At 34.6% G+C, this 52,237-nt stretch overlaps 5 protein-coding genes across 17 annotated transcripts in view; 4 read left to right on the top strand and 1 right to left on the bottom strand.

The window, feature by feature from the left end:
* Positions 1 to 10,383: 10,383 nt before the first annotated feature.
* LOC147408753 (ferredoxin--NADP reductase, leaf isozyme, chloroplastic-like) lies at positions 10,384 to 13,782 on the top strand. The gene is made up of 9 exons (XM_086421537.1): positions 10,384 to 10,688; positions 10,784 to 11,018; positions 11,400 to 11,533; positions 11,749 to 11,827; positions 11,986 to 12,077; positions 12,185 to 12,262; positions 12,914 to 12,976; positions 13,117 to 13,351; positions 13,430 to 13,782. Exons 1-9 carry the CDS (start codon positions 10,584 to 10,586, stop codon positions 13,495 to 13,497), a joined length of 1,089 nt encoding a protein of 362 aa, XP_086277663.1. The 5' UTR covers positions 10,384 to 10,583; the 3' UTR covers positions 13,498 to 13,782.
* A 1,809-nt stretch (positions 13,783 to 15,591) lies between these two features.
* Positions 15,592 to 16,768, top strand: LOC147408752 (cold shock protein 2-like). Its single transcript, XM_086421545.1, has one exon. The coding sequence runs from the start codon at positions 15,731 to 15,733 to the stop codon at positions 16,397 to 16,399; it is 669 nt and encodes a 222-aa protein (XP_086277671.1). The 5' UTR covers positions 15,592 to 15,730; the 3' UTR covers positions 16,400 to 16,768.
* A 7,607-nt stretch (positions 16,769 to 24,375) lies between these two features.
* LOC147408751 (auxin transporter-like protein 5) lies at positions 24,376 to 28,094 on the bottom strand. The gene is made up of 8 exons (XM_086421528.1): positions 27,862 to 28,094; positions 27,571 to 27,756; positions 27,351 to 27,463; positions 27,053 to 27,236; positions 26,472 to 26,569; positions 25,941 to 26,148; positions 25,319 to 25,576; positions 24,376 to 24,906 (listed from the first exon to the last, which is right to left on the bottom strand). Exons 1-8 carry the CDS (start codon positions 28,015 to 28,017, stop codon positions 24,649 to 24,651), a joined length of 1,461 nt encoding a protein of 486 aa, XP_086277654.1. The 5' UTR covers positions 28,018 to 28,094; the 3' UTR covers positions 24,376 to 24,648.
* Positions 28,095 to 34,080: 5,986 nt separating this feature from the next.
* Positions 34,081 to 42,391, top strand: LOC147408750 (kinesin-like protein). 12 transcript variants are annotated; one of them, XR_015171453.1, is made up of 7 exons: positions 34,081 to 34,545; positions 34,646 to 34,746; positions 37,563 to 37,726; positions 38,032 to 38,145; positions 40,531 to 40,733; positions 41,310 to 41,361; positions 42,203 to 42,391. XR_015171453.1 is itself a non-coding variant. In XM_086421488.1 (5 exons), the coding sequence occupies exons 1-5, from the start codon at positions 34,199 to 34,201 to the stop codon at positions 40,678 to 40,680; spliced, it is 876 nt and encodes a 291-aa protein (XP_086277614.1). In that variant the 5' UTR covers positions 34,081 to 34,198; the 3' UTR covers positions 40,681 to 41,911. The 12 variants fall into 12 exon arrangements, 1 of the variants encoding a protein (XP_086277614.1); XR_015171448.1 differs by lacking the exon at positions 42,203 to 42,391 and adding an exon at positions 41,504 to 41,911; XR_015171449.1 differs by lacking the exon at positions 42,203 to 42,391 and adding an exon at positions 41,478 to 41,911.
* A 9,335-nt stretch (positions 42,392 to 51,726) lies between these two features.
* Positions 51,727 to 52,237, top strand: part of LOC147408749 (thaumatin-like protein 1) — a 2,895-nt gene continuing 2,384 nt past the window's right edge. Inside the window, exons 1-2 of one of the 2 annotated variants that reach the window (XM_086421482.1) lie at positions 51,727 to 51,925; positions 52,027 to 52,237. The exon at positions 52,027 to 52,237 is cut by the window's right edge and continues 484 nt beyond it. In XM_086421482.1, the coding sequence (XP_086277608.1) occupies positions 51,865 to 51,925; positions 52,027 to 52,237 (272 nt within the window). In that variant the 5' untranslated portion in view covers positions 51,727 to 51,864. The remainder of the gene's footprint in view (positions 51,926 to 52,026) is intronic. The other variant, XM_086421477.1, reaches the window with a different exon arrangement.

The following is a 52,237-nucleotide window of genomic DNA, read 5'->3' as shown; positions in this document are numbered from 1 at the left end:
TGGTTAGTATTTAATGCCTACACAATTCACCAATCAGACTGAATTTGGTTGTTTGGATCTAACATGGGGTGGGGGCAGGGGGGAAGGGGGCGCCACATGGCATGCAAGAGGTGGGGATACTGGTGGCTACTTGACTCATGAGAATGCTGGATCTAGATTCTTTGATATGTGGAAGTGTGTAACTCTACAACTGTCATCCCAAAAATGCACATTGAAAAAGTCTCAAACACTAAATACTTCAATCACAAGAACTGTGGGATGCACTATTGAACTTAAAACTCAACTTCACCACCCCATGACCCAAACCTTTCAGTGTTGTTTGGCTGCTTGGTTAATTCTATTCCACTAGACCAGAATCTGTACAGAAGATACACTGATCCACTGAAAAAAAACACGAACACAGCTTTTTAAGGAGATTGGCAGTTAAAGAAGTGATGTACTGTGGGTGAGGTCACTCTCGATCCTACTTGAACATTGGACAAAATTGTACCATGGAATCTGGGAAAGTTTTGCACAGATGGATGTATCTGATACAGCTTTTTTTTTTCCCTCTTAAGAGATAATGGTTGAGCACATCATCCACAAAGAGGCAGACTTGGGTCCTCATTCTCACGTTGATAATGCTTCTAAAATGTCCATTCTATTTTTCTATCTTTCATGAATTTTTGAGCAAAACTTATAAGGAAAATACCCCAATGCTGTTCAATTCAAAGTCTGAATAATTCATGATTTTTTAAAATCTCGTGGAATAAATCACTTATTTTTTACAAAGTATTCTCTCCTAAAATTTTCTCAAAATACAAAAGAATGATGATGAATGCACACAGTCTTGGTATGCAGCTGACGTGGCAAGGGCAAATAACCGCACATTTTTTTCCTGTGTATCCCGATGAAAACAATCTATGGTTCTGTGTCTTTACTACGTCAGCCGCGTGCATTCATCATGACTCAACACAAAATAGTGTAGGGAAGAAATAAATTGATGAGTCAGATATTCAGGATTGTACGATTTCAAGTCAAAAGGGGTTCTGAAAGTGATGAGACCCCATTCCAAGCCCCTCGGAGGATGTCAGCCACGCAGATAGAACAGGGATTTCTCTTCCTGAGATAGCCTCATGCAAGGTATTCTTATTAACAATCAAAAACAGAAATTTGATTGTTTTATAATAATCTTATGAGAACCACTACTTTTATATCAAAACTTTTATGAGAATTTCAATTGCTACACCCTTTTCTTATGACATCCCAATAAATAAAATTAAATGAATTTAAAGAAGTGGGAATTTTTTTTTTTTATTATTATTTATTTCATCATGAAAATGACAGTGTATTTGAATGGTCTCTTGCTTTCAACCTCTTTTTCTTGGTAGATGATCTGGTCTCGTACTTGATATTTCTCTATGTTTCCCTCTCTACTTACTCTCTGTCCTAAGATGCCCAAAACCCCAAACTCCAAATCAGACCACAATGACCACCTCCCGAACCCTAGAAACTTAACTGAAGAATATAAGACCAAAAACCTTGTCCTCCTTAAGAAAGAAGTCAGCCCTCGTCTCTTATCCCTCAAACCACCTATCACTCTCTTTGGCAAAGACGATGAGGCTCGCCTCGACCACCTCAAGCTCACTGTCAAAGTCGTAAATTTTGAGGTCAATAACTATAGGATTGAGGGGTAGACAAATATCTTTTGCAACACATTTTGGAGTTAGAAGCAGTAGAAAAGCAGGATTTTGTGACCGTTAATTTTCTTTTTTCTAAGGCCACTTTTATTTCCAAAAAAGAACTAGTGCTATCAAATTCTGATTAAAGAGTTATTTAGGATAGTTCAACCATCATATACACGATAAAGATGCTCATTAATAGAAGGCAGTAACATATCTTCAGTAGGTCTATTGAACTTCATGCAGCATCAGATGAACATATGGAGAGAATGACAATGATTTACCATCCACGCTTTGTAACTTTTTTTCCAACATTCGAGAAGATTGTAGTAGTTGGGAACATGGTTACAGATATTTCACTGGGTTGATTTCTAGCAAATCTCCTCGGCAGGACCCATCAACCCTCACTACATAATCTTCTTGCTATATGTACAACTTTATAGATCATGAATGGCCATATTATGGTCTAAAAGACTAATATTGAAAAAAACTGATTTGGTTAATCAATGAGTTGGCTTTTCATGAGAGAAGAGCTTGGTAGCACTTTCTTACCAATTAGAGGGGAAAAAATATTTCATTATGGGGGTAATGCATTATTTGCCAAAAGTATAATACAAGTAGTAATACCATGTATAAGAATGCTCTCTGAGAACCATCGACTCGGGCTAGTGCTAAAGACAACTTCCACAAGAGAGCAGAAATTGTGCTCATAGTAACCCTAATGGGATGTCCTGTGTCTGCACCAACCAAATTGAAAAGGGTGAAAGATTCTAAGGATATCAAAGTCAAATCTAGGAGTGACATGAAAGAAAGCAAATGGGAATCACTTAGACTTAAAGAATTATGAAAGCTTAACAGTAAGGTCGTAATGCTAATAATTTTGAGCATAGTGACAAGTTCCTCTGATATTTCGAAGAAAAAAAAGTCACACTAATTCATGGTTCTTTCAATCGGCAATTTAATTCCAACTTATTCACAAATTTTTGAAGAAAAAAAACTTATAGTATAAATTTTGTTAATATTATGTTTAACATATGAACTACACATTTACATATTATCCACAAGTACTAATATATATTTTTAATTTTCCCAACTATGCAGACTTTTGCCCCTTTTTTTCTGAATTTTTCCCTCACTGAATTGCTCCCAAACTCCAATTCTGTTACTATGATTGTAAGAACAAATGGTTTGGATTTGAAGATAAGCTCGATCCGAACAACTGGAAATGAGCTACTCTAGTTTGGAAGAAGACAAGAAAAAGTGTGGACAGGTTGCTTAAAATTACTGCTACATTAAAACCTAGTAAAACTTGAAGAACATAAATTGAGGAGACCAGAATCCAAAGAAAATTCTACTTGAAAAAATTATATAAAAAAAGGAATCGTTTTCTCTATTTCCAGGCTTATTTGGTTACTAATTATCCAAACCTCAAAATCATCAATAACTCAAACTTATTAGATTTACTTGACCAAGTAGCATTTTCAGATTAATTTACATACTACCTCACAAAGGCGTGTCTTAGTTACCTATTTAATTTATTTAGCTTCTCTTTGATTTGAGCAAGTTGAGGAGGATTGTCTGGTAGTTTAAAATTTGCCTCACATTGCAGTTCACAGCAATTTGTGTTCTTAAAATCAACCTCTATGGTCAGATATCATCAAATCCTCAGTGACCTAAAACCTACCCTCATATTTGGTGGCTTGGAAATAGTACAAACCATCATAAAAAAGACCCAACCTTTTTAAGCAACTACGTTCAAGATTTGCTTCTTTTGTTAATGAGATGTATTCATGCAAACAGGAAACATTCCAACATGACAATCTCATCTGAAATCCATTGATGTAAACATCTGTTACACAAGTAACTACCAAAAGAAATTTTTTTATTTGAAGTGAAGATGGTGACCAAAAAGTTTTTCCTCGTAACACAACTTCCATGAGTTGCTAATATTTGTGAGGATAATCCTACATTAAATGATGCCCAAACACTTTTATCCCATATGTTGTTAGGCAAATAATCCAGGTCCATACTCAAACTTCCCTGGAATATCAAACAACCTGAGGGACTCCCCCCAGGACAACCTATAGTGTTGATGATTAGAAAGATTTAAGTTCAAAAAGTTTGGCTATTTAGTGATAGCAGTTTGAGTAAATAATGGACTACTTAAAACTTTTTTTTGTTTTTTCACAAAATAATTATAAAAGCAACATTTTTAATAAAAAACCAAGAGGGGGAGATAAATATTTGAATGATAGGATCATTACACAATATGATGTAAATTAGATATAATGTTTTTCAGACTTGAGTTACTTTTCAAAAAAAAAAAAAAAAATTACTCTAAATATTTCATAAAGATAGAAATAAAATTTTAATAATAAAAACAACTATACAGTATTAAAAAAAGAAAAAGAAAAAAAAACCCATGAAAATATGCTAGTTCACCCTTCTTTTTTGATGAGCTACTTGATTGGTGACGGTATTAAGTCAAACACCATATATATCTTGTCATCATTATCTTTTAACAGTTATAAAAGTATATGTATATCAACAAAATAAGACAATCACATAAAAGTCGTTGAACATTCACAACCTAGTGACCTATACTTCCTTTTTTACGACTCTCTCACCATTTCCTAACCACCACCAATGAAAGATAGGAAGAAGCTAAAGAAGAGAGATTTTAAACGTACTTGTTAAGAAAAGGGGGGAAAACGTACTTATCTCAAAGTTAGAGTAATAATTTGATAAGCACAATGGACGAATCTCCTAAATGGGACAACTAGGTACAGAGGGTAGGGTTCCAAAAATTCTGTCAAATAAGAAGTTAAAGATGATTACAACATATGCTTTCAGGTTATTTTTTCCATTTAAGATTATTGCCAGGTGGGCATGTAGATCTTTATTGTCTACAACCTCAAATGGAACAAAGATTTTCTGTTTAGAAATTTATGTGCTAAGCTGATGAACCAATGGCATGACGCCATGAGTGTTAAATGAGCAAGAGTGATTGTTAGTAGAGAGAAAATTACGAATCTGTTTAAGTGTTTTATTTTAGTAATTTTCAATACACATGAAGTCAAGCCATTGGTTCATTAGATTAGCACATAAATTTCGAAATAGCAAATTGTTGTTCCCTCAAATGGGCCTTGCGCCTTGCATTTAAGGCTTGTGTCTTGACTGGGTGAGATTTAAGCCTCGTATAATCCATCAATGCACTTTGAGGAGTATATTTCAAGTTAGGTGAATTTTGAAGAACATTGATCTTCTTATTGAAAGCTGCAAAAGCGTAAAAATAAAAATACAAATAATTATAAAATACAAACAAACAAACAAAAACAAAAAGTGCAAAGCAATGAAGGCCTTTTATGGATTTGATAAATATTAATGTGTTCCAACACATGAAAAAAAAAAAAAAAAACCTGTATACACCCAAAGCCCCAAATTGAAGCCAAACATCTTAATTTCCAATTGGTTGCAATCTAGTAAATATAGTTAAACAGATAGATGCTATATAAAACATTTAAATAGGTTCCATCCTACTCGGTTTTAAAGCAAAGAAAAAGGGGCTGTTAGAAGCATCGTATTCTCATTAAATTCAATTTTTTTATCGATAAAAAAATGTATGTGCTTATAACCTTGAGCATTTTACGCAATTCCCAAAAGAATTCTACACGTGCAACATGTGAAACAAAGCTCTAATAACTCAAAAGTGGGAGACTTGGAGATGCTCCCAATTGTTGATGAATTATCTAAGAAAGATTTCAGAGGACAATCTAGACGGATCAACTCATCATCTTTTGATCAATTACTCGCATTATGTATAATAATAACACTCATGCTTAGCAAAAAAAAATTGATAATAACACAACAGGGCACCGACCAAACAATGAGAATTGAACATATTCTACTTGTATTTAGTTTGGTATTTCCATATTCGGGAATTGTTATAATATGACAGAGAAATGAATTTCTAAGAACTTTATTGCCCAATTAGAAATATCATTCGATGTATAGAAGTTGCAAGAAGTTGTTCATATATCCCAAAACCCAATACACAGTAGTAGTTAAAGAACAGTGTAATAAACCATTGAAGTAATAAAATAAAGAAGTTGCTTTGGGTTTGGGAAGAAACTACAATTACACTAACACCAAACTGTATACAAAGAAACAATGAAGGTGAGAGACTGTTGGAGCATAAAAACCAGTTTGGAATCCCCAACACATGGTATAAAATCTGTGATGGAATTTCTGGTCTTTCCTACAGAACTTTTAAAGCTTTAAACACCATTAAGGATTTTGAGATTAGGGTTTAGGAGAATGCATAATTGTTTGAGAAAAATGCATGGATTATTTATTTATTTATTTATTATTTGGCATGTAAATTATTTACACTTTAGGGGATTGTGGAGGGAAAAAAAATGATGGACACCTCAAACTAACCAAGCGGGATCACAATGTTCACATATCTTTCTAACAACTAAAGAAACATTCTTCATGCTTAGTGTGGGGAAAATTCTTAAGCATAGACACATGGCTCAAGTAAAGGCCGGAATTAGTGATTTTAAGTTCGGACATCTGCAACTTTTGCTCGGTTGATTAATTTCGTCGGATGCATGGATATCTGGCTCAGAACTAAGCCACCGACTAATGAAGTAGTCTGGGCAATGACAGTGTAGGTTGGATCTGACAGATGTGCCAGTGATGGATAGCTCTAGCAACCCACATCATGTCAGATCAACTCTGATTTTTCCAGAAGTGGCAAGGCAGTTGCAACAACCCCTGCAGCTGACACGTCAGGGAGTGAGCTAACTGTCCTAGGTCACCTCAAAGGGTGGCATAGAAAACGAACAAGTTTAATGCCTATAAAAGGAAGATGACCATGGGTAAAAGAGGTTGGATTACTTCTTCTCTTTAAAACTAAATTACACTGATCAATTTGTCTAACTTGATCGTCGGAGTTGGTTGATTTGCAGGTCCGCCCGAGCTAGGAGAGAGGAAAAGTGTAGAGAAAATTCTTGCATCTACACTTAGTAAATGTTGTTTGTTTGTATATTTTTCTGTGTGTGTGTGTGCGCGCGTGAGAGAGAGAGAGAGAGAGAGCTCTCTTGGGTTTATGACAAACATACGCGGGCCGAAGAGCAGGAATTATTTGATTTTAGAAGAATCCACGGAGAAAGAGAAACTGCCTTTTACCCGCCAAAAGAGGAAGAAATTGAAATATAGCATCATAGGTATCTTGGAGGCTGGAGCTACATACCAAGAATGTTCACTGTAGCGCCAGATTATATCTATACTCGTCTTAAAGATGTCAATTGTGACGACCACACCATCCAATCAGATTTGTTGAATCCATGTCGATGGATTTTTATACTTTCTATGGTATCTAACTACAGAAAATGGATTTTAATTTCAGTGTTATATGATGGAGTGGTTACATCCATTTTCTCCTCTTTTTTTCTTTTTTTTTTTTAAGATATCAAATGCAAGTTTCTCACGTTTTTGGTAATGCCACCAAAAAACTTTACCCACTAATGTTTTGTTTGGAAAAATTATATGTAAAATTATTGATACTGAATTAAATTGTTGAAATTGAGAGAAAGTTATTGTTATTGAAGCAATTTGCTGAATTAAGTATAATATTTAGTAACATGCTCTCTAGAATTTACTGGATGAAATTAAAAATAAAATTAAAAAAAATATTATTTATCTTATATAAGTAATAATATGTTAACAAAAAATATAACAGATAGGATTTAATATTAAAAAAATAATAAAAAATAAAATTTCATTTCATATTTTCTATACTAACATACTTAATGTTTATCAAACAAACAATAAATAATTAAATAAAATTTCACATCATCATGTATATATGATATTATAAATCTACTGAATAATTTCATCTCGTACAATATTTACATCAATAATCAATTCATCATTTTATCTAAGAAAATTTGTTACTCTTTTACTATCTTACCTTATGACAACTTTTTACCATTTTTAATTATGAAAGATTCAAACAGCTTCAAAATAGCAATACAATTATATAAATAAAAATTTAAAAGATGTCTATTAAGTTGTGATATTATATATATTTTTCTCAATTTCTCACAGAGATGAAAGAGGCGGATATCCCAAATATTATGCCTTTCTATAAATACAATAATTTAATCATTATTAAAAATAAATATACACAAAATAGTTTAAAAAATATTAAAAAATTATTTTGAAAAAAAAAAATCCAAAAATTAATTTGAAAAAGAACAATAAAATAGTTTCCCAACAAACCATACAAAACAAAATGTTTCCCAAAAACAAAGATTTTGTTTTTAAAATTCCAAAATAAAGAGGCATTTCCCTATTTTTATAAAATGAAGAAGAAAAATAAACAATTCAAAATCAAAATAAAAGAGGTTTTCCCTTTTTTTTTTTTATAAATATAAAGAAGATAGAAAACAAAGAACAAAAGTATAAATTAAATGGGTGTTCCCCTGTTTTTATAAAACATATAAAAAGAAAAAGAGTGGAAGAGAGAGAGGGGAAGATTGTTAGAACCTAAGCTTTTTCTCCAATTCATGAGTTTTGCTTCTTATTTTTAAAATCACACAGTTCCAGTGTGTGTGTGAGTGAGAGAGAGAGAGTGTTGTATAGTCGAGGGATTCGTTCAACTTGTGCTGGTTGTCTGATTTGGCAAAAAATGATTGAATTTGATCGACTGCCAACTTTCAACTTGGCAAGCCAAACACGCTTGCTACGGCGGACAAATGTTTTTGGCAGTTCAACGCCTTCCCACAGCAAAAACAAATGCAATATATGTTAGTTGGCACTGCATGCCGCATGATATACTATTTAGAGTTTTAGACACCCGATTGCATCAAAGATTGTTAGATGAATGTTGTGCTAACCAATGACGGTACCTATCCAATTAAATATATGAGTCATGCTGGAGTGACATTAAAATTTTATATTGTTTCACATATTACTAACTTGGAGGTGTTCACATAACCATAGATGCTTTTCACTCATATCTCGATGAAAAACATCTATGATTCCATACACACATTCACATCAACAATGAGTGAAATTATGTGAATTTTAATGCCACTAATGATAAATTGACACTCTTGACGTGGAAGTGTATAAAATCATAGATCTTTTTCCTTGTTGTCCTGAAGAAAAAGATCCATGCTTTTGTGCACTGCCATGTCAGGAGCACTAGTTTTGCACGTCAATCTTCGACTCTTTTCTTAAATATATCTCCCAAATGAAACTGAGTTCTATCAAATGAATGTGTGATGTGGGCATGTGCTAGTACGCATGTCCTACATAGGAAAACTATCTCGATAAGCTAACAACTCTACATTAAAGTGACATCGGCAATGTTAACAATATATCAGTACACTTGATTGGGCAAGTCAAACCATTAATGTTAGTGTGCATGTCTCAGTAAGTGACCAGCCCATCTCTCTTTGAGTCGACCATTCTTAAGTGGGTTCATGCGAGATGTTCTAAATGTAATATACTTGAACCTAAATCTGTTGCATCTTGGACTCATATGCGGAGCTTTTGTGCTACCTTACTTCTCATTGTTTTGAAGGAAAAAATAGTTTAGAAAATCAAGTAACTAAGTAAATAGCACAAATGGGGCATAGATCAACCGGGACCTACTCTGGTCCAGCGACATACGTTTACTGATCCCTTTTCACACCCTTTGGTGTGATTATTATTTTGTGAGATCAAACCAAAACTGCCTATGAATCAGGGGATGGGTTTTGGATACAAATGGTGATCCACTTCTAATCCAATCAAATCTTATGGGCTTTTGTTGAGAATTGAGGTGGATCGATGGCTAAATCCTCATGGATGGATCCTAACCCAATCCATTGACTGAATTAAACTCGTATGCAGTTGTGAAAATCAATGTTTTAAACATCAAACCATTGATCAAATCAAATATTTATCAATTTGGTTAAACTAATATATGTTTAATATAAAAAACTAAAAAAAATGAATATATTTTTCCTAAAATACCTTTATTTATATTGGCATAAGGATGATATTAAAAAGCGTCGTGATTTTCTGATGCCCTTTGGTTAAATCCTCATGGATCGATACTAACCCAATCCATTGACTGAATCAAACTCGTATACAGTTGTGAAAAACAATGTTTTAAAAATCAAACCATTGATCAAATCAAATATTTATCAATTTGGTCAAACTAATATATGTTTATTAAAAAAAAAAAAAAAATAAATATATTTTTCCTAAAATACCTTTATTTATATTGGCATAAGGATGATATTAAAAAGAGTCGTGATTTTCTGACTCCCCCCCCCCCTCCCCCCCTACGTCCCCTGACATGACATAGGCTACAGCCATAGATTTTTTGCATTTTGAATTTATTTTAAGCCTATACATTTCTCCTACAATTTGGAGTACGTCTTTGGAAATACTACGTGTAATCCAAAGGAGAGGGCTCCTTAAAATTTTTGAAGTAGGATACCCACTTCAAAGTTTTTTCCTTCGAACCAAGTATATAACAAAAATCCAGTACGCATGCCACATGTAATCCAATGAAGAGGGCTTCTTCAAAATTTTGAAGTGGGTACCGACTTCAACGTTTTTTCCTTCGAACCAATTATATTACAAAATTCCGGTCGAACCCGGTTCGGTAAGGTTTTTAAGACGGAGCTGAAAAACTGAAAGGTCGTAATACATAGACTTATCCAAAACACAATCTTACGAAATCTGAACTCCTCCAACAATAACGACCACTGCATCCAAATTCCAATCTCCTCCACCCAATTTATAATCCTCTCCTTTTCTACTCACATTTCTTTTCTTTAATCCTTCTTCATCAAATCTCACCTCCCCCTTACAAACTCTCACTGTAATTTACTCTCTTCTTCATCCTTCAAAGACATGTCAGCTGCACTCACTGCTGCAGTCTCTCTGCCTTCCTCCAAGTCATCCTCACTCTCCTCCAGAACCTCTATCATCTTCTCTGAAAGAACCAGCTTCAACAAGGTAGAATTTAAACAATTAAAGCTTTGAAAAAAAAAAAAAAAAGTAATCTGGGTTATTTTTTCTTGAATTTTATGATCTGGGTTTGGGTTCTGCAGAGCTATTTATACTCCAGGAATGTCTCTGTTTCTGGGAAATTGGTTTCTATTAGAGCCCAAGTCACTACAGAGGCTCCTGCAAAGGTAGAGAAAGTTTCCAAGAAGGATGAGGAAGGTGTGGTTGTCAACAAGTACAGACCCAAGGACCCTTACATTGGGAGATGTCTTCTCAACACTAAGATCACCGGTGAGGATGCACCCGGAGAAACCTGGCACATGGTCTTCAGTACAGATGGTATTTGATTTATCTTTTCTTTAGATCTCTTTTTTTAATTCTAATTATGGAGGGTTAATCATCATCAGCAGCATCAAAGCCGTATCCCAGGGATTTGGGGTCGGCTAAACGAATCTTTCTTGTTCCTCTGTTCAATTTGTCGGGAGCCATATCTTCCATTATTGAAAGTGTGTTCATATCTGCTTTCAATATCTCAATCCGTGTTCTTTTAGAACCTTAACTTTTTATATTTCTTGTAATTGGAGATGCATTAAGCCTTCGATGAACTTGCCCAAACTATCTCAATCAACTTTAACTTAATTTGTCGCGAATCAATTTAACTTTAAATATAACTCTATGTAGTTTTTATTTATTGTTTGATCGTTTTAATTATTGGCTTAGGGGAGATCCCATACAGAGAAGGGCAATCGATTGGGGTTATTCCAGATGGGATAGATAAGAATGGGAAACCCCATAAACTGAGATTATACTCAATTGCCAGCAGCGCAATTGGTGATTTTGGAGACTCAAAAACTGTAAGTTGTAGCTTAGAATTATCCACATTTTTCTTGTTTATTTACGTCACCCACTCTTAGAAACTATAGAATTGTTTCTTCAGTTTTCATTTCATTCCACTAGACATGCCATCAATACTTTTTTCAGCCATCTCATTTGTGTTTTTGTCTTTGATCCCTTTAATTTTTTAACCTTTAAAATGGTTGAATTGATTTTGGTGCGTATGTTTGTACAGGTTTCTCTCTGTGTGAAGCGGCTTGTTTACACCAATGACCAAGGGGAAATAGTCAAGGGAGTCTGCTCAAATTTCCTTTGTAAGGCCCTATGAATATCTAATTTTTCCTAAATTTTTCTCAATGATGAACTGAGGGTTAGCCTCAGCAGTTGTAATGAGAGGAATGCTCCCAACTGGTTGTGGTTTGGAACGCGTTTGTTATGTGCAATAAAACGTGTGTAATATTTCCTATTTCAGGTGATTTGAAGCCCGGATCGGAAGTTAAGATTACTGGACCAGTTGGGAAGGAAATGCTTATGCCCAAAGATCCTAATGCCACCATCGTAATGGTAGTGTTCCTGTTCCTAGCATATATCCATTTTTTTTACCACATTAAACATCTATGAGACAAATCTTTATCAAATACCAAACTTGTTACTGATTTTCTGTGTTGCAGCTTGGGACTGGAACCGGCATTGCTCCATTCCGCGCATTCTTGTGGAAAATGTTCTTTGAGAAGCATGAAGACTACAAGGTATCTAAGATACAGATATAAGCATTTGCCCTTGGGCCTAACGTAAACTATTAAGAAGCAAAACCTTTATTTGTTAACTTGAAGAGCAACGTTCTATAAAAATGTGATTTCAATTGTTAGATAATGGACCATGTAGATTTGTGAAACTTGAGGTCTGAGAACTACTGGGTTATACATTTATGGTCATTTATATTCAAAAGTAATTAAAATGGAGACACACATCATACATATTTTCCTGGAGACCATGTTACTGTGCACTGGCATGGCCAACAGTTGGATATGTTTGCATACTCCACGATTTACTAGAATTAATGTAAGTGGTGGGAACAATGTGTGCTTAAACTTTACAATGCACGGCATGGGAGGCATGCACAATTTCCCTTCCCTAGAGTTGGGCATTTCTTGCTCCTAGGCTTTTATCCAATAATATGTCACTGGAAATCAATCTAACAAGTGGTCTAATATTCTATTGTTCGTATACCAGCGCCACAGAAGTAATTTTATTCCACCTAAGCCCTATAATATAAATTTCAGTTCTAAGGAAGCTTTTTAAAGCTTTTGATATATCGTCTTGGTTGATTACTTCACATTTCTTTTCACTTAAAAAATGTGTTTCATTAGGTAACTTACTTAAGGTTTTGATGTGTGTAGTTCAATGGGCTGGCGTGGCTCTTCTTGGGTGTTCCGACAAGTAGTTCCTTGCTTTACAAGGAGGTGAGCAGTGAGTTCGATCGGGTTCATAATTTCCTTTATCTTTGAGATTTTTCTTCTAGACTTCCATTTGGACCATTTTTCTTTATCTTTGAGATTCTTCTTCTAAACTTCCATTGAGGTTCTTGTCTATTGTGTGATAGGAATTTGAGAAGATGAAGGAGAAGGCACCCGATAATTTCAGGCTTGACTTTGCAGTGAGCAGAGAACAAACGAATGAGAAGGGGGAGAAAATGTATATCCAAACCCGAATGGCTCAGTATGCAGAGGAGTTATGGGAGTTACTTAAGAAGGACAACACCTATGTCTACATGTGTGGGCTGAAGGGAATGGAGAAAGGAATTGATGATATAATGGGTTCTTTAGCAGAAAAAGATGGTAAGAGATAGATTGAAAATTAAATTGCATTGATGAAGTATGAGATTAATCCTTGTCTTGTTGGTCACTGTTTTACAGGAATGAATTGGCTTGAGTACAAAAGAACATTGAAGAAGGCAGAGCAATGGAACGTTGAAGTCTACTGATCTTTCCATTATTTTGTGTGTTATATAGATAGGTAACTTGTTCTGTTTATAACTTGTATCAAACTTTTTTCGTAAGGAAGCTGTGTATTATTATGGCCACCTAAAAAAGCTTCATCAGAGAGGGATCATGGATCATATGTAGTGCGAACCAACATCAAGCTCTCGTAAGCATTCTCAACTTCATTTGTTGATATTAATCCCATTTTCCCCAGTAGAGTTTGTATGTAACTCTTTGTGGTTTATACGTATAGAGTTCCGAAGAAGCATAATGCTCTTGTTCATTAATGATTGTGGAAGTATCCCTTTTGTGAGTAATGATAACTGCTTTAATTTATCACCAACAAATAAAGAACTGGTTGCACATAAAGCTAAAGGAAATCATAAGTTGGCATCATGTAAACCTTCTTCCAAAGTTTCCTTAACAGAATTCATTATTATTGATCTCCACTTTCTCAAGAGAGCTAATTTCACAACTCTCTTTACCACATATTAACATGTTCGAGAACAAGAGAAAGACGGAAAAATGACATGGATTGAGATAGTGAACATGGTTATAAACAATATTAAACTAGCAAATGACACAACTTTTGGTAGAATTGATACGTGGAACAATGTTAGTTCAGCCAATCCCCAATTTTTGGATTAGATTTTGATGATGTGTAATCTCCTTGATTTCAAGTATGACATTTAGAATTGTGCCGAGAATTGTTTCATAAATTTTTGCAAAAGAAACTCTGATCTGAATTTATTCCTAGAAATGAACATTTAATAGTAACAATAGGAAGTCAGTGAGGATTATCAATTTTGGTGAAAAGTCCCTCAGTCGGTAAATAAAATAGTAGCTATTAGTATATCAAACGCTTCATATATATTTTCAGGTAAATAAAATGGAATATAATAAACGATGTTTGTTGAGTAACAACATGTTTCATACCTCAAACAATGCAAAACATCCCATGCTTTCAAGTGTGAAAATACTTTAATGTTGTGCATTAACCCAATGAACCGAAATGTTGCTCGTGCAACACAGTCAAACCGGCCCAGCCTTGAGCCTCCTTTCATGATCAACAACATGGCTTTGGTCTCATTCTCAACAGTGATAATGAGAATTTAAATACCACATTCAAAAATTTGTGCACAGAGAAATGGGTTGGCTTTGATAGATGCAAATTCATTATTTTACCCTCTAAATTCCTTGTGATATATAATTTTTATATATTTACAACTCAAATATTATTTTCTCATAAAAGTCTATCTCACATTATTATGATGATCATTAAAAAAAAAAAAAAAATTGTTCAATTCTCACATTATGGGAGAATTTCTGTGGCAATGAAAGTGGATTTTAACCTTCAATAAATTAAAATAAGTTTAAAAAAGACAACCAACTCCTGTCCTTTAGAAGAGAAGAGGTAGAACCTTTTGGGTTAAGGAACCATAAATATATTATTTTAATTACTTTTGTAAGAGCTTTTTGGGGTTTCTTTATTTCTTTAGAAGAAGAAAAGACACTTTGACATGTCCAATCTCTTGTTAGCTTTGACTGTTATTGACTCTTTGACCATTCTATTGAAGTTTGAATAATACTGTAGCGACCTCATATCGCACTTCATGACGTGAAAATGGCTGGGAATCGTAGATGCTCTTCATCGAGATAAGATTTCAAAAGCATCGATGATTCCTATTCACTTTCAAGTCAATAGATACTTTTCACTCGTTTCTCGATGAAAAGCATTTAGTGTTATATATGCACCACTACATCAGAACGTACAATTTTAATGTTACTTCAGCATTATCCTTTAATAAAAATCTTCAAACTGAATTAATTATTTTTTTTAAAATAAAAATAAAAAATTACTAAAATAAAGCACTCTTTTCAACACAATTAATTCAGTAGCTGTTGCAGTGAGTATAGAAGTAGAAGCAGAAGGGGCTCCTACGACTTTTCCCAATTTTCGGGCCCACCTACTTGGACCCTGACCAATCGATCGGTGTTCATTTCTTCAATCGCGAATCGCCAGCCGTTAGATTCTCTCCAAGGAAGTCCTAAACGACGTGGCGATTGATGCGATTCGAAAGCTCATATTATAAATATTCTCTCGATATTAAAGAGGAGGAAAGAAGAAAGGTGTATTAGTAAATTAGGGTTCTTCTTTTAGGGTTAGGGTTTCGTCCCTGATCTGGTTTTTTTTTTTTCTATCGTGGATCGAAAGGTACATCTGAAGATCGATCCATGGCTGAAGGAAGTAGATCGACCGGAATTGTGAAGTGGTTCAACGGCCAGAAAGGGTTTGGTTTCATAACGCCGGACGATGGAAGCGAAGATCTGTTCGTTCATCAGTCCTCGATCAAATCTGATGGTTACCGAAGCCTTGCTGAAGGAGAAGCTGTGGAGTTTCTGGTCGAGCATAGTGATGATGGGCGGACAAAAGCCGTCGATGTGACCGGACCGGACGGTTCAAACGTTCAGGGAAGCAGACGAGACAGCTATGGGGGTGGCGGTGGTGGGAGAGGTGACCGTGGTGGTGGAGGATACGGCTTTGGAGGAGATGGTGGTTACAGTGGTGGTGGTGGTGGGTACGGTTTCAATGGTGGTGGTAGAGGTGGTGGTAGGGGTGGTGGTAGAGGTGGTGGTGGAGGGAGAAACGGTGGTGGTGGAGGATATGGCGGCGGCGGTGGTGGTAGTTGTTATACCTGTGGAGAGGAGGGTCATTTCGCTAGGGATTGTTACCAGGGAAGCGGCGGTGGTGGCGGCAGCGGAGGCGGTGGAAGGTACAGTGGCGGAGGAGGTGGCGGTGGAAGATACAGTGGTGGCGGAGGAGGTGGTGGCGGTGGTGGAGGAGGCTGTTACAACTGTGGTGGACAAGGACACTTCGCCAGAGAGTGCCCTAACATGAATTAAAAAGAGAAGACAAAATGGTAAAAAAAAACATGTTTATCTACATGTTTTCTCTCTTTTTATTTCTTTTCTGGTTCTAGTTTTTTTTTTTTTGAGCGACCCAAATCGATATTTCAGATAATGTTTTGTTCTTGGAGTCGTTTAGTTTAGGTGGGTTTTGATATTTTGTTTATCGGAATGCTGCTTTTATTTTTTGGGGTTTTTTTTTTTTTTTTTTTGTGGGTTTTTATGTTATTGGGTACTTTACTTTTTGAGGGGAGAGTAAAGAAAAAAAAGGTGGGGTGATATGTTTAGATTTTAATTGATGCTCTCTCTGTTAATATACACATATGGTTTGGTTAATGAATTATGGTTGTGTCCTTTATATTTTCATTATTGGTGAATCTGGATTTTATTAATTGATTTTGGGTTCTTTGTTCTTGAAATAGAGAAAAAAATTATAGAACATTGGGTGCTTGTTGCATATATTCCTTTGGCATTGTTTTATTCAATGTGTTATTATTCCTCTTTTATTTTGATTGTTAATGTTAATTTTTTATGGGGCTTCAAGAAGAAGCTCTTTCTTTTTCCAGTTTGACATAACTCATAATCATGGAGAACGACATTTGTAACCTCTATTTGTATCATTTTTGTTGGGTCCAATACTTGTGAAGGAAGTTTCACTGTTGTAAGGGCCTTGGTTGGTGAAAATGTATGTAGTCATCTAAGTTACTAAGATGTTTCATTAATGGTCCAAGCTTGCCCACATGGTATGGTAAGTCTATTCCTGAAACCCACACAAGCCATTTGACCTCATGAACTGTTAAAATTCTCTGGTTCTTTCTTCTATTAGTTTTGTCAAATACTTGTATTAGGGTAATATCTATATTTGGTTGGGGTGGCATTGGAATCCTTTGTTTCTATGAATTTGAAAAAGAACACTGTTTGCATTACTGTGAGTAGGGGATACAAACTTCAAATTTGTGGGAGAAGAATACATATTATTCCAGTCCTTATTGTTGACTGGGTGTTGGTTACGGTGTGAGGAATTAAATACTAGGTTCAATATGCGCAACAAGTTACCTGGTTTTTAGTTATGGTGCGCTCTCTGTGTCTTCACGTGCAGCAGGTTATATCTAGTTTAATGTACTCTCTATTTTCATTTGAGAAATGAAATATAGAGAGACTTGGTTTGAGACGCACTGGCAAAACAGTCAACTGTAATCTTTGACCCCTCTCTTGTGGATGTGAGTTTGTACGGTGTGTAACCATATTTGTCTCCTTTGTTCAGGACACTGCATCGAGTAAGGTGTCCTATGTTGGTCTTTTTATGTATATATATATAAATCTATCTGTGGTCACCTCTGTGGATTCACATCCTTCACATTTGATTAGTACTTGCTTCGCATCCTATCAGTATGACATCAGTCAAGTTCATTAAGAAATTTTGAAATACTTTTTGGAATTTTATTAATCAATAAGAAGGGTCATTGGGTTGGTTTGATAGAAGGAAATCTCAGTGACGAGGACAGGATGTGAACTGTGGACGCATCTAAGGTTGACTCCATTCCAGAGTCATCTATTGTGTGGGTTATCGTTTCTACTTCTGTGTAATGTTTTCATCAAGTTTGAAGTTTTCGTTTCTGAAAATTTTCAACTTCAATTGTGAATTGAAACATTAAAGTTTTGATATTGGTGACTAATCCCTCCTAGGGTCTCTCTCTCAATCAATCAACTATAGTACACTTGATATAATATGTATTAATTTTAAATTGTAAAAAACATTAAAAGATCTATGATATAAAAAGAAGAAATGATGAAATAAATCAGTTCTGGGCATCTGCAGGTATACATTGATTTGGTTCAATTTTTGACTGACTAATAGATTCCAATAAAAGCAGCACTGAATTGGGATGTTTCTATTTTTGGTTTCTGTCTGGTTTTGGTTAATGGATACTCATAGGATGCCCATAGGCCCGTGTCCTGGGATATGTGTCCCGAAGAGAGTTTGTATGAGCTACTACAACGCACTTTGGCCCGGGTTCTATATCTTCTTCCTTGAAAGCACTCCAATGCACTCGGACTCTGAAATATTTTGGAGAGTCAGAGACGTAAAAGAGTGAGGCTTTGTTCTCTTAAACATTTTGGAGAGTGGGAGAGGTAAAGAAGAGTGAATCTCTCTCTATATCTGTTGGTGATAAAAAATTGTAGAGAGTCAATAGGCTGAATAGGCAAAATGACTTCACACACTAAAATGCCTACTAAATAGGCCTACTTGCATTGGAGTTGGTCTAATGCATTACAAAATGGAGATCTAGATTTGGGTCTCTACCCAACTCTTTTGAGTACAGAGGTTCACACGTTAAACAATCTTTCAAGGGCTAGATCTTCAAAAAGTAAGGCTGAGATGGGGAAAAATACAGGGTTCGTAGAGAGAGAGATGTTGATTTCATAGAGATTTATTGTTTGAAGGCAACCCTAGGAACATCCTCTCAGTTCATTTCAACTGCATCAACTGTACGATTTGATGCTCCATCTCAAACTCTGTTTGATTCTTAACTCTTAATATAATTTTCCAGATCTATCATCAAACGCAAAAGTGAAAACAAATATCACTTTATGCCATTGGCATCGCATGCGCCTATAAAGGGATTTGGTCTGTTGGAAAATGTTTTGAAATTTGGATGGACTGATATCTCTGATGGATTCTCTTTTCTGCTTTGGCTGTCCTGCCTCTCTCAGTCTACGTAATATTGCTCACATTTGTGACGTCACCATCATTCTTCTTCTTTTCTTCTGATAAAGCCACCTTTTCTTTCTTTAATAATCATTGAGCTCTGGGAAAAAAGAAAAAAAAAACAGATGCTTGAAAGATACAATTTACAAATTACAACCATTGCTTGTTGGATCCATGTATGTAAGAACCCCTGTTTAGACCATAGATCGTGGCAATGGGTACACAATTGATGTACCCGAAACCAATTAGTCGGTTTTGGGTCTACCATAAAGGACCCGATCATGTTTAGGTAGCTATTTTGAGGGATGAGAATCGGGTCTCATTCACGTATTGGATGGGTACTCAACTATTAAATTTATTTTATTTATAATAAAATTAGCGATTTAATTAAGTACAAATAAAGAGATATATTGAAGTAAATGTGCTTCAATATAAATTGAAACTGAAATTAGAACCAGAATTTTATTTAGGTTTCTATTTTGGGTATATGTGGAACTAACCCATTGATGTTGTTATTGATATTGTTTTAGAAAGATTATCATGAGAATTAAAATTCTACATAGATGAACCATAAAAAAATATGATAAAATTAAGAATCATCTCTACAAAGTCTATAAATAGAGAATGACACCACAATGAATGGAGATGAAACAAGCAATATAAGACCGATCATACTCAGACTAAATTGTCCATTATAATCTTGCTCTCCTTTTCTTCTTTTCGTTACTTACATAATCTTCTTCTAGTTGAAATATTGATTCAGTATTGGATTAGATTTGGTGGGTACCCAATGATATGGGACATCAAAATTAGATCTCCATGATTCATGGTTCAATTTATGAGGCATGTGAAAACAAAAAATTTTCCCACATTGACTTTTTTTCCATAGAAGATGAGCATGCATTATTAAATGATTGAATCCAATTACTGAAAACCACATGTTTGGCTGGTAATTAGTGAGATATTTTCTTTTATTTCTTAATTGAATCACAATTCCCCAAATAATATGGTTAGGCTCCTGCCCTAACAACTGACACTTGTAGGCGTGCCACAGGAGACATCGGGGGCTATGCCGACTACTCAATTATCAGATACATATGGTCATTGGCTATAGCTAGTTCCCCTTGGTGACCTGCTCAAAAGTGTGTTAGGCTAACAGGGGTCTGATTATCCTAATTGATTTATATTTTTTTTCCTTAAAATTATGCTTGTATTGAGAGAAGAGAAATTCATTAAGAAAAATGAAGATAAACACAATTTCTCTCTACTATATTTGGATTGACAGTAGAGAACTTGAGACAGTTTTGAAATTTTAAAATATCTTAAAAGAGATCTAAGCGTAGGGTTGAAATTATAAAATATTTTTAAAAAAAATTTCTCCATTTCTCTCCTCTTCTCTCCACTTTTGAAAAGAAAAAAAAACTCATATTTTTTTCTCTCTCTTTCCTCTAATGTTTTTCTCTTCTTTTTTTTACTTAACAATCCAAACAATAGAAATGGAGAGAAACTCATTTATTTTCTCTTCTCTCCTCTTTTCTCCATTTCTCTCAATCCAAACTCAACGTAAATATTGACCAATTGGCATTGAGGTTATTCCCACCTTTATGTAAGGATATATATATATATATATATATATATATTATATATATATATATATATAGGGTAGCGTTCAAGGGCAAACTTTTTAGCAAACTTTTTGGCAAAACATTTTTCAAAACATGGGTTAGAGGTTTTGGAATGGGCTGATTTTTGGTGAGGATGATCTCTACAATGAGTAGATCATCCTCACCAAAAATCAGACCATTGCAAAACTTCTAACCCATGTTTACCAGCTGAAAAATCGTGGACCGTCCATTTTTTGTAAACTGTTTTTGATGGGGTTAGAAGTTTTGGAATGGGCTGATTTTTGGTGAGGATGATCTCTACAATGAGTAGATCATCCTCACCAAAAATCAGACCATTGCAAAACTTCTAACCCATGTTTACCAGCTGAAAAATCGTGGACCGTCCATTTTTTGTAAACTGTTTTTGATGGGGTTAGAAGTTTTGGAATGGGCTGATTTTTGGTGAGGATGATCTCCTAACCATAGAGATCATCCTCACCAAAAATCAGCCCATTCCAAAACTTCTAACCATGTAAGACAAAACACGTTTGTTAAAATGTGTGGTAAACCTTAGGGTGCTGAACGGGACCCATATATATATATATATATGGGTCCCGTTCGGCACCCTAAGTTTTACCACACACTTTTACAAACGCGTTTTGTCCTACATGGGTTAGAAGTTTCGGAATGGGTTGATTTTTGGTGAGGATGATCTCTATGATGAGGAGATCATCCTCACAAAAAATCAGCTCATTCCAAAACTTCTAACCCCATCAAAAATGATTTACAAAAAATGGATGGTCCACGATTTTTCAACTTGTAAACATGGGGCTAAACATTTCGGAATGGGCTGATTTTTGGGGAGGATGATCTTCTAATCATAGAGATCATCCTCACCAAAAATCAGCCCATTCCAAAACTTCTAACCCATGTAAGACAAAAAATGTTTGTTAAAGTGTGTGGTAAAACTTAGGGTGCTGAACATTTCCCTACATATATATATATGGGTAGCGTTCAAGGGCAAACTTTTTAGCAAACTTTTTGGCAAAACATTTTTCAAAACATGGGTTAGAGGTTTTGGAATGGGCTGATTTTTGGTGAGGATGATCTCTACGGTGAGTAGATCATCCTCACCAAAAATCAGCCCATTCCAAAACTTCTAACCTAAGTTTACCAGTTGAAAAATCGTGGACCGTCCATTTTTTGTAAACTATTTTTGATGGTGTTAGAAGTTTTGGAATGAGCTGATTTTTGGTGAGGATAATCTCCTCACCGTAGAGATCATCCTCACCAAAAATCAGCCTATTCCAAAACTTCTAACTCATGTTTTGAAAAATGTTTTGCCAAAAAGTTTGCTAAAAAGTTTGCCATTTAACGCCCCTATATATATATATATATATATAGGGAAATGTTCAGCACCCTAAGTTTTACCACACACTTTAACAAACGTTTTTTGTCTTACATGGGTTAGAAGTTTTGGAATGAGCTGATTTTTGGGGAGGATGATCTCTATGATTAGAAGATCATCCTCCCAAAAAATTAGCCCATTCCGAAATGTTTAGCCCCATGTTTACAGGTTGAAAAATCGTGGACCGTCCATTTTTTGTAAATCATTTTTGATGGGGTTAGAAGTTTTGGAATGAGCTGATTTTTGGTGAGGATGATCTCCTCACAATAGAGATCATCCTCACCAAAAATCAGCCCATTCCAAAACTTCTAACCCATGTAGGACAAAACGCGTTTGTTAAAGTGTGTGGTAAAACTTAGGGTGCCGAACGGGACCCATATATATATATATAGGGTCACGTTATTACGACCCCCTTTTGGACCCCCTTTGCGACACACCTTTTTGTCTTATATGGGCAAAAATGTTTGGAATGGGCTGATTTTTTGTGAGGATGATCTCTATGGTGAGGGGATCATCCTGGCAAAAAATCATCCCATTCCAAAACTTCTAACCCCATCAAAATTGATTTACAAAAATTGGACGGTCTATAATTTTTCAACAAAAATCGGACGGTCTAGAAGTTTTGGAATGGGATGATTTTTTGCCAGGATGATCCCTTCACCATAGAGATCATCCTCACAAAAAATCAGCCCATTCCAAACATTTTTACCCATATAAGACAAAAAGGTGTGTCGTAAAGGGGGCCCAAAAGGGGGTCGTAATAACGTGACCCATATATATATATATATATATATATATGGGGGGCGTTCAAGGGCCAACTTTTTGGCAAAACATTTTTCAAAACATGAGTTAGAGGTTTTGGAATGGGCTGATTTTTGGTGAGGATGATCTTTACGGTGAGTAGATCATCCTCACCAAAAATCAGACCATTCCAAAACTTCTAACCCATGTTTACAAGCTGAAAAATTGTGGACCGTCCATTTTTTGTAAACTGCTTTTAATAGGGTTAGAAGTTTTGGAAGGAGTTGATTTTTGGTGATGATGATCTCCTCACCGTAGAGATCATCCTCACCAAAAATCAGCCCATTCCAAAACCTCTAACTCATGTTTTAAAAAATGTTTTGCCAAAAAGTTTGCCATTGATCGCTACCCTATATATATATAATATATATATATATATATATATATATATATATATATATATGGGAAATGTTCAGCACCTTAAGTTTTACCACACACTTTAACAAACGTTTTTTGTCCTACATGGGTTAGAAATTTTGGAATGAGCTGATTTTTTGTGAGGATGATCCCTATGATTAGAAGATCATCCTCCTAAAAAATCAGCCCATTCCGAAATGTTTAGCCCCATGTTTACAAATTGAAAAATCGTGAACCGTCCATTTTTTGTAAACCATTTTTGATGGGGTTAGAAATTTTGGAATGAGCTGATTTTTGGTGAGGATGATCTCCTCACCATAGAGATTATCCTCACCAAAAATCAACCCATTCCAAAACTTCTAACCCATGTAGGACAAAACATGTTTGTTAAAGTGTGTGGTAAAGCTTAGGGTGCTGAACGGGACCCTATATATATATATGGGAAATGTTCAGCACCCTAAGTTTTACCACACACTTTAACAAACGTTTTTTGTCCTACATGGGTTAGAAGTTTTGGAATGAGCTGATTTTTGGTGAGGATGATCTCTATGATTAGAAGATCATCCTCCCCAAAAATCAGCCCATTCCGAATGTTTAGCCCCATGTTTACACGTTGAAAAATCGTGGACCGTCCATTTTTTGTAAATCAATTTTGATGGGGTTAGAAGTTTTGGAATGAGCTGATTTTTGGTGAGGATGATCTCCTCACCATAGAGATCATCCTCACCGTAGAAATCATCCTCTTAACCCATTTCTCCAGTAGCTCTCTGTAGCTCTTGGTTTACAGTCCTTAGAACACCACATTCAAGGAAAATAACCACACAGCCCTCTTGGATTCATGGATTAGATCATATTTGAAAAAATAATTATAATTTTCTTTTTTTTTTTTGGCCTTAATTATGTGTTTGAAAATGGACTGTCACTGTACTCCCATGATCAAACGATTGGATGCAATTATCTTGATGACGTGTCACACCCTCAAACGTTGATATGGTCCACAAGAGATTTGCGCTACAGAGGATCTGCCCCTTTATGTAAGGATCACTCTGAGAGAGAGAGAGCGAGAGAGAGAGAGAGAGATGACAATACCTCATTTAGGAATAAAGAAGCATTCGAATAAAGTTTAACATTCAACGTCCAAATTTTCAAAAAGGGAAAAAAAAAATTAATTGACCTTACAAAGAGTAACAAGAGAGAAAATTTGAGGGAGAGGTGGTTGTTTTGGTATAAACCAAATCTTTTTGTTGGTGTAGCATTGATTGTAGGGCCTCTTTTCTTTAATTACCTTCGGTTTCCAGAATCAAGACTCATGTGTCTTTGAGCAGTACTCATGATGAACAGTCAAGAGATGATGATGATGATGAGTTCAAGGACTGTGGAGATGGTGATGAATAGAGGGAGAAGGAGCTGTGGAATTGAAGAATTGAGTTGGTGGTAGAGGTGGAGGACATTGATAGCACTTGGTGAAGAGTCCAAATGTATCAATCTGGCGTATGAAGTTGGTCATACTTGCCCACCCACCAAATCCAAATCCAACCACAAACACCCACACCACTATAAACACGTTTATTGTATACATTCCCGCCCACCTCCCCACAAATTTCGGTGGTCTCTCCACTGCGTTCTGCAACAACAACATATATTGTTAACCAACCAATTATTCTGAAAGACCGATCTATTATAGAGGGGTAGAACTATGAATATAAAAGCGTCACGGGGCTTAACTCGGGTATGGCACACCCTAGAGTGGAGGAAAATACACACTCAACGCTCCCTCTCCCTCTCACCCATAAGGATGGAAAAAATTTTGAACCCATGACCTATACAAACCTAACGCTCTGATACCATGTTAGCCAACCTATTACTCCAAAAGACTGATCTATTGGAGAGAGGGAGAACTATGACTATACGAGGGTCACCGGACTAAATTAGAGTATGACACACTCAACAATAGAGGAAAATATACAATACATATCACATGACACTAGCTTCCTAGATAGATAGATAGATAGATACACACACGCACACGCACGCACCTCTCGAGCTGTGGCTGAGCCAAAAGTGAACATGTGAGCAAGAGCAGGGATGATATAGACAGTGAAGCTGACAAGCAGAGATCCAACTGTGGAATTGATAGGACCAAAGAAAGGGAAGATGATGGCTAGAAACCAAATGGGGACCACCACTGGTAGCCTTGCTGCTGCTCGCTTGCACAAGCTCTTGCATTCGTGCATCCCTATCGCCTTCTCCCACACAAAGTATAGTGGTGTGCATGCGAACCCAAATGTTATAAACTGTTCTCATACCAAATCAAAATATTTTTATTAGAAAAAATTACCTTTGTTTTATTTTTAAAAAAAATTTATTACAAAAAAGTCAATACCAGATTTCATCGAAATCCAATCGATGAATTGCATAATGCATAACATAAGTAATTTAGTAAAGAGTCAAGAAACAAAATAATATCTCATTCCTATAGTAGTAAACGGTATCTATTCGGGATCCTAATTCTTTCGTAAATTATTATTGATATTTTTAATACACATGACTTCGTGTGATTGATTGGATTCTGTTAAATTCTGGATTGACTTTCTCGAAAAGAAAAATGTTATTTAACTTAATAATAAAAATAGTTAAGTAAATTGCTACAGTGCTTGCCTGATGGATGAGCATCAATACCACTGCCATATCTCTAGAAGGTGATTTAGGGAAGAGAGCAAAGGCATTGGAGTGATCAAGAAGCAAGTCACCAAATGCCCAATAAACTGATACCGCAGATGGAATCGTCAGTGTTAGAACATACAACGTGGCAAGTAGATATATTGCCTTAAATTTCTGAGGCTTCCACATGGCGTGCATGATCTCTCTGTCCACCACAAACACACCATAAATAACAACATCACATCTAGATTCTTCTGACTATAATACCTTACTTTTCAAATTAAAAAAGCAAAAGAGAGCTGAAAAAAGACCATTTACTTTTCTTCTACGTTAAAACTTAAAAGCGAGTTAACTCATGAGTTTCCCAAGAAACCTCTGTACCAAAGCTCGTCTTTTTGGCTTTTTTTACATCCCATGCCTGACAAGGGCATTTTGGGAAAAATACGTTTCTCCATGACGTTATTTAGAATGAGGGCCACTTCTATAACTAAAGGAAACGACACGAGTGTTAAGCCGAGGTTGTCTTACACTGTAACGGCGTGCCCTCCAAATGTATAGAGAATGTTTGTTGCCCCTGTGAAGTATAAAACCAACTTGGTGGGACCTGAATGCTTGACCCCTTCCACCTACATTTAAACAAAATATATATATAATAATTTTCAACAATAACAAATCTTTTCTCCAAAGATTTAAGTTTGGCTAAACAAATCTTGTTTTATTTAGTGTGTTTATATCTACTTTCACCAACTCAGTCCAACTTCTTGTGAGGCTTCCACTTGTTTCTATGGGACCTTCAACTTTAATATTTCTTATAATTTAAACTGTAATTGGTATTTATCAAACAAGGCAAAATTAACTTCTTACTTTTACATTCTTTCAAAATGTATTTATTTCTAATTTTATATTACTTAGTCCTTAAATATATTAAATATACATCCCTTATTAATAGGGCATATTAGACACACCTCCTTGGATTAAAAAAATTGAGTTTTTTCATTTTCAGAGGAAAGTCTGATTTTTTCAGATCCAAGGAAGCATTTTTAATATATGATATATTAGGGTGGGAGGTAAGTTAAAAAAAAAAAAAAAACCATTTTCGAAGTTGTTACCTGTCCATGAAGAAGAGATGCTATGGTGAGGTACCAAGAAGTGTAAGTGGTCATGAGAAGGCCTAGAAAAGACCAGATTCTGTAGTTGTGGAAAGAAGGAATGAAGACTGTGGTGGCACAACAAGCTCCGAAGATATATGTCCAAGTTCTCTTGTCCAAATTGTCGTTTATATAATAAATGTTACTGCAATAAAGAATTAAAATAAAATATTAGTACCCTTAGTTACAGAAAATGTCAAATCTTTGATTATTTTTTCTACTAAAACTTGTTTTTAAGAAAAAGAAAAGAGCAATGTACCTAGCACAAGCAATAAGTTGAATGACAGATCCAAATAAAAGAAATGTGCAGTTGAAGGCCAGACCCACATTCCTCCAGTGTTTCCCAAGAAGCCCATCAAGAACTTCAAACCACTTTAATGGAGAGAAAGTTAACCCATGTTAAAATGGCGAGTAATAAATGAGAAACTTTGGTGTTAATTTGGAGCATTTTATCATAGAAATTAAAGATAGAAATAAACCTGGATAACATGGTTTCTGAAATCTACTTTCTCTCTTTCTTTTCTTGTTCTATATTCTACATAGAGAATGCTGATGAGGTAAGCTGTCCAACTACCCAACAAACCATAGAACAACTGGAAGAGAATGCCAGATAACATTCCAAGCTGAGAGAATGAGTATGGTAAGGTGAGAAGAACCTGAGCCACCTAGAACAAACACACAGACTTATAAGTATGATAGAAACAGAGGAATATATATCAAGTAGAGGAAAATCCATTATTGATTTGTTTGTAAAATGAAAGAAAAGAGACCTGATTGGAAGCACAGCTAAACCAAGCATCATAAGCAGAGCCCCCATCCCAGAAGAACTTAGACAGTTTGGTTTTAATGGTCTTGGGTTTCCCTTCAGTCTCCATTTCTACATAGTTTCCAACAATCACAGCCTCCACCACCTTGTCCGACGCCATTGCTGTCTCTCTCTCTTAGTTGGTAATTTCTCCTTCTTTTTAGAGTTTGAGATTCAAAATGAAGGTGAAGGGTGAAGAAGGGCTTATGTGGTATTTATATAAGACACAAGGAGTCCTCCGACAGAGGAAAAGATAGGTTTGATGATGAATATAAAGTGGTTTTGGGTCCCAATATTAATGGGTTTGACGAAAGTCAAGAAACCTCAGATTTTCTTGTCTTTATTAGTTTACACTTTACATTTCTGGATCTGGATTTGGACCACGTAGGTTTAGTTTATTAAATGAATCTTATATATTTAATAAATTAAACAAATTTCAAATCAAATTAATTACTTGCAAAGAGCTTGATTTCCTTGTCTGCATTAGGATGGAGATGTATTATTATTATTATTATTATAAAAACATTCAAAAATACAACGTGACACAGCCTTCGGGGTTCATCAATATTATGAATGTATGTTGGCCCACATCTTGAAAGATCTATTTATTTATACAAAATATCAATTTTGCTTTTAATAAATGAAGGTCTTGCTAATCAAATAGCCAGATGTGAGATGTCCTCTAAAGTGTAAAACACACCATGCACCTTCAAATTCCTTTTTCTGTCACATTTAACAAATAGATTAAATCCTAATGTCTTTTACATTTTCAGCTCTAATTCTTGTAGGGAGAGGGATAAATATATATATTCTGACTTGGATCAGAATGGTACTAAATTGGCATCGATGATCCGATAAGAAATTTAATAGATTCGGGCTTGTCTGATATAATGAACACATAAAATAAATAAAAAATTCTTATATCCAAATATAATATAAATATATATTTTCAAATATATTATTGGATCTAGTTGAACGAATCAATGATTGAATCCATATGTGAGTCCAAATCTTTCATCAGGTGTTGGAGTTATGGAATGATCAGATAGATCTCGGGTCTGATTGAATCCATTGACAGACCTATGTGTAAGTTGTCCAAAAGATTGTGAAACTTTATAAAAATTTTAGGCAAATACATTCTTGACTGTTACATTAAATGATTATTTAGTTATTATTCAGTATTATTTATTTAAGGTAGTAGTTGTGAGAAAAGTACTTTCATTCATAATATAGTAGTTATGAGAAAGGTAATTCTTTAATTAGAGTTTTCGCTCCCCCAAACTCATAATTAACATCGACTAAAATTCATATATATATATATATATACTTTCCCTTATTTAGTTATATTTTTAAGAATCACTGAAATACCATTATATCGTGTGAGGCTCAGAGCACAGTCCATGCCCATGTGTATGGATCAAATCCTATCATGATTTTAAATCTCGTTCTCGAATGAGATGACTCCTTCGAGTCATCTCGATATTGTCCATGAACGAGACAAATAAACAAGACGTCTCAAATACATGTGAAAAATCTTGCAAGACAAATGTCAGACGATATTTTCAAAATATCATCCTAGCCAAGAAAACTTATCCGAGTCAATTGTATTTTGTATATTTTAATTCAGAATATATATTTTTTTAATTTAAATATTTATTACCTATTTTATGATTAAACATCTTCAAATTGACCTTATTTTATAATAAAAAATTATGATTATTTTCATATAAATAAATAATTATAAAATGAGTTGTTAGAAGAGTAGTGTTTAAATAAAGTAAACTAAAGTCCGACAAAGAGTGGATTTGAAAGAAGTCGTATCATGCCTGGCGCAGATCTTCAAGATCAACTAAAGCGAGGTTATGAAAGAAATAGAAGATCCGGGAAAAAGAGGAAGGATTGTGATAGAAGAAAGAGATCTACAATAAACAACATCAGGAGTTAAAATGGAAGGAGAGTGATGGATTTTGTGCCGAGGCAAAATCGAACTTACGGCATCTCATCCAAGACGAGTTGACTCATTCAATACAACTCAATCTTGTCCATGAATGAGACGAGACAAGACGTCAAACCGAGTTTTGAAACCGTGGACCTTATACTTCTCAAATAGAGCTTCCAGCGTACAATTGCCAGAATCCTAACCATCAGATCAAATTCTAATCAATATGTATTAATAAGAGATACCCTACACTACAATGATCTTTGTAAAATCCTAATCATCGATCAGATCAAGTTCAAACCAGTCCGATTGATATTTTTCTGTTGTAGCTGAAATCTTGAGCAAGGGTAAGTAAGGGCAATCATGGGAAAAATAACTAAAAGAAAAAAATTAAAGAAAGGTAAGAGTGGGAGGAGAAGGAGAATTATTTAATGTGGACCGCATGATTGCATCCAAAGTAGTGTGGTCGCTTTATAAGAAGAAGAAAACAGCTTTATCACATGGGCTTGAGGATACTCGAGAATCTCACATGGACTTATGAGCCCTCTCAAGAAGAGTTGTTAGATCATGTGCCCTTGGGAAACGCCATTTCTTATTAATACATTCTTCTCTTGCTCCATGGCTCTTTCTCAATTCGAATAATTAATAATTATATGTCCTGCTCCAACCTTACATTACAAAGTACATTAAATTATTAGTTGCACACATTTTCCCTTTTTTTTTTAACTTTGTTTGCTTGGAAATTCACTTTCCCAAAAGGCCTGAGAAAATTTGAGACAGATTGTCTTACTATCAGACTATATTAGTTTGGGTGAATTACCATTTCATGAGCTGAATTTGAAGAATTTACGATTCTGATTCATTGTTCATTTTAATTACCAAAATGTGAACGGTAACGAATTCAGAGGTTTAAGTAATTAAAATGAATAGTAAATCAGAATCGTAAATTCATCAAAAGTTGATCACTTTCTCGTAAATATCCTTATTAGTTTTCTGTCAAATTTAAGATCAAATTCTAGCAAATGATTTTCTAGTGAATCCCAAGCAAATAAACCAGCCCTAATGTATTCAATGCACCTGGTTAATAATAATTATAACTATATAGAAAGAAATCCACTCTTGGGTAGTACGCAAACTTGAACAAAATTATGTTTTTATTGTGGTGCAATGTAAGTAACATATTTATGTGTGTTGGACCCCACACACCTACACCTAGTAATTCAAACTCACTGTTCCTAGTCATTCAAACTAAAGTGGGGATGCCTTTGATCCGTCTCCTTCAGTTGCAGTGGAGTACACAACCTTACACATATGTTGCCTTGTCTAGGCATCTTTACATGAAAAATGTTGACATTAGTCATCTATAATCATCCTTGGTCCAGTGTTTTGGATGGTCTTCAAGATTTGTGAAATCTGAATCTTGAGGCACCATGAGTGGTTTGGATGTAGGGATGATGAATAATAATGAAAATAATGTATGAAAATGAGAGAGTATACTAATACATTGGATGTTCCTAGTTGTCTGATCTTATGAGATGGTCAATCACAGTCCAAGAAAACTGTCCATTGGATGCTGACTTTCTGATCATCACGATTGGTTGTTTTCTATCTAAACTTTCCCCTGTATTTACAATAACAGCTGTAGCAATAATGTGAATTGGCCAAGCAATATTCTTTTGCTAGGCAAGCAAGGTGGTTAATAACCAAATACATGTTAAATAATGCAAAAAAAGAATATTAGTCATTTAAATATTTATAGTGGACATTAGTTTTATTATAGTTTTCAACTTTATGAAATGTAGTTAAACTTGCACTAGTAATAATAATAATTGTGGAGGTAATTAACCTACCTAGTAAAAACTTGTAGGGGTAAAATATCCAAAATTCAGAAAGTTCATTGAGAACTGAGTAATTTCAAGAAGTCTAAAAATTAAATTGGTCTAGATTTGATTACACAAATCTTAAAAATGTCAACTGTGAAGATTAATTGTACAATTAGCAGTAATCCTACTGACATGTACATTGAGGAGTAAGCAAAGATTGATCTCAACATTTTAAATACAAATTAAGCGCGAGGTGTGTAAAAACTAAAAATTTCTTATGATATGGCTAGAAAAGAAGATAACTACGCGTAGAATTTTCTTATTAATTACCTTTAATTGGCTAAATGGTCACAGTGTGTCTAAAGTTTTGAAGTGATTAAAAAACAAAAGTTAATTTCCTTCGATATGATTTGATAAATCTTTTTTACCAAAAATATGCCAACGAGTCGATCTCACTCGACAATGATCTTGTCTAAATTCAATCTCAATGATTGACAAATGCATTTAAGAACATGCCAAGGATTAGTTTCTTTACACGCTGTTATTACACGTTTTTAATGATTTAGTTTAGTGAAAGATTAGCAAAGAGGATCGTCATTCATCATGGCTGTATTCAAATTCGTAGACTTTCAAAATTCTACCATTTAGTGTATCCTTACCAATGATTAAAGCTTCCAACACTGTCCATCCTTTCTCGTTCCCCCACCTTTTTTTTTTTAAACCTCTGTCTTCAAGATGGATGGTTTGTGTAAATCTTCTGAGCGTGTTTTAGCACCTTTGCTTTTTGGTACACGAAAGGCATGGAAATTGGAATTGGAAAACCAACATTGACACACAGTGGAATTACTTCATTAGTCTTTTCGATTTCCATTGACACCAATTACCTCTATATATCCACACAACATAATTAAATTACAGCCATTTCCCTACAAAACAACATCATCTCTGGACACCTTTGTGGTCTCCATAATGGGGGGCCAAAGGACAACAAATTACTATCTCAAGAAAAAAAAAAATCTTTATTCAACAACTACAAGGTCCTGGCTCCAATCCCAACTTTTACCAAATAGGTGAAAAAGTATATAGTGAGACCCAAAATATGGTACAATTTTGTTGATAGTGGACCCAAATTGAGAATAGATCACGCCTGGGTAGGAGAGTTTTGACTCAAGAGTCACTATCAAGTAGGTTTCGGGCCAAAACTTACCTAAGATATGGATTCTGTTCTTTAGATTATGCGTCTGATATGTTTGACCTGTGGTTAGACGAACAACAATATACTAGGTTAAGAAATAAATATTACCGTAACAAATGATCTATCAAATTCCATATTTTGGAAAACCTTGATCCCCCCTCAAAAAAAAAAAAAAAAAAACAAAAAACAAAAAACTTTATCTTCAACACTGGGATTTGTATGATTTGATTGGTTAATCCATTCTATCTCTAATTTTTTTTATCATTTAAATCAATGAGAAAAAATTATAATTTTTTTTTATCACAAGTGATTTTGCCACGTCAATCAAGTGTTTAAGACAATGGATTTTTGATAAAAGTAAAGATTTTTTTAAGCGAGGAAAATAATAAAAATCAAAACTTATTCCAAAAGATTGAAGAGGCGGAAGATGATGAGGTTTCGAAGAAGGGAGCGGATCCTCTGTAGTGCGCTTATTTCGCCTAGTACAATGTGGTACTTTTTAGACAGTTAAGAGAGCAACATATCATCAAAATTAAGTGTAAATCTAACTTTTCAAAAATTGAAAGTTCAGTGATCATCAATTTTCAAAGCCTTTAGTCGTGTTTTTCTTTTTATGATGTATGTGTATATATAAGTCTGATGTATTATTTTGTTGAGTCGTGATAATCTGACTCCCCCCACATGGCATACCAAAATACTCTCTTAATGTGGCATGTGTTAGAACCATGGACTTTATGCCTGCACATCCCTATAAATCTATACAATTGTGTATCCCGATAAAAGAAAATATATGATTCTAACACATCCAACGTCAAGAGAGTATTTTGAGTATGCCACATGGGAGTGTCAGATTATCATTACTCTATTTTGTTTTCAAAGTGGTGATATCTTAACTGTTGAATAAGAATTATAGGGTACTACTAAAAAAGAGGATCCTCTTCCTTTCAAGAAAAATAGTCGTGATAATCTAACCCTTTTTTTTTTTTCATAGAACCATAGATCATTTGCTTCGAGATACACAAGTAAAACAAATTTATGATTATGTGAACTGCGGTCAGGGAGCATACAAAAAAGGAAAAGGGTAACAGATTGAAAACAAGGGTATTTTGGTTACTCTTTGTTGATCTATAATAGAAGACCACGGTCAAGGGATTTTTGTCAAAAAGAAGGTGTATCTCAAATATTCGTTAAAACCTAGAGGGTATATCGAAAATTACCTTAGCGCTTAGGTCGTAACCTGAACCCTGGAGAGTCGCGATCCGATTCTCCTAGTCCCAACTTCCCAAGTGTTCATCTACATATTTCCCTCCCTCACCGCCCTTTCTTAAGAAGAGAAGATAGGATTATGAGAGAGAGGATGATGGCTCATGTTGTACGGCCTTTCAGAACACAGCAACAATGCTGCACTCGCCCAACATTCCTCCATCATCTGCTCCCATCTTTACTCCTCTCCACTAAAACCACTTCTCTGCAACACCTCTCCTTCTCCACACTTCCTATCTCTGATCGTCTCATATCTTTTCGATCGAACGCATTAAGATCAATATCATCTGATCTTCAAGAAAACAGCATCGATTCCGAATCCCTAGAAAAGAAGAGCCGCAACGAGAAGAAACGAGAGGCTCGCCGAGCCGTCAAATGGGGAATGGAACTCGCAACCTTCTCAACCCCTCAAATCAAACAAATTCTCAGGTTTTCCAACTAAACCTCTCTCTTTCTCAGTTTCTCTCTCGAATTCACAAGTAATGATGTTAGAGTAGTCCTTTGTTCCTTATTACAAACTTGATTGCAGAATGGCTTCGCTGGAGCGAGAAGTTTTTGATGCTCTAATGTTAGTGAAGAGGTTGGGCCCTGATGTCCGAGAAGGAAAACGAAGACAATTCAATTACATAGGTTCGTTAATTAGTTTCGACAAATACAAGTTATTATAATTCCCTGTTAGATCATAAGAATTAAGAAGTTATATTTCTAGAAAGAAAATGGGAATATCTTTTGACATGAACAGAAATTTTGAAATTTAATGCAAGTAAATTGTGAACTTATAAATATACATTTCAGTTTATGTCTTATATCAATCAAGCGTCTTCTACTGCAATAATCATCTGTTTCAACTCAATAAGATCAATTAAGCGAGAAAAAGATATTGTATGGCGCATGTTTCTCTTTTTAACTTTATTGATGCATAAGACATGAAATTGTATGATACAAGTGTTTGTCAAAATCTGTATGTCCATCCATTCATTAATATCATCTTTTGATTGTCTTATGCTTACATTTAGTTCATAAGAAAGAGTCTCCTCATAGGATTTGGGAATATAACATGAAGAGATAAGTCAATGTAATTGTATGGGTATATAGGAAAGACCATCATTATAAACAAACATAGAAATGGATGGTATTGACGAGCACGTTTACCTTTATTGAAGGGTACACAAATATTTTTTGAAGTAGGCTCTGGAGGTGGATCTTCTGTTCAGTCGGCAGTGCTTATTTAAGCGCCTTTCTTTGAATATACACTCTTTTTATGAGTTCAATGTTTGCAATCTCAATAGGAGTAGATATGGTGTTATCACGTACTCATGCCCTGTATATTATGGTGTGTTCTTTTGGTTTTTCCATAGTGAGAAACATATCCTTTCCACAGAATGTTGAGAAAACTTTTGCAAATTTGGCACCATTGGCGAAAATGTGCATCATGTAATTTTATATTGATAATCTAAACATTATCGGAATTATTATGACACAACTCCAACCTTTGTTTTCTTTTTTCTTTTTTGATCAAAACTCCCACCTTTGTTTTCATTGTAGTGGACCTCAATATTTAATAATATGAACTAGCAAAATCAGAATGTTAAACAAAAGCAGCCACTTACACCAAACTATTGGTCCAACATCTTTTTGAGAACTTCCAACACCCTATGATATGTCCTTTCAATTTCCAGCCTATACACAATTAACTACTATTAGAAAACAGCCATTGAAGGTGCCAACTTAGCTAATTTGGGAAGGTGTGTGGAGTGTTTATCACACTATCTCCGTTCAAAACCCGTTAGAACCTATTTTCACACTAACCCCTAACCCCCTTGCTTACCGAGCGGGGAAAAAAAACTATGAGAAAATATTCTCTCAATGTGCCTTTTAACGCCCAACTCATTTACAACTGAAATACCATGAGGAAATACATACACAATCATTTTACAATGCCTTTAACATATTAAGAGTGTGTGTACTTCATTTCCAGCTGCTATATACCATTTAACTTGGATCGAAAAACATCATACCCTTTTTTTTTTCTCAGCATAAACATTTTGCTGCAGAGAACACAATATAGGGTTAAAAGCCCCATAAATCAGAAAAAGAAATGTCAAACCCTAGGTGACAGTTGAGTATTGACGTAAAATAAGAGAAATTGGATGTAAAGAAAATCTTAAAACAAATTAAATATTATAGCTTTGGTACCATATTTGATTTAGATTAGGGTTCAAAACTAGGGTTTGAATAAAGCATGAAGAAAAGAAGAAAAAGAGAGGGGAATTCTGTCTCTTTTAATTCGTCTCCATTCTCTTACTGATTTATATAAGAAAAATAGTATGATTACAATCATGCCCCTTTTAAGTGCATAAAACTTAAAAATACTAATCTAACCTTGGGAAAGTAATGCCTAAACTAATAAGAATAAGATGTAAAGCACAAAGTGCATATAACTAAAACTATGCAAAGAGCTGAATCATGGACATCCAAGAATCATGAGGGAATTTGAGGAATGAGTGGTAACACCGAGAAAGACATACTGTGGAAATGAGGGGATTAGAGGAATAGCTTGAATAGGAGATAAAATAAAGAAAAATTGTTTGACTAGTTTGGGCATGTACAAAGATGACCAATAACATTACTTGTGAGAAGGAGCACTTTGGTGCAAGTCGAAATATCCAAAAGGGCAAGAACAATAAAGAAATGAGGGCATTCGGGGAATAGCTTGAATGGTAGATGAAGTAAAGAAATTTGTTTGAGTGGCTTGGGCATGTACAATGATGACGTCACCCGTGAGAAGGAGCGTTTTGGTGCAAGTCAAGTTATCCATAGGGGCAAGATAGAAGTAGAAAATGACAAAGATGGATGTATTAAGAGAAGATATGAAAATACATTCTCTGACTGAAGTTATGACCCTAGAGGTGGAATGGTGAAATAGGATTCGTGTTGCCACCCAACATTTGTTGCAAGGCATAAGATGATGAATAAACTAATCAGAAGTTAAAATGTATTTTGTAATAATGAATAGATTTACCTTGCAAGCACCACACCCCAAAATGCCTGCTTGTCCCAATCCAAACCGGTTTAGCACGATGCCTTAATGCACTCACATGTCTATATGTGCATGCATGCATGCGTGTATGAATGCTCATAGGGGTTTGTGCACAGCATGCGTGGGTGTATAGGAGTGCGTGTGCATGGAAATAAAATAGCAAAGGAGACAAATCTAGAGAGTTTGAGAAAGAGACAAATTAAAGTGCATTTACATCTATCATTGATGGTGACCTCATTTGTTTTTTTTATAGCCGCAATACATGTACAGTACACTTGCTTCAAATAAATCTGGAGAAGTTGCTTCATTAACTATACAAAATGAATTTAGATGTTGTGAAGTTATACTGAATATCTTATGTTCTTTATGCCCTGTAATCTTAATATGGATACACAATGCAAGTTAGGTAGACTGCTACGGAAAGCGCAACCTGAATTGATGGATACTTTAATTCAGGCTTCAAAAGATGGTGATCAAGCTAAGCTGCAGGCCTTATCTGGTACAGAATCATTGATCATTGAAGAGGACGAGGAGGATGGTGGAGAAATTGAATATGAGGAGGAAGAGGAGGTACACTATAATCTGTAGGCATGGTTGTGTATTTAAATTGAAGTTTGTATTGAATTTAATATCATAATTCGCTGGTGACTGCCACTTAATGGGTGTTGAGCTTGTAGTTCAATTGGATGTATCAATGCTATTGGGAGGTACTGGGTTTGATCCTTGTCCCCTCCATAGTCCTTACACCCAAATATGTAATTTAAAAAATAAATAAAATTTCAATACATGATTGCTAAAACACTTAAATATTTGTTTGTTAGTTACTACTGTCCAAGAACTGAAATGTTTTTTTTGTTGTTAAAATTTGCTTGCAGGGGTGCCATAACTACAATGATGTAGCAACCCGATGGTTTGAGGGCTTGATTGATAAGGATTCTGACATTACAAATGAAGTTTATTCCATTCACAGTGTCGAATTTGACCGTCAGGTAAATTAACGCCATGTTACTAATTTATTTAAGATTTTGATCTCATCTTACAATTTTTTTAAGACACGAATGACCAACGAAGATTTATTGTTCCCAGTTCCTTAATGCTGGATGTTTTTTGTTCATGGTATCACCATTAATTTTGAGAATTTAAGTGACCGACTCTTATAGCCTGTTATTTTATTCCAGTTTCGTGTTGCTTAGCTTGACCTATATCATCTGAGTCCATATTAGGAGATCTAGAATCACCTTCAGCTGTTACAACATATGCATTGCTACAAACTCATCTAGACTAGGAATAGAATTGGATTCACAGTAGTTGTACCTCTTTAGGAATTTAGAACTTGCCATCTTTTGAAAGTTCTCTGGATCCATTTTTTCATCAACTTGGTCCAAATCTAGTGACTGTCTCTGCTATGGGATCTTCCTTAGATTGGCCTGGTTGCTTCAAAGTTTGTGGGACTGCTTCGGCGTTAATTTCTGATTCATTTATTATTTTCTTTCATTAAACAATATTTTTTATGATAGTCTCAGAGAAGAACATAATATTTTTTTTTCCTGTTCAACAGAAAATGAATTTTTTAAACTCAGCTCAAATTGTTGTACATGGTGTCCGATCTATGAAACCCAAAAGCGAAGAAAAGCTAAATCTCTTCAGACTTTAGAAAGGTTGAAAGGTTTCATCATTAATTCAACAATAACTTATCCTCCAAAAGCATAAGCCTCCATACCTTTTATATTACAAAATCTGCTGCTGAAGCTTGATTTTAGTATTATTTTTTACTCCATGCTGTCACTTCATTGAAGATATTGGTAAAAAGCGAATTTAGCACACCAAAACAGTGGCCTTCCACATGCTTATCATATCAAAATCTGCTGCTGAAGAATGATTCTGTATTATTTCCCATCATTGTTAATTAATGTGTTCACACGTGCATGTCTGCGTGCGACTGACCCACTTGCAGATGAGTTGAGAGCTGATTTTGGGTGAGGATGATCCCTCATTGTGGTAATCATTGTCACCAAAAGTCAAACCCATTTTGAAACTTCTAACCGTAACAACTGTTGAGTTCAAGTTAAGGCTGAAATGGCATAATTTCTCAACTTGTAATCCAGCTATGATGGGGGTTAGAAGTTTTAGAATGAGTTACTTCTTCTGTGATGAGATAATCCTCACCAAAAATGTCCTCAACTTGTACACTTGTTGGCCTAAGTTGTGTTCTTATTTGCTAAAATAAATAAAGGAAAATTTTGGGTTTTCTGTATGTATTGAAATGTAGATCTCAAATAAATTCTTCTGGGTATTTCTTCACAGATATTTAATTGAGGTTTTACAATGCATAATGCAAAGATATCCTATTCTTACATTATCCTACTTATCAGAAAAAGTTGAAGAAGACCAGGGGTGGAGCTATTAAGGAGCTGGTGGGGGCAATTGGCCCCACAGAACTTTGAGACACCACTATATTTTCTACTAATTACATGCCCCATTTGTCCCCACTCCCTCACCTCTCTCCCCATTTGCCCCCACACCCTCACCTCCCTTCAATTTTTGCCCCCCCTCCCCCACCTTCAATTTTTTGTTGATGACATTGCCTCTTGACCGAGCCTTCTCATATATACTAATTGGAAATGACCTAAATATCCTTTTCTTCAACTTCTAACCAAAAACCTCTGATTTCTCCCTAAAATCATTCACCTTCAAGTTCTTCAACTATACAACTAACCATAGTTTGCCCCCACTACAAGAAAATCCTGGCTCCGCCCCTGAAGAAGACCCTTAGATATCATTCTTGACTTGAGTAAAATCATTTTATTCCTCCCAAGATTTTTAACTTTCACTATCAATTGATAAACCGGTCCCTGTAATATTAGAGGGAATTCAAGGTTAAGAGATGGTTTATTTTTTTTTCGACTGATCAAGACTTGCATTTGTTAATCACCAGTCTACCACTTAGTTATGAGTTGTTAATATAGATGCCAAGACCATCATTGGCCCTTGAACACAGTGAATTGAGCTAAAAGCTTCCCTGGAATGGTTCTAGAGTAAAAATTTATTTCCTTTCCATGTTTCTTTGGTATTGGTTCAACCGTCCATTGTATCCTTAGTGTCTACTGCCAGAGGCAAATATTGCTAATCTGTGTTTGAATCAATGTTGAAAAACTCCTATGTTTGTATCAACGTATTAGCTTCTGTAAAAACCTGAGGGATATGTACAGCTCTAAATTTAGTTTTGTTTATTTAGTCACTGTTAGAAAAGGTAAATAATGCTTAAAAACATATAATTTCCTTCTGTTCTAGTTTATAAATGTCGGTAATCATCAGTTGGTCTATGCCCCAGTTATTGTATTATCACTGTTTCTTAAGGTGGTAATATTTAACAGGAACTACGGAAACTTGTTCGGAGAGTACATTCCATGCAAGATTGCCAGCTCACTGAAGAAAATGGACAAGGTGAAGCAGCATTGGCCGGTGCAAAAAAGTCTCTCATTAGTTTCCTCCGTTCCGTTGCAAAGCAGATGCCAAACGAGTAGGATCTTATGGTATTCAATCTTTTGCGATTTGTGTGCAACAGTTGTTTCACCAGGTAAGCTTGATTGAATCCATCCAATTGGACTCCACAAATAGGTCATATTAATCAGATAAAAGCATCACATTCAAACTCTTCAATCACATGTACAGTTCCCCCACACGCATGATTTGTAAATTCAATATTTGCTTAGTTAACTTAATAATTAGGGTATGTGTGATTGCTGAAAATTGTGACCCATTAAGACAATGACATATATTGTCCAGACTCCAGAACAAAAGTACCCAAAATCCTGAGGTTCGATTCCCCACCAGTGATCCCTAAACAGATCTCCTGACTTCCAACTACTAAACCACAATTACTATGTAGTATAAGTATCATCCTTGAATTTAGTCATCAATGAAGTGCAAAATGTGCTCAAATATAATATTCCAATAGAAATCCTGTCACTTGTAACTGATCAATAATTTGGATTAAAAGAATCATGGGTTAAGATTTTCATTAATACTAAATTGCATCTAAAGGCTATGGAAGGGACAGAGCCTGACCAATTATGATGTTGCACTCTTATCAATTCTTACTCAATACTACTATCTGTTTCATGTCCAACTTGGCATGGGAGTACTTTTGCAGCTAGTATCCAATGTGACGCAAGATCTTCTGAAATATTGAAGTAAAGTGAGAGGTGTACTTCTCTCATCAAGATATGTTTTCTGGGCTCTTGAACTAAATTTTTGCCCCACAGTACACATTTATTATTATAGTATTGTTAACATACTTGTCCTATTTGCCAACCCATAGTATGTGATCTTAGGAGATGTCCACAGGTCACAGCGTAGATCTATCCAATTTGATGGTGCATCAAACATATTTGTATTTATTGAAAACTACAATGGTGGCTTGTTAAAGAGTGCAATTCCGGCACACATTCGCAAAAGCACTGTTCCATGATGGGTGATGGGCTCTTCACTTATCAATTATCAATTTAGGTAGGCACATCAAGGTTGCTTATTAATTAATATCTCTTGCCCTTTCGTAGGAAGATGCAATGGCTCAGATGCTCTTAATTTTCTTTATGGGAATGTTTTTTTTTATTTTTATTTTTTAATTGGAGAACAGAAATGCTTGTTGCTTGAAATTTTGAAACTAAGTCTGAACACAAGCAGTCGTAAGGAGACTCAGGAGAGGGTGTTTAGTATGAATTCTCCATGAAAAGAGACGGCTTTTGATACTGATTTTGATATTGTCTTAGTTGTGTTCATGTCAAAAAGAGGCTGAATCTCTTCTCAAAATTCTCGATCACTCTATTATTATTATCTTTAATTGGTGACTATTAAATATTATCTCAGCTTAGAAATTATATTTGTTGTCTTTAGCTTCAAGGTTTCAACTTTTTCGGCTGTGGTCCCAGGGCACTCTTTGGGCCCACAACCCATGAATTTTTAGCCCCTTCGACCACTCAACCCCCAAAAGGTTTTTTTTTTTCAAAAAGTTGGAATTTTGATGATTTCTAATTTTCGTTTTAGGCTGATTTTTGGTGTCTTAGTCTACCACCTTCGAAAGGAATGTAAACATCCATGGATCAGTGGGGAACAGAAAATGTGCTACATGGACAGGGAGAGGGCGTGGAGTTAACTCTAACCCATAATTGGTTAGGCGATTACTTGTTGAATTAGTATTATATATGAAAGCCAGCTATTTGAGATTTTCCCAAATCTCCGAGGGCTTCTTTCCTGGACCATTGCATCACATGTCTATGTCGCATCAATTTTGACTAATCAATGGGTTACGTCTATGTTCATGTTATCTCTCTCGCGCATCAATCTTGACTATCCAATGGTTATGCAACCTCTTTGATGGACCACAACCCTCCAAAAAATACCCTTTTTTACCTTTCTGAATTGATGAACCGAAAGGGTAGAAAGATTTTCCACCCATAAAAAAAGGGGGTCACTATTGATTGGGTTTTTGGCCCATCTGTAAGCGTGGACCATTGAGATCCGTCCAAACGAACCGGATTCATGGGCCACACATATTCCCATTGCAGTTATTTTGACCTACTTAATCCCTTGAATGTTTGTCCAATGATTACCTTTAAAAACAATAAAAAAAAAAATCATGGGCCTAATGAGTCTATAGTGAATTTCAAACCTAAATAATAATAAATAAATAAATAAAAGTCTAAATCCAACGTATAGAAATTATCAATCAGGGTGATTTTGGTAAGTGGGTCCCACCTGGCATTTTGGTCATGACAAGGGCTGCTGGTTCTAGGCTTCCTTTAACCTTCAGCATACCTTATGATTGGTTGGCAAAAACTTGATAGTAAAGTTGTGTAGTGTATGTCAAACAAATTTTTCTCCCTATATAATTTCTTTTTCAAGCATTTAATTATCAATTAATTATAGTTTGTTGTGGGGGTATCTATTCACTAAATAATGACCCCACAATCTTTTTAAGAGTCTTAACTTCCAGATCAGATGTACCCCACCACTATACCAAACCCCATTCGGATGCATTGAATCATGCTAAAATACGCTGCTGTGCCGGCGATTTTACGACAGAAAATCGTTAAAAGATTATATTAGCTTTAGTTACTTGGCTATTCCACCATCGAAGCGCCACGTGACAAACTCTTCAGATGTGAAGCAATATCCTTTAGGGTCCAACTAGCCTTATTAAGATTTCAACTCTGACCTCACATGTTGACCTCACCTTGTGCCATCCAATGATCCTAATCCCACAGGATTGGGATTTATCAATTTTGAAGAAAAAAATTCAATATTGAATTTTAATTTTAAATTTGACAGTTCAGTGGAAGTTTGAGTAGCCATCCAATTTCAAAACCTTGGACCAAGCCAAAATCAAAATTTGAATTTTTTTATTAATTTTTTTTATGAGTTTTACCATGAAATACATTTGAGCAAAATGACCTTTATTAATACTTAAAATCATACTAACTTAGTAAGAAAAATGTTTTACTATCCTATATCTAGAAAATGACATGTGATATACTATTATTGGCACCCAAATTTCTTAATTATTGATCATACCCCTGTTAAAGATTAAAATACACTATTCAAACATTTCAAAGATTTGGCTTAAGTTATTTATCAACATTAGAAAATATGATAACTGTAGAAAATATTATAACACTAATTCAAATAGTTTCAATAGTTCGTTACAATTAGGATTAGGCTCATATATAAAATCCAAAACCTAAAAATAGAAATCTATCAGAGAGAGAGAGAGAGAGAGAGAGAGAGAGAGAGAGAGAGAGAGAGAGAGAGTATTGGCACCCTAACTTTACTTATTTTCAATCATTCACTTATTTTTCTAAATTGGGGTGTAATAAGTAAAAGTTAGGGTACTAATAGCACCTTTAAGATTTTGATCCAATCCTGATTTCAAAATATAGAAAATAAGTCTCACATTGACCAAGGTCTCTCACTACAAAAGGTGAGGTTTTTGTTAATGATAATAGCTGTATTTATGATATTTCTGTAAAAAAAATATATACTTTGGTAAATTCTATAATTTACCAATGGTTGAAATATTAAAAAGGAACAAAGCTAGTTATTATAGTATTGCACGGATAAACCTCCCATCTATGACTATAACTTTGTGAGGATAAATATCTCATCATACCACAATTTTAATGTTGTCTATTTTATTATCTTTTCTTTTCACCTCCTCTGACTTTATTATATTTTTTCTTTAATTCATTTTATTATTTTTTCATTTTTTACCCTCTTAACCTCAAAATTTTAATAATATCCATGTATTTTGTTTTTGTTCCACTTTTACACCCTTAATCCCAAAGAAGATGCTTGTGCCAGAACTCTAATTAACTTATAAAATCACTGAAAGTAACCATATCTTAGATATATCTACAAAGGAATATGTACTTGAAAAATAGATTTTGACACTTTGTTTTACCTTGAAAAATCACCCTAACCTCAATACGAAAGTTGGCTGGTTTGGAATAAAATAGAATATGATTCAATTCCACTTATATGTATGTCAACTTGAGGTTAGTATAAGTTATAACTGCATAACTAATATAAATTTTTTATGAAAAAAATATTAGAATGCCGTCAAGTCACGAGATTTTCCCTAACAAACAAGTAATTTTGTATGCAAGCACATTCGATAAATTAAATCACATACACATTAAACACCTAATCTAGCTAGTGAATTATCTCTCGGAACTCCGGAGAGGTAATTCACTATACTCAAAGGGCATTAAAAGGCTTTCTCCCTACAAGTCATGGTTTTTTTGGGTCATTTTTCTTCTTTTCCCCTTACTCTTGTTCTAGAAAATATAAAATCCATCAATTGCAAAATGAGTTAGATGGAGTAAGATCAACTATGTTTTATAGAATTGAAAAAGTATAAAAGATAAAATTATAAACAAACACATTCGTAGTTCTAATAGACGATAAATTAAGAAAATGTTGAAGTACATGACGATCCCATCCGCAATGAAAAGATTGTTTCGAGTAACCACTTTCTTGAAGTGAATTTGACTATAATAGAATAATATATTCAAAATAAAATTTTGAAAGTAAGAGGAGCTCACTTTCAATGGTAGAAATCACGAAAACATAGTTGATCAAGTTCAAAATCTCATGATTCCTCATACGAAAAAGGAAAACTCTTTCAAGTTATTTATGTAATTAAATTTCAAATATTAAGAAGTCCCAAAAAGAAAGGAACCTGTTGAAAGATTGCCCACTAATAAAATGCCAATGTGTACCTCGAGGGGTTGGCCCAATGGCAATTTCAAATCGATAAAAGGTTGATGCATATTGGTCGTGAGTTCGATACTTAGTATGAGCATTAATTCATTAGGGATCTTCTGCGAGGGCATACCCTCACTTACTTGATGCATCTGATGTGCAGGCATTGCATGTTCCCCGAGACCTATCCTTGGACAAGACCATGATTTATGGACTGGGCAAAGCCCAAATTAAAGTCCGGTCCACTGTTGATATTGATACCCGATTATCAAAATAAATAAATAAATAACCAATATACTTGAACCATTTAATTTATGTCGGTGTATAGTTAGGAGATTGTCTTTTTAACATTGAGTGTCAAATGTCTTTGATAAGTATCCCGTCAAAGAGAAATACTTGCCAACAAAGATGAGTATGAAAACAATTCATCCACGTCCATTGAATTTTATTCAAACATAAAATTATTATTTATATTTTTTAAAATATTCTTAAAAATTAATAATGAGCGCACTAAACAAATAAAATTATTTAGTTACCCTTTTACTAAAATAATGACTGCCATGGGAATAGATCACAGGTTTTTAGTAGATCAATCGTCCAACGATGTATCTTTCAATCTCAGCCGTCGGTGGTGGACACCAGAATTTTCAAATACTCATAAATAACGTTTTACGTCGTTTATCACACTTATAACATTTGGTCTCTTAAGTAGTTGGAACTGACGTTAACCGTCACCCAACCTCCACTGCCTACCTGTCATATCAGTTGGAGAGTTTTGAGATATCTTCTCAACGCCACAGTATCTAAAAGAAAATCCTCTGATGTTGGATCCTTAATTAGCGTTGTCAATTTGCTTATAATAAGACAAATACTTATCTAACTTAATAAGATTTGAAATCTTATTAAGGGACTACATTAGCAATCCTACAACACAGCCTTTCTACACTTTTAAGAAGAAAAGAAAATATATTTTGAATTTTATCTAAAGTTTTAAAAATGTTAAAGTTCTTCAAATTTTATCTTCTACATCCTTATGACATGGATACAGCTAAGATATTCAAGTTAGTCTGACTTGGAATAATAATAATTACATTAATTTTGGATCAAACTTGGCTTGGATCTTGGAATTCTCAGCTGTACTGGGCTAGTTGATATAATGTCTACATATTTGTTTGATGGAAGATTTTATAGTAAAAATAATTAAAATGTTTCATAAAATAACAAACTTAATTTTGTCTTAAAGGTGACTGAGAATTGATCCTCTATTTTGTTAAAAAGTAACATCACAAGGCCTCAAAAATTATATAAATTCGACATCTTTATAAAACTTGAAAATGATTACGCACGCAAACTCAGCTTGGATTTGGTTGACTTTAGTCCAACAGGATTTAGGATCTTATATAAGATATGAAATATAGTCTTCTTTAGGGTTGGATTAGAGCCGATTCGAATCTACACATTTGCTATTCCCATTAGATTTCGATTTTGAGTATTTTTGCAGTGGAATCAGAATCCACCCGTTGACTGTGATAGGATTACTTCAACTGTTGGACTAAATTGTCAAAGTCAAACTGGAGGCTAATTAGAAACACCTGAGTCTAAACCCCTGATAAGCAGCCGCCTCATCAGCTGGTCATCCAAGACCATATTCACAAAATACCCCTACTCCACTTAATTACTTTTAATGCGTTGTGTTCATATTCAATGCGTCTACTTGACAAGGATCTTCATGGTTACGAATTGAATATTCACGAATAGCATAGTCAATAAATTGTACAATGAAATTATAATATCCTAACTCGAATTTCAGTTCTTTTGTTAATTGCTCCGAAGAAATCAATTAGTGACCATTGAATTTAGAGAAAATCTAATCATTTTGATTCTCAAAAACATGCATGAGCATGAGGTAGAAAGATCATATGTGTAGAGGTAAAATTTCGATTGTTGTCGATTTTTTGAAATTTAACAATCGATCTTTATTATTATTGATGCACACAAATGATCAAAATCATAAAGAAAAATAATCAAAGTAAAAAAAATAAAAAAACAAAAAACAAAAAAAAATAGATGAGATAAAATGCGAGATTTATTCACGGGGTTCGCCTCAAAATCGAATTACATCTCTAATTCTGAAAAATCATTCCACTATTTTTTAAGTCTTCTTTAATTTATAAAAATTCTCCTCCTCTGAATTAGTGAGTTATTGTGATAGATTTTAACAACGGATAAAAAAAAATTACTACTATTGCTCTCAAAAAAAAAAAAAAAAATCACTTTTAGTTGTTCCCACAAAAAAATTTCTACACTTGATTATCCCCACATAGGCAAAATCATGGCTCCGCCCCTAGTTGTATTGTTGACATGGCACTCTTTCAACCGTTGAAATTGTGCTACAACATGCTATAGGAACTGTGTGCTACAGAGGATCCACTTCCTTCGAACTCCTATCAATAGGATATTGATAAATAAAAATAAAAAATACTCAAAAACCCAAATTAGAGTTAAAATCATATTTTATTTATTTAGTCAAACTCCCACCAATAAAAACAAGAAAAAAAAATTATCGATTTATATCCTATCTCTTTGGGAAGCTCCCTTCTTATTACCATTTCAATCTAACTAGCCTTTATCTTGTTTGTTTTTTCTTTTCTTTTCTTTGCTAACCAAGCAAAGTGATTAGTAGTCAACGTGAAAGTAAACTCAATAGGATTTGAGCCTAGGTTGTGGGATCAACATTCCACGGGCCTTTACCAACTTAGCTAAGTTGCACCTTCACCTCTTTCTGTTAAGTTTCCTCTTTTGATGGGATTCTTCGCATTTTTAATTTGGCTTACATTGATCTCATTGATTGTTAAGATCAGAGGCAATCTTTTTGTATCATTTAGTTGAACACATTCCTGAAGTAGGTGGACTCTCTTACTTGGCATAATCTTACCTTTTTATCTTGAGATGATTCGACCATTCTTTTTCTTGACAAAAGTAAATCGTTTCTTATTTATGCAGAAGGCAACCAAATCAAGTCCACTACCTTGTTTGTGTTCAATCATTGCTCACCTCTGTCAAACATTATTTATCCCAAGCCCATCATCCTAGTTTGTAGCTTTTGTGATTCCCTCATCATCATTGTTGATCAATCATCATTTACTCTAATTCATGTCGGACTTTCTTCAAACACATTGCAGTAGCCTGCATTGAGTTCATCTTTTGGTTTGCATAGGTCTTCCATTTAGCTCAAATCTAATTAGCTTTGACTAACTTGATTAATCTTATTAATTTTAGCATATCAAAGTCATTTTAACATTTAGAGGTCCAATATCTTTTTAAGGCACAACTGAGTCTATGACCAATTATCAAGTATGATTGAACTAACATTGAGCAGGTTTATTTTTACGTTTGAGACCATTTGATCATCAATTTGTTTTTTAGATGAATATCCATTCAGTTTTGACATAGGCCAAACTAATCCTGACCCGAGTAAGACCCACTCAAGTTGGGTGTATTGCTTATTGCCGTCAAAAACTAGTTTCATCAATCTATAAATAAATGATGATATTCAAGATGCACGGTTGAACAATTTGACCCAGCATCAACAACAAAATCGTTAAGGAAAATGCTGGAAGGACACAGGGTATTTACTGCGATTCTCACAAGTCTGACATGGGATGCGCACATAACCATAGATGTGTTTCCTCGCAATACGAGTAAAAACCATCTACAATTATGTATGCATGTCCACGTCAGAATTGTGAGAATCACAGTAAATCCTGTGTCACCCCAGCACGACTCAATCATTAATATAAATAGATGTTAACATTTAATGTACCCCCTATAGGATAGAGTTTTGGAATAAATCCTGCCCTACATGCGGCAAGATTTAAGAGGGATTTGATGGATAGAAAGAATTGTATTCTAGCGCATTTAAACTTTAGGCAACTCAACTTGGTTGAGAAGAATTGATTACTTTTTGGAGAAGAATTGATCACTTTTCGGAATAGAAGAGTAGATACTTAGGATGAGCTTAACCACGGTGTTGGTAGAATAAGAAAGGGGTAGTTTTGATATTTCAAAAATATTATAATCTGAGATGAGGTTGAGGGCCCATTAAGAAAAGAAAGTTTAATGAAAATGACTATTTAGCTAACTTTTAAAAGTCAATGACTAATTAGAAAGAAAATCTTTAACCAGGGATCCGTAAGAAATTTTCCTTTAACTCTAAGATTCCAGTGTGAGGATTAATTTAGTATGGTTTGTCTAAATATTCTCTCAAGGATGGATTTGGAGGATGTATAAAATTAAATATTTATCAAAATGAAATTAGGATTTTTCAACTAGCTCACCCCACCAAAAATTACCTAACTTGAGTTAACTCGATTTTAAAAAATCATTGTCGGGTTGAATTTCGTTGAATTTAGGTTGAGAATTCTACCACTTGGGTTGAGCCTAGCAAGGGCACTTGCCCACACAAGAAATTTCAAAGTCTATATATTGGTAAGTTATTGTGAAAATTTTTAGCAATGGATAAAAAATTCTACCACTATTGCCCCCACAATTTTTTCACTCTTAGTTGTCCCCCAAAAAAAGTTTCTATTCTTGGTTGCCTCCACATGGGCAAAATCGTGGTTCTGCCGTTGGAGCTTAGGTTTACCCTCTAACCCTCCTAGGTTGCAGTCCTAATATAATCTTCAAAACCATCCTTTAATTAATATTTTAAATTACAAATAAATTTTTTAGATGCATGTGCATTTGCATGTCACTCTCTAGTATACAAATTAATGAAGGGGATATTCTTAAAAAAAAAATTATAATAAAAAAGTAACACATTTTTTCTAATTATCAAAACGAATCCAAATAGATACTTCAAGTGCTGAAAAAAAAAATTTAATTCAAATTTCAATACTTTAAGTGCTGAAGTTTCGGCTTTTAAAAGAGAGAGAGAGAGAGAGAGAAATGCTAAATGGACATTGTTTTTGGCACACGCCATATGACGTGTTTGCTCATAGCCCAACAAACGTCTGATATGTGGCACAATGATATTACCAATAGAGAGAACTTCTCTCTCTTTCCCACTGCCGACATATTTATATTTTTAGATTTCAAATCTTAAAAAAAGTCATTGGGCCCACATTGACAATCCAACAACATAATGTTTTAGATTTCATGAATATATTCATATTCAAAAAAAGAAAGAAATTCAAAAAATATTATTTTTCAAGCATGATCTAAGGTGTTAAAAATGGACAGTCACCGAACACCTAAATTTAAAAATAAAATTCAACGGTGAAAAATAACTATTTAAATTTGTTTTTTAAAGTTCATATAATTTTGTCTTCTACAACTCCATCGCATCAGATCATGTTTTTGAATGTTACAAGGTGATCAAATCACCGTTGAATTTTATTTTTAAATATGTGTGCTCGGTGGCCGTCCATTTCCAACACTTTTGATCAAATTTGAAAAATAATATATATTTTTTTAATTTCTTTGTTTTGAATATGAATATTTTCATGAAATCTAAAAGGTTGTATTGTTAGATTGTCAATGTGGTAATCAATGTGGGCCCAACGACCCTTTTTAAGATTTGAAATCTAAAAAAATAAATATGTGGGCAGTGGGCAAAAGAGAGAAACACTCTCTATTATTGATGTCATTGCGCCACATATCAAGTGTTTGTTAAGCTCTGAGCCAACACGTCAAGGGTGTGTGCCAAAAACATCGTCCATTTAGCATTTCTCTTCTCTTTTTTTTTTTCTTTAAAAAAAATGAAAACTTCAACACTTAAATTCCGAAATTTGAATTCTTATTTTTAATTTAAATGCAACAATATAATTGTCAAAATTTAATTTTATTTTATTTATAAAAAAAATCAGCACTTAAAGTGTCGATTTGGGTTCATTTTGATAATTAGAAAAAATGTGTTGTTTTTTTATAATAATTCTTTTTATATATAATTTCTCCATTAATGAAAAATGACCCAAAAAATCATAATTTTTCTTGGTTTTATAATTCGAATTAGATTATGTGATTAGAGTTAATACTAAATTATCTATTCCACATAAATCTAAAATTGTCCTCTGGGTGTATCCAATGGCTACCCTATATTTAGAAAAGGAAAATTTTAGTTTTAGACGCCAAAAGGAGCTTAACTGCTTTAAAATACATTCACCCCACTACGTTACTTGTTGATCTATTGCAGAGATATTCATGTTAGAAACTACCAAAAAGAGAGAGTCAGACTTACAGTAACCGACATAAACAAATCGTTCTAAGCGGGTCCACCAACTCCTGCCACTCGTTCTATATATTACCCACCGCACCCTCCTTACCAATTCCCACATTTCTTTTCTTTCCCCACCCCCTGAAGAAGAAGAAGAGTTTGGTAGATTCGAACCCACCTTCTTCTTCTTCTTCAATTGTTCTTTTTTATCTTTATATATTTCCCTCTAATAATGGCTCGTTTATCTCTCGTTGTTTCTCCTTTATGTATTCTATTTCTTTTATTCGTCTCAGGTAAAGAATAGAACATAATTTTTATTCCTCTGTTTCTCCTCTGTTTTTTCCTCCTCCCATTCAGTCTGTTTATATTTATTTGTAATTGTTTTATTGTGCAGGGGTATTTTCGGCTACTTTTACAATAACCAATAACTGCGCCCACACAGTATGGCCGGGAATACTAACGGGGGCAGGAACACAACCACTCGATACCACAGGTTTGGCCCTTGAAAATGGTGAATCCAAAACTCTCTCTGTACCAGCATCATGGTCCGGTCGGCTCTGGGGTCGAACCCTTTGCAGTGAAGACTCAAACGGTAAATTTACTTG

Source organism: Akebia trifoliata, chromosome 2 (assembly GCF_017979445.1).
Source record: "Akebia trifoliata isolate Shusen 1 chromosome 2, ASM1797944v1, whole genome shotgun sequence".
Taxonomy (NCBI): domain Eukaryota; kingdom Viridiplantae; phylum Streptophyta; class Magnoliopsida; order Ranunculales; family Lardizabalaceae; genus Akebia; species Akebia trifoliata.
The sequence above is the reverse complement of the archived record's forward strand: the minus strand, read 5'-3'. Positions and strand labels throughout refer to the sequence as shown.

Excerpts from the sequence above, each read along its gene's own strand:
- LOC147408751 (XM_086421528.1), bottom strand. The coding sequence starts at position 28,017 with ATGGCGTCGGACAAGGTGGTGGAGGCTGTGATTGTTGGAAACTATGTA. Across the intron at positions 27,464-27,570 it reads TCAGAAACCATGTTATCCAG|TGGTTTGAAGTTCTTGATGG; the intron begins GTTTATTTCTAT and ends TCTCCATTAAAG. Across the intron at positions 25,577-25,940 it reads TATTGATGCTCATCCATCAG|TTTATAACATTTGGGTTCGC; the intron begins GCAAGCACTGTA and ends GTATGAGAACAG.
- LOC147408750 (XM_086421488.1), top strand. The coding sequence starts at position 34,199 with ATGAGAGAGAGGATGATGGCTCATGTTGTACGGCCTTTCAGAACACAG. Across the intron at positions 34,546-34,645 it reads CAAATCAAACAAATTCTCAG|AATGGCTTCGCTGGAGCGAG; the intron begins GTTTTCCAACTA and ends ACTTGATTGCAG. Across the intron at positions 34,747-37,562 it reads AAGACAATTCAATTACATAG|GTAGACTGCTACGGAAAGCG; the intron begins GTTCGTTAATTA and ends AATGCAAGTTAG.
- LOC147408752 (XM_086421545.1), top strand. The coding sequence starts at position 15,731 with ATGGCTGAAGGAAGTAGATCGACCGGAATTGTGAAGTGGTTCAACGGC.
- LOC147408753 (XM_086421537.1), top strand. The coding sequence starts at position 10,584 with ATGTCAGCTGCACTCACTGCTGCAGTCTCTCTGCCTTCCTCCAAGTCA. Across the intron at positions 10,689-10,783 it reads AAAGAACCAGCTTCAACAAG|AGCTATTTATACTCCAGGAA; the intron begins GTAGAATTTAAA and ends TGGGTTCTGCAG. Across the intron at positions 11,534-11,748 it reads ATTTTGGAGACTCAAAAACT|GTTTCTCTCTGTGTGAAGCG; the intron begins GTAAGTTGTAGC and ends ATGTTTGTACAG.